The 72089-nt window shown below is 36.2% G+C and overlaps 2 protein-coding genes and 3 long non-coding RNA genes across 5 annotated transcripts; all 5 read left to right on the top strand.

Annotated features, from left to right (window-relative positions):
- The first annotated feature begins 11341 nt into the window (after nucleotides 1-11341).
- Nucleotides 11342-21034, top strand: LOC143205907 (uncharacterized). Its single transcript, XR_013007984.1, has 3 exons — nucleotides 11342-11388; nucleotides 11484-11532; nucleotides 20918-21034. It is a non-coding gene; the product is annotated as an uncharacterized LOC143205907 (long non-coding RNA).
- Nucleotides 21035-40991: 19957 nt separating this feature from the next.
- On the top strand, nucleotides 40992-43774 carry LOC143205898 (chromatin assembly factor 1 p55 subunit-like). The gene is made up of 8 exons (XM_076418928.1): nucleotides 40992-41154; nucleotides 41233-41464; nucleotides 41516-41712; nucleotides 42054-42275; nucleotides 42340-42540; nucleotides 42599-42775; nucleotides 43401-43484; nucleotides 43541-43774. The coding sequence occupies exons 1-8, from the start codon at nucleotides 41124-41126 to the stop codon at nucleotides 43639-43641; spliced, it is 1245 nt and encodes a 414-aa protein (XP_076275043.1). The 5' UTR covers nucleotides 40992-41123; the 3' UTR covers nucleotides 43642-43774.
- An 868-nt stretch (nucleotides 43775-44642) lies between these two features.
- LOC143205910 (uncharacterized) lies at nucleotides 44643-47391 on the top strand. Its single transcript, XM_076418932.1, has 5 exons — nucleotides 44643-44714; nucleotides 44781-44883; nucleotides 46588-46685; nucleotides 47097-47231; nucleotides 47290-47391. The coding sequence occupies exons 1-5, from the start codon at nucleotides 44643-44645 to the stop codon at nucleotides 47389-47391; spliced, it is 510 nt and encodes a 169-aa protein (XP_076275047.1).
- A 15201-nt stretch (nucleotides 47392-62592) lies between these two features.
- On the top strand, nucleotides 62593-66891 carry LOC143205904 (uncharacterized). Its single transcript, XR_013007981.1, has 3 exons — nucleotides 62593-62848; nucleotides 63089-63238; nucleotides 63466-66891. It is a non-coding gene; the product is annotated as an uncharacterized LOC143205904 (long non-coding RNA).
- Nucleotides 66892-69807: 2916 nt separating this feature from the next.
- On the top strand, nucleotides 69808-71085 carry LOC143205905 (uncharacterized). Its single transcript, XR_013007982.1, has 3 exons — nucleotides 69808-70054; nucleotides 70295-70444; nucleotides 70678-71085. It is a non-coding gene; the product is annotated as an uncharacterized LOC143205905 (long non-coding RNA).
- The last annotated feature ends 1004 nt before the right edge of the window (nucleotides 71086-72089 follow it).

The following is a 72089-nucleotide window of genomic DNA, read 5'->3' as shown; positions in this document are numbered from 1 at the left end:
GTCCACTGAGATTACCACTCCGTGGGACGGTGAAGTGACGCCGTAAATATGTTTTGATGTTGTTTAACTACCTTTGTTTTATTTTATTTTCTTGCTAGTTATTTTCCCACCAGGATATCAGCAGTGTATTTATGTTTTTTCTATTTTTTAGATTATCTGCGTCCAGATTCTTTGCCAGAACTGACCGTGATTTATTTGGAGATGATATATCCGAAGCTATCCGTGGCACCATGCAGCCCTTCTGTACTCGATGATTAAACGCTATCAGATTAGGATTTTACTTTTGCTTGGGTACTTTCGGGTATGTTGAATATTATATTTGTTTTTATTAGACTTATCTGTTCGAAAATTTATTAATTAGATGACTTTGATTTGCATGTTTTGATTTGCAAGGTATGAGGTCTATTGAGATTACAACCCCGTGGGTCGGTGCAGTAACTTCGTGAATGTGTTTCATATTGTTCAACTACTTTTATTGCCAATCATCCTCCCATAGGGATATCAACAGTTTATTTATGATTTTTTATGTTTTAGGTTAGGGATTCTTTGGTAGAGTTGATGGAATTGATTGTGTCCTAGTGGTGGAAAGCATTTTGGGACTATTGATACTATGAATTTGCTAGTTTTCTACACCATAAGATGAGTATTATTTGTCTTGTTTTATGAGGTGTGTCTCTGTCCTTTGAATGATTGTTTTAAATGATTGTGTTTTATGCAAAGGTTGTTAGGAGGTTATTTTGCGAAGATAGATACGACCTTGACGATATGAGATGATATGAATTTATGCCATCTCATTTGGTAAATTAGAAAATTTGTATTTCTTCATGGATTTTGATATTATTTGTCTATTTGAGCAGTCCTTAACCCCATTTACTTATTCTCTTTATTTTTAGGTAGGTTGGGCGACAAAACGAGACTCCTATGATTGTGTATGTGATGAAGGTGCGGATCTGTAGTGCTATTGCTCAAACTAAAGCAAACCATCAGCACCTCTCGATCTTCTCCATGCCATTTTACATGATTGAAGCATATTCTCCCATGCTCGTCGTTCCGGATGGTCAGCTTATTTTAATTGTTCAATGGTTCCTATAATTTGGCTTTTTTTTCTTGCTTATTATTATTATATTAATTACTTAATGATGCTTTTATTATAGTAACCATTATTTTGACTTAAAAAACTATGTAATAGTTGCATGCAGTAGCGCTAACATCTAATAATAGTATGCCTAATATTAATCATTTTGAATGTCTATTTGTGGGATTGTGGAATTGTCTGTGCCTATCTCTATGTTTCTCAATGGGCATCTCTTATATGTATAGAGAGTTATCTTGACATAGCTATTATTCGTATTGTGCTTTATTGGTTTAATTAATAATGAGGGTTTATATTACTGATTTCTTCTTGTTGTTTTTGTTATTATCAGTTGTCAGTTCTGGGATTGCTGGACTTCAGCGATATTTTCTTCTTCATTAATAACTTTGTTTGCCCAATCATTCAATATTTCAATTTTCTTCTTGTTTGTTTTGTTGAGTGCATTTCTCATTTCCATCTGATCATTCGGAATTTTATAAAGATCTCTGGCGCTCAACCTTTCGGCGTTTGTGCATTCATTTATGATGACTATCTTTTTGATCTTGGCTGCATCCGCATACTTCTTCCGTGATTTCCAGTCTGAATCTCTTGATGTATGCTTCCATGTTTCCATGGTTTGTTATCAATTGCAATACTTTTCGGTTTAGCTCTAAACTTTCAAACCCTACTGTTTTGCAGTGCTTGTAAGTGTTGACGGCATGCATATCGCCATGTTTTTCTTCTAGTATTCTTATGGCTTCTTGTACGGCTAGAAATTCAGCTACTCTCTGTTAATTCCATTTTCTTCTAGCCCGATGCATGCCTCTTCCTCCGTCCCGTCGCTCCTGCTTTTTCCTGCTTCACATTAGCATCCATCCATACCTTCGCTATGTGTCTTCCTATCTCGTACTGCTCGGTCCCCAACGAATCCACAGTTTTTCTCATGGCCAGCACATGTATTTTTACTCCGGCCTTGGCGGGCCTGGTGTATAACCGCATTTTTCTGCCGCTCATGCTCTTGCTTCGGCTTCTATTGGTAGAGGAACTACTCCTGCGATTACTTGTAGCGCGCTCGTCGGTGCTGTTTTAAACGCGCCGGTGATTAGTATTGGGGCGTATCTTTGAATCGCGTTTAGCTTCCTCTGAGTGTGTACTTTATTTACGTACCGTCCCCATTTCTCGGACCCTTATAATATGGCTGGCTTTACGACTCTCTCGTATACATTTTTAATTATGTCCCTTACCTTAATTCCGTACTTCCTGCTTATGGGTCCCGCCGTTTTGGCGACGACGGTTTCGACCTTTTCTTTAATCGCATTCAGATGGTTAATGTATATTTTTGTTTTATCCAATATTACTCCCCATTACCTTCGGAAATCTGGTCCTTCTGGGTACTATTGGGATTTATCTCTTGCGGTCATTTCTTCTTTTCTTCAATTCTTCCATCGTAAAGGGGATCTCCTTTGGATATATCATAGCTTCCGATTTTTCTATATTGCAATGTGCTCTTGAATATTCTTTCCATTCTAAGCATTTGCGCCAGCATTTGTTCCATTCTTCTTTAATTTCAGTAGGTGTTCGATGGCTGATTGCGATGATTTAGTCGTCGGCGAACGTTTGTGCTCTCACATGTGTCTGTTGTGTGTCAATATCAGCTATCTTATCGAACCAGGAGTTGATATTAATCAACCATAGAGTCGGGTCTATGCTCGACCCTTGTGGGCACCCCTTCTCTATTCCGAACTCGATTTTGTTGCTGATTACCTGTTGTTTTTTAAGTTCATTATGACCCAGTCTAGTTCAGCTTCTTGTATTTCTTCTTCGTCTTCTTCTTGTTTGCTCCATTCTCCATTGGTGACCCTTGTCGTGATCCTTACAAGTTGTTCTTTTTCTTCCTCCTCTTGTTTTGGATGATATTTTTCTACCTTTCCTTTCTCCAGGTTATACATATTGCCCGGTTGGGCATCTTCCATTATTTCAACTATTTTCCCCATGCTGACTCCTAGAGTCTTTATTATTTTCCAGACTCTATGCCATGGTTCAATGTCGAATGTGTTTTCTATTTATAATTATTTCTTCTACATGCTTCTTCTTCTTTTCTTTGACAAGCTTCTTGAATGCTCGCTTCATTACTCCATAGGGAGTGAGGGAATCACGAGGTCGGTCTTATCCCCGTCTTCTCGTCTGATCGAATCGGCTTTTCTTCTAAGTTCCAATTTCTTCTGTTGGCGTTCTCCATCCCATCATTCGTTGTCTTGTTTTATTATGATGGTGGTTGTCTTTAACAGTTTAGTAGATTTCTTGAAAGCTGCTTGCATTTGCTCCGCTTGTTTTTCAATTTCGTCTATTTGCATCGTCGCCCTTATTTCTATGCTCGCGACTAGCAACCCGTCAGTGACTCTTTGCCAGCTGGTCCCGTGATAATCAAACTTTTTCTTCGATGTCTTATTTCTCTGGGGTTTTCCCTCTATTTCGAAGAGGATGTATTTGTGGTCGCTTAGTGTCTCTTCAGGTTTTTGTACCGTCCAGTTGATCACGTTCACTTCTCGTCACTCATCAATGTTGCTGTTTCCCCTACTACTGATAAAGGTGGGAGCTGTTTGTTCATTCTGCACTAATTCCAGTCGGTATGATATGGTCTAGATTATCAGATTTGAACCTTTGTTGTTATACAATAAACATAAAGCGTGCTTGGCATTAAAATCACCAGCTACTATCCATTTCTTCTGGTATTTCTGCCATTGTTCTTCTTTTTCTTCTAAGCAATTTATGTTGTCTCCTGTCTGATGCGCGTATGCGTTGGTGATTACTAAATCGCAGTCTAATAGTTTGTCTATGACTTTGTCCGGTCCCGACATTTCTTAGTTCTTGTTGCTGGTTCTCGCACCAAGATTATGTCGTATTTTTCTTTGTCGGCTTTCGCTCTCATGAGCGTGCTGGCCTGGATGCATTTTTCGATGTTTATCTGTAGGATTTTTAGAGCCATTTCTGTTTCATTTCTTCGATGGCTTCTTCTTTTCTTTTCTTGTATATTGGACAGGTTCTATCATTTACTCTATTGTTGGAGTTTACCTCCGGTGCTCCTGCTCTTTTGCAGTTCGCACAATTCGTGGTGCTACTCTTGCAGTCCCTTCCCCCGTGCGGTTCTGCACATATATAACAACACTGTGCGCTTCTACAATGTATCTGCTTGTGCCCGAATCTGCTGCATTTATAGCATAGTAGAATTGCGTTGAAATCATCAACGAATTGTCTCAAGTACCCTACAAAGACTTTGCCCTTTTTAACACTGCTCTGTATATGCTGGGAATTGTTTCGATTATAACGTTGTTTCTTTCTGGGTTTTTGCATATATATTTCTTTACTACCTTGATGATTTCTTCTGGTTCTTCGTTGTTGTCAGTCTTTTTTCTTTCTTCTTGGATGATGTTCATATTCTCTTCATTTTGATCAGCCAGATCTTCTATTATTTGTTCGTCTGTGATCTCCCTGGATACCCCTGTGATTCTGAATTTGGGACGTTTTTCACTATTATCGATTTTGATACCATGTACAGAGCTTATTTTTTCTATCAGGTCTTTCTTTTGTTTCTGGTCTTTACAGATCAGTGATACCAGTCCATGTCTGTGTACTCTTACGTGTTTCAGGCCATCTCCTGCTAACTCTTTACGGGTTAGCTTGCCTCTGATGGCGGCTAATGTCTCCGCGCCACTTGCTTTTCCCTTTCTGATTTTAATTTCGTATATATTATTAATCTGTTTCCGATTTTGGCATTCTAGATTAGGTGTGGTGGATTTCGATGCCTTTGACTGGGCTTTTTGTGGCTTCGACAGTGTTTTATTTTCATTATTCTTTTTTGTCGCCGCGACCTCATTGTACGTACATATCGTATTGGATGTACTTTCGGTCTGTAACTCCACGGTAGTCATCTCGATTCTTCTGCTGATGTCGGTCTGCGTGCTTACATCCATCATCACTGGCCTGGCGAGGACTGCTGGAGAATACTCTCTTGCAATAGGGATTCTATTTTTTGTATTCTCTTATCTGTTTCGTGCTGTATTTGTCCCAATTTTCTGTTTATCATCTCCTCCACCATTGCTTCCGCATTCGTGATGCTCTGGACTTATATAGTATTTGGTATCACGACTGCGGATTTGGCTTTCAGCACCTTTTCTGTTACTATGTCCATTTTCATTAAAATATTCGCGACGCGGTTTCTGTCTGTGGAGATGAATCGATATGTCTTATATTTTAGACAATATCTGTTGGTTACGAGCCTAACTTGCTCAGTCAGATGTCTTGTTCAAAGTCTATCATTTAATTTATATTAAAATTCAGTTCGGTCCCGACCTTCATAGAGTCAAGACGTGTTTTTTCTTTCCCGAAAACGAGTCTCCGTAAATATCAAATAAAAATATATCTATATATTTTTTACAGTCAATTTCTGTTAACGTTTTCAAAGAACTCCTAGGTACGGGATACGGTGAAACGGCCAACCCAAAGTGAAGGAAATAAAAGACTCAAACAAAAGACCTTCTACGTTTTCCAGAAAAGGGAAAAAGTGAAAGTTAGTGAAAAAAACATTTAATTATAACATCATGGACAACAACATGGATTTGAATATATTATTGAAAGAAAACAAGGAATTAAGAATGAATAATGAGCGTCTGAACCAACAACTGTTGCAATTATCTAAGGATATGGCTGCTATCCGTTTGCAACTGCAAGGTCACACGCAAGATACACCAAAAAGGCATACTAATTATGCAGAAGACTACTACACGGATGAAGACGAACTAGCATTAGAGGTAGGGTAACAGTCTGACTGGACCGAAGTAACAAACAAGAAGGATAAAAAGAGGAAGAAGTCTCAGATGACGCCATCGCCAATCGCAAAAAGTGGTATAAATATTAAAAAAAAGAAGCAAGAAAACAAAATCCCTCTGCCCCCTCCGATCAAGGTAAGCAATGTTGGCAATTTTAATTTATTTAGATCAGAAATACAGGGAGTAGCCTCTGACCGAGTGCAGTTTAAAGCTTTGTCTAACAATGATATTAACGTAACCCTTAACAATGAAACAGACTATAGGAATGTAAAAAAGCATCTCATTGAGATGAAGAAAAACAATTCATTCAATAAACTCGAATATCACACTTATCAGTTAAAAAGTGATAAGTGGTATAGAGTAGTCATTAGAGGATTACCGTCCACAACAGATCAGGACGATATTAAATCGGAATTACGGGCTTGCGGGCACGAAGTAGTGACCGTCACGCCTATAGCGAAAAAGACAACAAATGTAAATGGCGAAAAACAAATTAAAACTTTTCCGTTGTTCTATGTAGACATGACACAAAAGGAAAATAATAAAAATATATACGACATAAATTATTTACTAGACTGTAGGATAAAAGTGGAACCTCCGAAGAAAAATAATAATATACCACAATGCACAAACTGTCAAAATCTTGGACACACTAAAAATGTTTGCAGTAGGGAACCAAGATATGTGAAATGTGCCGGTAAACATCACACAACTCAGTGCAGAAAACAACGCAATAGTGTAGCGACATGCGTGTTGTGCAATGAAAAAGGTCACCCTGCCAATTATAAAGGATGTGCAGTATATCAAAAAAAAAAAGAACTCCAGCCAAAGAAAATTACAGCAGAACAACGCTTAAGACAAATTGACAAACTCAAAAACTCAAACAACATCTACCGTTGAAAATAAAAAAACTCATGAAACCGTAAGACCATCGGTCAAAAATATAAACGTCAAAATATCAAATGATAAACAAATTGATACGAAACCGCAGAAAGCTGCGGCCAACGAGCCAACTATCGTCGACATGATGAAATTGCTCAAAGAATTCCAGACCGAAATGAGACAGAAATTCAGTCAGTTAGCAGACAGGGTGGAAAAATTGGAGAAATCCGGATTGGGGAAATCTACCCAAAACAAGCTAAAGAGAAATCAAAATGAGTAATTCTTTTTTAAGAATTATAACTTGGAACGCAAACGGACTAAATCAAAGAGTCCGGGAACTAGAATTATTCTTAAAAACAAATAACATAGATTTAGCTCTCATATCGGAAACACATTTTTCTAAAAAAAACTACATTAAAATACGGGGTTATGATGCTTACTGGACACTACACCCCAGTGAACGAGCTCGAGGCGGAACAGCTTTAGTAATTAAACAAAATATACAACATTTCGAACAAGAAGAGATAAAAAATGAAGAAATACAAGCTACGATAATTAGTATCGAAAAAAACGGGGCTGAAATAAATATTGGCGCTATATATTGTCCACCGAGACATAAAATGACACAACAACAATATAAAGATATCTTTTCAAAATTAGGCCCACGGTTTATTATTGGTGGAGACTTTAATGTTAAACATACTGCTTGGGGTTCACGAATAATAACACCTGGAAAAGGAAACGAATTACTCGAAGCCATTAACCTTACAAATTGTAATTATCATTCAGGGCGCGAACCCACTTACTGGCCCACAGACAGTAATAAAGTCCCAGACCTGCTGGATTTCTACATTACAAAAGGCATCTCATTAAATCATATTAGTACAGAAAGCTTGTGCGATCTAACGTCTGATCACACTCCAGTATTGTTAACACTGGGCGCGACAATCCTAAGAAAAGCAAAAAAGCCTAATCTTACCAACAAATATACTGACTGGGACAAATTCAGATTAATACTGCAGGAACAAATCAGTTCAAAAGTAAGACTTAAAACTATAGATGATCTTGAGCAACAAACCAAACATATAACCGAAACAAATTCGGTCAGCTGCAAAAGATGCTACCCCAATTGCAAGAGAGAAATCAGAATATGAAGTACTTTACCCCCTCGAAATTAGAGAAATGATAAAAGAAAGACGAAAAGCTAGAAGAGTATGGCACAGGACCAGAAATGCTGCTGACAAAACCACGTTTAATAGAATTAGTAATCAGACAAATCAAAAGATCAAAGAATATAAACAGAATTGCTTTCAAAAGTATTTAAGTGAATTAAGCCCACAAGCAGACAAAGATTATTCGCTATGGAAAGCAACTCGAAGATTTAAAAGACCAATTATTCGAGTACCGCCTATTAAAAATGATCGAAATGAATGGGTTCGACGCGACAATGAAAAAGCTGAATTGTTCGCAGAATATTTAGGTAACATTTTTCGGCCTAATGATATATAATCTACCATGGATACATCTCCTATTTATCAACCCGATGTAGATCTAAATCTAATTTCTCCACTGGAAGTTGCCACTGAAATTGATAACCTCAATCCTAAAAAGCACCTGGTATAGATGACATTTCACCTGGATTATTGAAAGAACTGCCACGAAAAGCAATCATCATGTTGACATATATATTTAATGCCTGTTTAAAGCTGAAGCATGTCCCGGAATGCTTTAAAGTTGCACAAATAATTATGCTCAAAAAACCTGACAAACCTGCAGAACAAGTCGAATCTTACAGGCCTATTTCGCTACTACCTGCTATATCAAAGCTATTTGAGAAGCTGATATATAAACGTGTTAAACACTTGGTAACAATACCAGATTTCCAATTTGGTTTTCGAAATCACCATTCAACTATCGATCAAGTGCACAGAGTAACTGCGGCTATTGAAAGAGCGTTTGAAGAAAAGAAATACTGCCCGGCAATATTCCTGGATGTCTCACAAGCTTTTGATCGGGTTTGGCATTTTGGATTAATCTGTAAGATGAGCAAATTGTTACCGCGTAACTATTGTCAATTGCTGGAGTCATATTTATTCGAAAGAAAATTTAGAGTATCGCACGAAATGGCGTTCTCGACATTTAAAAATATCTCGGCTGGAGTTCCACAAGGTAGCGTCTTAGGACCTCTCCTGTATCTGCTCTACACTGCTGACATTCCAACAACAAAAGAAACACTTCTTGGAACCTTTGCTGATGACACAGTTATTATGGCAAAAGATATATCTCTGCCTAGGGCAATAGAAAAAGTGCAAGTGGCAGTCAACAAAATCTACAAATGGACAAAAGATTCCAATCTTTTCAACTTAATAGCTCCAAATCTGTCCACGTTAATTTTGCATGAAGGCGAAATAATAAAAACTTAATTATATCACTCAATGGATGCCCGATTCCTCAAGCAGAATCAGCAAAATACCTTGGAATCCATCTTGACGGTAGATTAAATTGGAAGCATCACGTTAGACAAAAAGCAAAACACATTAGAACCAAAATAAAACAACCATACTGGTTAGTCGGAAGATACTCTCAACTTGATCTAAAATCAAAGAGGTTGATCTATAATACAATTCTAAAGCCAATTTGGACCTATGGGGTGCAAATATGGGGTTGCACTAAAAATTCAAATCAGTTAGTCATACAGCGCTGTCAAAACAAGATTCTTCGATTGATTACCAATGCCTATCGCTATGTAACCAATGAAGAACTGCACGATGACCTGGAAATCAAATGGATTTGCGAAGTTGTGCAGGATTTCGCCTTGAAACACGAAAGAAGATTACTAAATCATTCTAACGTGGAAGCAATACAAGTGCTGGACAGCGCACAGGATGTCAAGAGATTGAAACGAACAAAACCATACGAACTTGTATGAATATTTAGTGTGTATTATTAGTGTAAACTATAGCTATAAGTTAATAATTAATAAATAATTGTAATTTTATAATTGAGTAATACATACTGATATATTTTCTCGCACTCGTCTTGCTTGCTAATTAATCCAAGCACATAGGAAAAGTAGTAATAAATTAATTGTAATAATAATAACAACAATTAAGATTGTACTAAGCGTATCTAATAAAGATGTTATAAAAAAAATTAAATTTATTTCATTAATTTAGAGTAGAATATAATATAATTTTTAAAATATTTTTTTAAAGATATTGTTAACAATTTTACGGTTTTACACTTTTGAAATTCCTATTCTTTGATTGCTTAAGTTCATGCTAGATGTCGCGCGCCGCTTGTTCTCTTTCTCTAGTTAATATTTTCGCAATTAATTTGTAGATTTTGTAGATTATTTCTTATATTCCCGTTTTGATTACTATCTTTTCCTTTTATTAATTAAATTAGAATTACCCGTAATTTATGTTGTTGGATATTGTTTTCGTCTCCCATTCAGGAGAATTGACGTACCCGCATGGGAGGTTATGTCTTCGTTCTGTTTATAGGTTTTGTTTATTTTATTTTATTATTGTTGTGTTTTTAGGTTTTCTTATGGATTAGGTCGATCTTGTGTGATTTGGCGACCTACGACTTGTTTGTTTTACCCCCTCACACCACTTGGAGATTTTATCGGACACCATTTGTGTCACTAGGAAATTTGCTTGTGCTTGACGATTGAATAGCACCAGACTAGGATTGTACTTTTTTATGAATATTTGGTATTATTTCAGGGTGAGTTTAGATATCATCTTTATCCGCCTTTTCTTATTCGGAATTGATTAACTAGATGACCCTTGTGTTTTGATTTTGTAAGGCATGAAGTCCACTGAGATTACCACTCCGTGGGACGGTGAAGTGACGCCGTAAATATGTTTTGATGTTGTTTAACTACCTTTGTTTTATTTTATTTTCTTGCTAGTTATTTTCCCACCAGGATATCAGCAGTGTATTTATGTTTTTTCTATTTTTTAGATTATCTGCGTCCAGATTCTTTGGCAGACCGTGATTTATTTGGAGATGATATATCCGAAGCTATCCGTGGCACCATGCAGCCCTTCTGTACTCGATGATTAAACGCTATCAGATTAGGATTTTACTTTTGCTTGGGTACTTTCGGGTATGTTGAATATTATATTTGTTTTTATTAGACTTATCTGTTCGAAAATGTATTAATTAGATGACTTATGTGTTTTGATTTGCAAGGTATGAGGTCTATTGAGATTACAACCCCGTGGGTCGGTGCAGTAACTTCGTGAATGTGTTTCATATTGTTCAACTACTTTTATTGCCAATCATCCTCCCATAGGGATATCAACAGTTTATTTATGATTTTTTTTGTTTTAGGTTAGGGATTCTTTGGCAGAGTTGATGGAATTGATTGTGTCCTAGTGGTGGAAAGCATTTTGGGACTATTGATACTATGAATTTGATAGTTTTCTACACCATAAGATGAGTATTATTTGTCTTGTTTTATGAGGTGTGTCTCTGTCCTTTGAATGATTGTTTTAAATGATTGTGTTTTATGCAAAGGTTGTTAGGAGGTTATTTTGCGAAGATAGATACGACCTTGACGATATGAGATGATATGAATTTATGCCATCTCATTTGGTAAATTAGAAAATTTGTATTTCTTCATGGATTTTGATATTATTTGTCTATTTGAGCAGTCCTTAACCCCATTTACTTATTCTCTTTATTTTTAGGTAGGTTGGGCGACAAAACGAGACTCCTATGATTGTGTATGTGATGAAGGTGCGGATCTGTAGTGCTATTGCTCACACTAAAGCAAACCATCAGCACCTCTCGATCTTCTCCATGCCATTTTACATGATTGAAGCATATTCTCCCATGCTCGTCGTTCCGGATGGTCAGCTTATTTTAATTGTTTAATGGTTCCTATAATTTGGCTTTTTTTTCTTGCTTATTATTATTATATTAATTACTTAATGATGCTTTTATTATAGCAACCATTATTTTGACTTAAAAAACTATGTAATAGTTGCATGCAGTAGCGCTAACATCTAATAATAGTATGCCTAATATTAATCATTTTGAATGTCTATTTGTGGGATTGTGGAATTGTCTGTGCCTATCTCTATGTTTCTCAAGGGGCATCTCTTATATGTATAGAGAGTTATCTTGACATAGCTATTATTCGTATTGTGCTTTATTGGTTTAATTAATAATGAGGGTTTATATTACTGATTTCTTCTTGTTGTTTTTGTTATTATCACTTGTCAGTTCTGGGATTGCTGGACTTCAGCGATATTTTCTTCATTAATAACTTTGTTTGCCCAATCATTCAATATTTCAATTTTCTTCTTGTTTGTTTTGTTGAGTTCATTTCTCATTTCCATCTGATCATTCGGAATTTTATAAAGATCTCTGGCGCTCAACCTTTCGGCGTTTGTGCATTAATTTATGATGACTATCTTCTTGATCTTGGCTGCATCCGCATACTCCTTACGTGATTTCCAGTATGAATCTCTTGATGTATGCTTCCATGTTTCCATGGTTTGTTATCAGTTGCACTGCTTTTCGGTTTACCTCTAAACTTTCAAACCCTACTGTTTTGCAGTGCTTGTAAGTGTTGACGGCATGCATATCGCCATGTTTTTCTTCTAGTATTCTTATGGCTTCTTGTACGGCTAGAAATTCAGCTACTCTCTGTTAATTCCATTTTCTTCTAGCCTGATGCATGCCTCTTCCTCCGTCCCGTCGCTCCTGCTTTTTCTTGCTTCACATTAGCATCCATCCATACCTTCGCTATGTGTCTTCCTATCTCGTACTGCTCGGTCCCCAACGAATCCACGGTTTTTCTCATGGCCAGCACATGTATTTTTACTCCGCCCTTGGCGGGCCTTGTCTATAACCGCATTTTTCTGCCGCTCATGCTCTTGGTTCGGCTTCTATTGGTAGAGGAACTACTCCTGCGATTACTTGTAGCGCGCTCGTCGGTGCTGTTTTAAACGCGCCGGTGATTAGTATTGGGGCGTATCTTTGAATCGCGTTTAGCTTCCTCTGAGTGTGTACTTTATTTACGTACCGTCCCCATTTCTCGGACCCTTATAATATGGCTGGCTTTACGACTCTCTCGTATACATTTTTCATTATGTCCCTTACCTTATTTCCGTACTTCCTGCTTATAGGTCCCACCGTTTTGGCGACGACAGTTTCGACCTTTTCTTTAATCGCATTCAGGTGGTTAATGTATATTTTTGTCTTATCCAATATTACTCCCAATTACCCCATATGGTCTTTAGGAGTTATGATTTCTTCGTTTAATTTAATTCCTATCTTCGGAAATCTGGTCCTCCTGGGTACTACTGGGATTTATCTCTTGCGGTCATTTCTTCTTTTCTTCAATTCTTCCATCGTAAAGGGGATCTCCTTTGGATATATCATAGCTTCCGATTTTTCTATATTGTAATGTGCTCTTGAATATTCTTTCCATTCTAAGCATTTGCGCCAGCATTTGTTCCATTCTTCTTTAATTTTCAGTAGGTGTTCGATGGCTGATTGCGATGATTTGGTCGTCGGCGAACGTTTGTGCTCTCACATGTGTCTGTTGTGTGTCAATATCAGCTATCTTATCGAACCAGGAGTTGATATTAATCAACCATAGAGTCGGGCCTATGCTCGACCCTTGTGGGCACCCCTTCTCTATTCCGAACTCGATTTTGTTGCTGATTACCTGTTGTTTTTTAAGTTCATTATGGCCCAGTCTAGTTCAGCTTCTTGTATTTCTTCTTCGTCTTCTTCTTGTTTGTTCCATTCTCCATTGGTGACCCTTGTCATGATCCTTACAAGTTGTTCTTTTTCTTCCTCCTCTTTTCTACCTTTTCTTTCTCCAGGTTATACATATTGCCCGGTTCGGCATCTTCCATTATTTCAACTATTTTCCCCCTGCTGACTCCTAGAGTCTTTATTATTTTCCAGACTCTATGCCATGGTTCAATGTCGAATGTGTTTTCTATTTATAATTATTTCTTCTACATGCTTCTTCTTCTTTTCTTTGACAAGCTTCTTGAATGCTCGCTTCATTACTCCATAGGGAGTGAGGGAATCACGAGGTCGGTCTTATCACCGTCTTCTCGTCTGATCGAATCGGCTTTTCTTCTAAGTTCCAATTTCTTCTGTTGGCGTTCTCCATCCCATCATTCGTTGTCTTGGTTGTTTTTAACAGTTTAGTAGATTTCTTGAAAGTTGCTTGCATTTGCTCCGCTTGTTTTTCAATTTCGTCTATTTGCATCGTCGCCCATATTTCTGTGCTCGCGACTAGCAACCCGTCAGTGACTCTTTGCCAGCTGGTCCCGTGATAATCAAACTCTTTCTTCGATGTCTTATTTCTCTGGGGTTTACCCTCTATTTCTAAGGTTTGTGGTCGCTTAGTGTCTCTTCAGTTTCTTGTACCGTCCAGTTGATCACGTTCACTTCTCGTCACTCATCAATGTTGCTGTTTCCACTACTACTGATAAAGGTGGGAGCTGTTTGTTCATTCTGCACTAATTCCAGTCGGTATGATATGGTCTAGATTATCAGATTTGAACCTTTGTTGTTATACAATAAACATAAAGTGTGCTTGGCATTAAAATCACCAGCTAATATCCATTTCTTCTGGTATTTCTGCCATTGTTCTTCTTTTTCTTCTAAGCAATTTATGTTGTCTCCTGTCTGATGCGCGTATACGTTGGTGATTAGTAAATCGCAGTCTAATAGTTTGACTATGACTTTGTCCGGTCCCGACATTTCTTAGTTCTTGTTGCTGGTTCTCGCACCAAGATTATGTCGTATTTTTCTTTGTCGGCTTTCGCTCTCATGAGCGTGCTGGCCTGGATGCCTTTTTCGATGTTTATCTGTAGGATTTTTAGAGCCATTTCTGTTTCATTTCTTCGATGGCTTCTTCTTTTCTTTTCTTGTATATTGGACAGGTTCTATCATTTACTCTATTGTCGGAGTTTACCTCCGGTGCTCCTGCTCATTTGCAGTTCGCACAATTCGTGGTGCTACTCTTGCAGTCCCTTCCCCCGTGCGGTCCTGCACATATAAAACAACACTGTGCGCTTCTACAATGTATCTGCTTGTGCCCGAATCTGCTGCATTTATAGCATAGTAGAATTGCGTTGAAATCATCAACGAATTGTCTCAAGTACCCTACAAAGACTTTGCCCTTTTTTAACACTGCTCTGTATATGCTGGGAATTGTTTCGATTATAACGTTGTTTCTTTCTGGGTTTTTGCATATATATTTCTTTACTACCTTGATGATTTCTTCTGGTTCTTCGTTGTTGTCAGTCTTTTTTCTTTCTTCTTGGATGATGTTCATATTCTCTTCGTTTTGATCAGCCAGATCTTCTATTATTTGTTCGTCTGTGATATCCCTGGATACCCCTGGGATTCTGAATTTGGGACGTTTTTCACTATTATCGATTTTGATACCATGTACAGAGCTTATTTTTTCTATCAGGTCTTTCTTTTGTTTCTGGTCTTTACAGATCAGTGATACCAGTCCATGTCTGTGTACTCTTACGTGTTTGAGGCCATCTCCTGCTAACTCTTTACGGGTTAGCTTGCCTCTGATGGCGGCTAATGTCTCCGCGCCACTTGCTTTTTCCTTTCTGATTTTAATTTCGTATATATTATTAATCTGTTTCGGATTTTGCCATTCTAGATTAGGTCTGGTGGATTTCGATGCCTTTGACAGGGCTTTTTGTGGCTTCGACAGTGTTTTATTTTCATTATTCTTTTTTGTCGCCGCGACCTCATTGTACGTACAGATCGTATTGGATGTACTTTCGGTCTGTAACTCCACGGTAGTCATCTCGATTCTTCTGCTGATGTCGGTCTGCGTGCTTACATCCATCATCACTGGCCTGGCGAGGACTGCTGGAGAATACTCTCTTGCAATAGGGATTCTATTTTTTGTATTCTCTTATCTGTTTCATGCTGTATTTGTCCCAATTTTCTGTTTATCATCTCCTCCACCATTGCTTCCGCATTCGTGATGCTCTGGACTTATATAGTATTTGGCATCACGACTGCGGATTTGGCTTTCAGCACCTTTTCTGTTACTATGTCCATTTTCATTAAAATATTCGCGACGCGGTTTCTGTCTGTGGAGATGAATCGATATGTCTTATATTTTAGACAATATCTGTTGGTTACGAGCCTAACTTGCTCAGTCAGATGTCTTGTTCAAAGTCTATCATTTAATTTATATTAAAATTCAGTTCGGTCCCGACCTTCATAGAGTCAAGACGTGTTTTTTCTTTCCCGAAAACGAGTCTCCGTAAATATCAAATAAAAATATATCTATATATTTTCTACGGTCAATTTCTGTTAAGGGTTTCAAAGAACTCCCAGGTTCGGGATACGGTGAAACGGCCAACCCAACGTGAAGGAAATAAAAGACTCAAACTCTCAAACAAAAGACGTTCTACGTTTTCCAGAAAAGGGAAAAAGTGAAAGTTAGTGAAAAAAACATTTAATTATAACATCATGGACAACAACATGGATTTGAATATATTATTGAAAGAAAACAAGGAATTAAGAATGAATAATGAGCGTCTGAACCAACAACTGTTGCAATTATCTAAGGATATGGCTGCTATCCGTTTGCAACTGCAAGGTCACACGCAAGATACACCAAAAAGGCATACTAATTATGCAGAAGACTACTACACGGATGAAGACGAACTAGCATTAGAGGTAGGGGAACAGTCTGACTGGACCGAAGTAACAAACAAGAAGGATAAAAAGAGGAAGAAGTCTCAGATGATGCCATCGCCAATCGCAAAAACTGGTATAAATATTAAAAAAAAGAAGCAAGAAAACAAAATCCCTCTGACCCCTCCGATCAAGGTAAGCAATGTTGGCAATTTTAATTTATTTAGATCAGAAATAAAGGGAGTAGCCTCTGACCGAGTGCAGTTTAAAGCTTTGTCTAACAATGATATTAACGTAACCCTTAACAATGAAACAGACTATAGGAATATAAAAAAGCATCTCATTGAGATGAAGAAAAACAATTCATTCAATAAACTCGAATATCACACTTATCAGTTAAAAAGTGATAAGTGGTATAAAGTAGTCATTAGAGGATTACCGTCCACAACAGATCAGGACGATATTAAATCGGAATTACGGGTTTGCGGGCACGTCACGCCTATAGCGAAAAAGACTATAAAGAAAAAGACAACAAATGTAAATGGCGAAAAACAAATTAAAACTTTTCCGTTGTTCTATGTAGACATGACACAAAAGGAAAATAATAAAAATATATACGACATAAATTATTTACTAGACTGTAGGATAAAAGTGGAACCTCCGAAGAAAAATAATAATATACCACAATGCACAAACTGTCAAAATCTTGGACACACTAAAAATGTTTGCAGTAGGGAACCAAGATGTGTGAAATGTGCCGGTAAACATCACACAACTCAGTGCAGAAAACAACGCAATAGTGTAGCGACATGCGTGTTGTGCAATGAAAAAGGTCACCCTGCCAATTATAAAGGATGTGCAGTATATCAAAAAAAAAAAGAACTCCAGCCAAAGAAAATTACAGCAGAACAACGCTTAAGACAAATTGACAAACTCAAAAACTCAAACAACATCTACCGTTGAAAATAAAAAAACTCATGAAACCGTAAGACCATCGGTCAAAAATATAAACGTCAAAATATCAAATGATAAACAAATTGATACGAAACCGCAGAAAGCTGCGGCCAACGAGCCAACTATCGTCGACATGATGAAATTGCTCAAAGAATTCCAGACCGAAATGAGACAGAAATTCAGTCAGTTAGCAGACAGGGTGGAAAAATTGGAGAAATCCGGATTGGGGAAATCTACCCAAAACAAGCTAAAGAGAAATCAAAATGAGTAATTCTTTTTTAAGAATTATAACTTGGAACGCAAACGGACTAAATCAAAGAGTCCGAGAACTAGAATTATTCTTAAAAACATATAACATAGATATAGCTCTCATATCGGAAACACATTTTTCTAAAAAAAACTACATTAAAATACGGGGTTATGATGCTTACTGGACACTACACCCCAGTGAACGAGCTCGGGGCGGAACAGCTTTAATAATTAAACAAAATATACAACATTTCGAACAAGAAGAGATAAAAAATGAAGAAATACAAGCTACGATAATTAGTATCGAAAAAAACGGGGCTGAAATAAATATTGGCGCTATATATTGTCCACCGAGACATAAAATGACACAACAACAATATAAAGATATCTTTTCAAAATTAGGCCCACGGTTTATTATTGGTGGAGACTTTAATGTTAAACGTACAGCTTGGGGTTCACGAATAATAACACCTGGAAAAGGAAACGAATTACTCGAAGCCATTAACCTTACAAATTGTAATTATCATTCAGGGCGCGAACCCACTTACTGGCCCACAGACAGTAATAAAGTCCCAGACCTGCTGGATTTCTACATTACAAAAGGCATCTCATTAAATCATATTAGTACAGAAAGCTTGTGCGATCTAACATCTGATCACACTCCAGTATTGTTAACACTGGGCGCGACAATCCTAAGAAAAGCAAAAAAGCCTAATCTTACCAACAAATATACTGACTGGGACAAATTCAGATTAATACTGCAGGAACAAATCAGTTCAAAAGTAAGACTTAAAACTATAGATGATCTTGAGCAACAAACCAAACATATAACCGAAACAAATTCGGTCAGCTGCAAAAGATGCTACCCCAATTGCAAGAGAGAAATCAGAATATGAAGTACTTTACCCCCTCGAAATTAGAGAAATGATAAAAGAAAGACGAAAAGCTAGAAGAGTATAGCACAGTACCAGAAATGCTGCTGACAAAACCACGTTTAATAGAATTAGTAATCAGACAAATCAAAAGATCAAAGAATATAAACAGAATTGCTTTCAAAAGTATTTAAGTGAATTAAGCCCACAAGCAGACAAAGATTATTCGCTATGGAAAGCAACTCGAAGATTTAAAAGACCAATTATTCGAGTACCGCCTATTAAAAATAATCGAAATGAATGGGTTCGACGCGACAATGAAAAAGCTGAATTGTTCGCAGAATATTTAGCTAACATTTTTCGGCCAAATGATATATAATATACCATGGATACATCTCCTATTTATCAACCCGATATAGATCTAAATCTAATTTCTCCACTGGAAGTTGCCACTGAAATTGATAACCTCAATCCTAAAAAGGCACCTGGTATTGATGACATTTCACCTGGATTATTGAAAGAACTGCCACGAAAAGCAATCATCATGTTGACATATATATTTAATGCCTGTTTAAGGCTGAAGCATGTCCCGGAATGCTTTAAAGTTGCACAAATAATTATGCTCAAAAAACCTGACAAACCTGCAAGTCGACAAGTCGAATCTTACAGGCCTGTTTCGCTACTACCTGCAATATCAAAGCTATTTGAGAAGCTGATATATAAACGTGTTAAACACTTGGTAACAATACCAGATTTCCAGTTTGGTTTTCGACATCACCATTCAACTATCGATCAAGTGCACAGAGTAACTGCGGCTATTGAAAGAGCGTTTGAAGAAAAGAAATACTGCCCTGCAATATTCCTGGATGTCTCACAAGCTTTTGATCGGGTTTGGCATTTTGGTTAATCTGTAAGATGAGCAAATTGTTACCGCGTAACTATTGTCAATTGCTGGAGTCATATTTATTCGGAAGAAAATTTAGAGTATCGCACGAAATGGCGTTCTCGACATTTAAAAATATCTCGGCTGGAGTTCCACAAGGTAGCGTCTTAGGACCTCTCCTGTATCTGCTTTACACTGCTGACATTCCAACAACAAAAGAAACACTTCTTGGAACCTTGATGACACAGTTATTATGGCAAAAGATATATCTCTGCCTAGGGCAATAGAAAAAGTGCAAGTGGCAGTCAACAAAATCTACAAATGGACAAAAGATTGGAAAATTCAACTTAATAGCTCCAAATCTGTCCACGTTAAAATTGCATGAAGGCGAAATAATAAAAACTTAATTATATCACTCAATGGATGCCCGATTCCTCAAGCAGAATCAGCAAAATACCTTGGAATCCATCTTGACGGTAGATAAATTGGAAGCATTACGTTAGACAAAAAGCAAAACACATTAGAACCAAAATAAAACAACTGTACTGGTTAGTCGAAAGATACTCTCAACTTGATCTAAAATCAAAGAGGTTGATCTATAATACAATTATAAAGCCAATTTGGACCTATGGGGTTGCACTAAAAATTCAAATCAGTTAGTCATACAGCGCTGTCAAAACAAGATTCTTCGATTGATTACCAATGCCTATCGCTATGTAACCAATGAAGAACTGCACGATGACCTGGAAATCAAATGGATTTGCGAAGTTGTGCAGGATTTCGCCTTGAAACACGAAAGAAGATTACTAAATCATTCTAACGTGGAAGCAATACAAGTGCTGGACAGCGCACAGGATGTCAAGAGATTGAAACGAACAAAACCATACGAACTTGTGTGAATATTTAGTGTGTATTATTAGTGTAAACTATAGCTATAAGTTAATAATTAATAAATAATTGTAATTTTATAATTGAGGAATACATACTGATATATTTTCTCGCACTCGTCTTGCTTGCTAATTAATCCAAGCACATAGGAAAAGTAGTAATAAATTAATTGTAATAATAATAACAATTAAGATTGTACTAAGCGTATCTAATAAAGATGTTATAAAAAAAATTAAATTTATTTCATTAATTTAGAGTAGAATATAATATAATTTTTAAAATATTTTTTCAAAGATATTGTTAACAATTTTACGGTTTTCCACTTTTGAAATTCCTATCCTTTGATTGCTTAAGTTCATGCTAGATGTCGCGCGCCACTTGTTGTTCTCTTTCTCTAGTTAATATTTTCGCAATTAATTTGTAGATTTTGTAGATTATTTCTTATATTCCCGTTTTGATTACTATCTTTTCCTTTTATTAATTAAATTAGATTACCCGTAATTTATGTTGTTGGATATTGTTTTCGTCTCCCATTCAGGAGAATTGACATACCCGCATGGGAGGTTATGTCTTCGTTCTGTTTATACGTTTTGTTTATTTTATTTTATTATTGTTGTGTTTTTAGGTTTTCTTATGGATTAGGCCGATCTTGTGTGATTTGGCGACCTACGACTTGTTTGTTTTACCTCCTCACACCACTTGGAGATTTTGTCGGACACCATCTGTGTCACTAGGAAATTTGCTTGTGCTTGACGATTGAATACCACCAGACTAGGATTGTACTTTTTTTATGAATATTTGGTATTATTTCAGGGTGAGTTTAGATATCATCTTTATCCGCCTTTTCTTATTCGGAATTGATTAATTAGATGACCCTTGTGTTTTGATTTTGTAAGGCATGAAGTCCACTGAGATTACCACTCCGTGGGACGGTGAAGTGACGCCGTAAATATGTTTTGATGTTGTTTAACTACCTTTGTTTTATTTTATTTTCTTGCTTGTTATTTTCCCACCAGGATATCAGCAGTGTATTTATGTTTTTTCTATTTTTTAGATTATCTGCGTCCAGATTCTTTGCCAGAATTGACCGTGATTTATTTGGAGATGATATATCCGAAGCTATCCGTGGCACCATGCAGCCCTTCTGTACTCGATGATTAAACGCTATCAGATTAGGATTTTACTTTTGCTTGGGTACTTTCGGGTATGTTGAATATTATATTTGTTTTTATTAGACTTATCTGTTCGAAAATGTATTAATTAGATGACTTATGTGTTTTGATTTGCAAGGTATGAGGTCTATTGAGATTACAACCCCGTGGGTCGGTGCAGTAACTTCGTGAATGTGTTTCATATTGTTCAACTACTTTTATTGCCAATCATCCTCCCATAGGGATATCAACAGTTTATTTATGATTTTTTATGTTTTAGGTTAGGAATTCTTTGGCAGAGTTGATGGAATTGATTGTGTCCTAGTGGTGGAAAGCATTTTGGGACTATTGATACTATGAATTTGCTAGTTTTCTACACCATAAGATGAGTATTATTTGTCTTGTTTTATGAGGTGTGTCTCTGTCCTTTGAATGATTGTTTTAAATGATTGTGTTTTATGCAAAGGTTGTTAGGAGGTTATTTTGCGAAGATAGATACGACCTTGACGATATGAGATGATATGAATTTATGCCATCTCATTTGGTAAATTAGAAAATTTGTATTTCTTCATGGATTTTGATATTATTTGTCTATTTGAGCAATCCTTAACCCCATTTACTTATTCTCTTTATTTTTAGGTAGGTTGGGCGACAAAACGAGACTCCTATGATTGTGTATGTGATGAAGGTGCGGATCTGTAGTGCTATTGCTCACACTAAAGCAAACCATCAGCACCTCTCGATCTTCTCCATGCCATTTTACATGATTGAAGCATATTCTCCCATGCTCGTCGTTCCGGATGGTCAGCTTATTTTAATTGTTTAATGGTTCCTATAATTTGGCTTTTTTTTCTTGCTTATTATTATTATATTAATTACTTAATGATGCTTTTATTATAGCAACCATTATTTTGACTTAAAAAACTATGTAATAGTTGCATGCAGTAGCGCTAACATCTAATAATAGTATGCCTAATATTAATCATTTTGAATGTCTATTTGTTGGATTGTGGAATTGTCTGTGCCTATCTCTATGTTTCTCAAGGGGCATCTCTTATATGTATAGAGAGTTATCTTGACATAGCTATTATTCGTATTGTGCTTTATTGGTTTAATTAATAATGAGGGTTTATATTACTGATTTCTTCTTGTTGTTTTTGTTATTATCAGTTGTCAGTTCTGGGATTGCTGGACTTCAGCGATATTTTCTTCTTCATTAATAACTTTGTTTGCCCAATCATTCAATATTTCAATTTTCTTCTTGTTTGTTTTGTTGAGTGCATTTCTCATTTCCATCTGATCATTCGGAATTTTATAAAGATCTCTGGCGCTCAACCTTTCGGCGTTTGTGTATTCATTTATGATGACTATCTTTTTGATCTTGGCTGCATCCGCATACTTCTTCCGTGATTTCCAGTCTGAATCTCTTGATGTATGCTTCCATGTTTCCATGGTTTGTTATCAATTGCACTACTTTTCGGTTTAGCTCTAAACTTTCAAACCCTACTGTTTTGCAGTGCTTGTAAGTGTTGACGGCATGCATATCGCCATGTTTTTCTTCTAGTATTCTTATGGCTTCTTGTACGGCTAGAAATTCAGCTACTCTCTGTTAATTCCATTTTCTTCTAGCCCGATGCATGCCTCTTCCTCCGTCCCGTCGCTCCTGCTTTTTCCTGCTTCACATTAGCATCCATCTATACCTTCGCTATGTGTCTTCCTATCTCGTACTGCTCGGTCCCCAACGAATCCACAGTTTTTCTCATGGCCAGCACATGTATTTTTACTCCGGCCTTGGCGGGCCTGGTGTATAACCGCATTTTTCTGCCGCTCATGCTCTTGCTTCGGCTTCTATTGGTAGAGGAACTACTCCTGCGATTACTTGTAGCGCGCTCGTCATTTCTGTTTTAAACGCGCCGGTGATTAGTATTGGGGCGTATCTTTGAATCGCGTTTAGCTTCCTCTGAGTGTGTACTTTATTTACGTACCGTCCCCATTTCTCGGACTCTTATAATATGGCTGGCTTTACGACTCTCTCGTATACATTTTTAATTATGTCCCTTACCTTAATTCCGTACTTCCTGCTTATGGGTCCCGCCGTTTTGGCGACGACGGTTTCGACCTTTTCTTTAATCGCATTCAGATGGTTAATGTATATTTTTGTTTTATCCAATATTACTCCCAATTACCTCATCTGGTCTTTAGGAGTTATGATTTCTTCGTTTAATTTAATTCCTATCTTCGGAAATCTGGTCCTTCTGAGTACTATTGGGATTTATCTCTTGCGGTCATTTCTTCTTTTCTTCAATTCTTCCATCGTAAAGGGGATCTCCTTTGGATATATCATAGCTTCCGATTTTTCTATATTGCAATGTGCTCTTGAATATTCTTTCCATTCTAAGCATTTGCGCCAGCATTTGTTCCATTCTTCTTTAATTTCAGTAGGTGTTCGATGGCTGATTGCGATGATTTGGTCGTCGGCGAACGTTTGTGCTCTCACATGTGTCTGTTGTGTGTCAATATCAGCTATCTTATCGGACCAGGAGTTGATATTAATCAACCATAGGGTCGGGCCTATGCTCGACCCTTGTGGGCACCCCTTCTCTATTCCGAACTCGATTTTGTTGCTGATTACCTGTTGTTTTTTAAGTTCATTATGACCCAGTCTAGTTCAGCTTCTTGTATTTCTTCTTCGTCTTCTTCTTGTTTGCTCCATTCTCCATTGGTGACCCTTGTCGTGATCCTTACAAGTTGTTCTTTTTCTTCCTCCTCTTGTTTTGGATGATATTTTTCTACCTTTTCTTTCTCCAGGTTATACATATTGCCCGGTTCGGCATCTTCCATTATTTCAACTATTTTCCCCCTGCTGACTCCTAGAGTCTTTATTTATTTTCCAGACTCTATGCCATGGTTCAATGTCGAATGTGTTTTCTATTTATAATTATTTCTTCTACATGCTTCTTCTTCTTTTCTTTGACAAGCTTCTTGAATGCTCGCTTGATTACTCCATAGGGAGTGAGGGAATCACGAGGTCGGTCTTATCCCCGTCTTCTCGTCTGATCGAATCAGCTTTTCTTCTAAGTTCCAATTTCTTCTGTTGGCGTTCTCCATCCCATCATTCGTTGTCTTGTTTTATTATGATGGTGGTTGTCTTTAACAGTTTAGTAGATTTCTTGAAAGCTGCTTGCATTTGCTCCGCTTGTTTTTCAATTTCGTCTATTTGCATCGTCGCCCTTATTTCTATGCTCGCGACTAGCAACCCGTCAGTGACTCTTTGCCAGCTGCTCCCGTGATAATCAAACTTTTTCTTCGATGTCTTATTTCTCTGGGGTTTACCCTCTGTTTCGAAGAGGATGTGTTTGTGGTCGCTTAGTGTCTCTTCAGTTTTTTGTACCGTCCAGTTGATCACGTTCACTTCTCGTCACTCATCAATGTTGCTGTTTCCCCTACTACTGATAAAGGTGGGAGCTGTTTGTTCATTCTGCACTAATTCCAGTCGGTATGATATGGTCTAGATTATCAGATTTGAACCTTTGTTGTTATACAATAAACATAGTGTCGTTGGCATTAAAATCACCAGCTACTATCCATTTCTTCTAGTATTTCTGCCATCGTTCTTCTTTTTCTTCTAAGCAATTTATGTTGTCTCCTGTCTGCTGCGCGTATACGTTGGTGATTAGTAAATCGCAGTCTAATAGTTTGACTATGACTTTGTCCGGTCCCGACATTTCTTAGTTCTTGTTGCTGGTTCTCGCACCAAGATTATGTTGTATTTTTCTTTGTCGGCTTTCGCTCTCATGAGCGTGCTGGCCTGGATGCCTTTTTCGATGTTTATCTGTAGGATTTTTAGAGCCATTTCTGTTTCATTTCTTCGATGGCTTCTTCTTTTCTTTCTTGTATATTGGACAGGTTCTATCATTTACTCTATTGTTGGAGTTTACCTCCGGTGCTCCTGCTCATTTGCAGTTCGCACAATTCGTGGTGCTACTCTTGCAGTCCCTTCCCCCGTGCGGTCCTGCACATATATAACAACACTGTGCGCTTCTACAATGTATCTGCTTGTGCCCGAATCTGCTGCATTTATAGCATAGTAGAATTGCGTTGAAATCATCAACGAATTGTCTCAAGTACCCTACAAAGACTTTGCCCTTTTTTAACACTGCTCTGTATATGCTGGGAATTGTTTCGATTATAACGTTGTTTCTTTCTGAATTTTTGCATATATATTTCTTTACTACCTTGATGATTTCTTCTGGTTCTTCGTTGTTGTCAGTCTTTTTTCTTTCTTCTTGGATGATGTTCATATTCTCTTCGTTTTGATCAGCCAGATCTTCTATTATTTGTTCGTCTGTGATCTCCCTGGATACCTCTGTGATTCTGAATTTGGGACGTTTTTCACTATTATCGATTTTGATAGCATGTACAGAGCTTATTTTTTCTATCAGGTCTTTCTTTTGTTTCTGGTCTTTACAGATCAGTGATACCAGTCCATGTCTGTGTACTCTTACGTGTTTGAGGCCATCTCCTGCTAACTCTTTACGGGTTAGCTTGCCTCTGATGGCGGCTAATGTCTCCGCGCCACTTGCTTTTTCCTTTCTGATTTTAATTTCGTATATATTATTAATCTGTTTCGGATTTTGCCATTCTAGATTAGGTGTGGTGGATTTCGATGCCTTTGACTGGGCTTTTTGTGGCTTCGACAGTGTTTTATTTTCATTATTCTATTTTGTCGCCGCGACCTCATTGTACGTACAGATCGTATTGGATGTACTTTCGGTCTGTAACTCCACGGTAGTCATCTCGATTCTTCTGCTGATGTCGGTCTGCGTGCTTACATCCATCATCACTGGCCTGGCAAGGACTGCTGGAGAATACTCTCTTGCAATAGGGATTCAATTTTTTGTATTCTCTTATCTGTTTCGTGCTGTATTTGTCCCAATTTTCTGTTTATCATCTCCTCCACCATTGCTTCCGCATTCGTGATGCTCTGGACTTATATAGTATTTGGTATCACGACTGCGGATTTGGCTTTCAGCACCTTTTCTGTTACTATGTCCATTTTCATTAAAATATTCGCGATGCGGTTTCTGTCTGTGGAGATGAATCGATATGTCTTATATTTTAGACAATATCTGTTGGTTACGAGCCTAACTTGCTCAGTCAGATGTCTTGTTCAAAGTCTATCATTTAATTTATATTAAAATTCAGTTCGGTCCCGACCTTCATAGAGTCAAGACGTGTTTTTTCTTTCCCGAAAACGAGTCTCCGTAAATATCAAATAAAAATATATCTATATATTCTTTACGGTCAATTTCTGTTAACGGTTTCAAAGAACTCCCAGGTACAGTATAGGGTGAAACGGCCAACCCAACGTGAAGGAAATAAAAGACTCAAACTCTCAAACAAAAGACGTTCTACGTTTTCCAGAAAAGGGAAAAAGTGGAAGTTAGTGAAAAAAACATTTAATTATAACATCATGGACAACAACATGGATTTGAATATATTATTGAAAGAAAACAAGGAATTAAGAATGAATAATGAGCGTCTGAACCAACAACTGTTGCAATTATCTAAGGATATGGCTGATATCCGTTTGCAACTGCAAGGTCACACGCAAGATACACCAAAAAGGTATACTAATTATGCAGAAGACTACTACACGGATGAAGACGAACTAGTATTAGAGGTAGGGGAACAGTCTGACTGGACCGAAGTAACAAACAAGAAGGATAAAAAGAGGAAGAAGTCTCAGATGACGCCATCGCCAATCGCAAAAAGTGGTATAAATATTAAAAAAAAGAAGCAAGAAAACAAAATCCCTCTGCCCCCTCCGATCAAGGTAAGCAATGTTGGCAATTTTAATTTATTTAGATCAGAAATAAAAGGAGTAGCCTCTGACCGAGTGCAGTTTAAAGCTTTGTCTAACAATGATATTAACGTAACCCTTAACAATGAAACAGACTATAGGAATGTAAAAAAGCATCTCATTGAGATGAAGAAAAACAATTCATTCAATAAACTCGAATATCACACTTATCAGTTAAAAAGTGATAAGTGGTATAGAGTAGTCATTAGAGGATTACCGTCCACAACAGATCAGGACGATATTAAATCGGAATTACGGGCTTGCGGGCACGAAGTAGTGACCGTCACGCCTATAGCGAAAAAGACAACAAATGTAAATGGCGAAAAACAAATTAAAACTTTTCCGTTGTTCTATGTAGACATGACACAAAAGGAAAATAATAAAAATATATACGACATAAATTATTTACTAGACTGTAGGATAAAAGTGGAACCTCCGAAGAAAAGTAATAATATACCACAATGCACAAACTGTCAAAATCTTGGACACACTAAAAATGTTTGCAGTAGGGAACCAAGATGTGTGAAATGTGCCGGTAAACATCACACAACTCAGTGCAGAAAACAACGCAATAGTGTAGCGACATGCGTGTTGTGCAATGAAAAAGGTCACCCTGCCAATTATAAAGGATGTGCAGTATATCAAAAAAAAAAAGAACTCCAGCCAAAGAAAATTACAGCAGAACAACGCTTAAGATAAATTGACAAAGTCAAAAACTCTGCTGCGGCCAACGAGCCAACTATCGTCGACATGATGAAATTGCTCAAAGAATTCCAGACCGAAATGAGACAGAAATTCAGTCAGTTAGCAGACAGGGTGGAAAATAGATATAGCTCTCATATCGGAAACACATTTTTCTAAAAAAAACTACATTAAAATACGGGGTTATGATGCTTACTGGACACTACACCCCAGTGAACGAGCTCGAGGCGGAACAGCTTTAATAATTAAACAAAATATACAACATTTCTAACAAGAAGAGATAAAAAATGAAGAAATACAAGCTACGATAATTAGTATCGAAAAAAACGGGGCTGAAATAAATATTGGCGCTATATATTGTCCACCGAGACATAAAATGACACAACAACAATATAAAGATATCTTTTCAAAATTAGGCCCACGGTTTATTATTGGTGGAGACTTTAATGTTAAACATACAGCTTGGGGTTCACGAATAATAATACCTGGAAAAGGAAACGAATTACTCGAAGTCATTAACCTTACAAATTGTAATTATCATTCAGGGCGCGAACCCACTTACTGGCCCACAGACAGTAATAAAGTCCCAGACCTGCTGGATTTCTACATTACAAAAGGCATCTCATTAAATCAAATTAGTACAGAAAGCTTGTGCGATCTAACATCTGATCACACTCCAGTATTGTTAACACTGGGCGCGACAATCCTAAGAAAAGCAAAAAAGCCTAATCTTACCAACAAATATACTGACTGGGACAAATTCAGATTAATACTGCAGGAACAAATCAGTTTAAAAGTAAGACTTAAAACTATAGATGATCTTGAGCAACAAACCAAACATATAACTGAACAAATTCGGTTAGCTGCAAAAGATGCTACCCCAATTGCAAGAGAGAAATCAGAATATGAAGTACTTTACCCCCTCGAAATTAGAGAAATGATAAAAGAAATACGAAAAGCTAGAAGAGTATGGCACAGGACCAGAAATGCTGCTGACAAAACCACGTTTAATAGAATTAGTAATCAGACAAATCAAAAGATCAAAGAATATAAACAGAATTGCTTTCAAAACTATTTAAGTGAATTAAGCCCACAAGCAGACAAAGATTATTCGCTATGGAAAGCAACTCGAAGATTTAAAAGACCAATTATTCGAGTACCGCCTATTAAAAATGATCGAAATGAATGGGTTCGACGCGACAATGAAAAAGCAGAATTGTTCGCAGAATATTTAGCTAACATTTTTCGGCCTAATGATATATAATCTACCATGGATACATCTCCTATTTATCAACCCGATGTAGATCTAAATCTAATTTCTCCACTGGAAGTTGCCACTGAAATTGATAACCTCAATCCTAAAAAGCACCTGGTATAGATGACATTTCACCTGGATTATTGAAAGAACTGCCACGAAAAGCAATCATCATGTTGATATATATATTTAATGCCTGTTTAAAGCTGAAGCATGTCCCGGAATGCTTTAAAGTTGCACAAATAATTATGCTCAAAAAACCTGACAAACCTGCAGAACAAGTCGAATCTTACAGGCCTATTTCGCTACTACATGCTATATCAAAGCTATTTGAGAAGCTGATATATAAACGTGTTAAACACTTGGTAACAATACCAGATTTCCAGTTTGGTTTTCGAAATCACCATTCAACTATCGATCAAGTGCACAGAGTAACTGCGTCTATTGAAAGAGCGTTTGAAGAAAAGAAATACTGCCCTGCAATATTCCTGGATGTCTCACAAGCTTTTGATCGGGTTTGGCATTTGGGATTAATCTGTAAGATGAGCAAATTGTTACCGCGTAACTATTGTCAATTGCTGGAGTCATATTTATTCGGAAGAAAATTTAGAGTATCGCACGAAATGGCGTTCTCGACATTTAAAAATATCTCGGCTGGAGTTCCACAAGGTAGCGTCTTAGGCCCTCTCCTGTATCTGCTCTACACTGCTGACATTCCAACAACAAAAGAAACACTTCTTGGAACCTTTGCTGATGACACAGTTATTATGGCAAAAGATATATCTCTGCCTAGGGCAATAGAAAAAGTGCAAGTGGCAGTCAACAAAATCTACAAATGGACAAAAGATTGGAAAATTCAACTTAATAGCTCCAAATCTATCCACGTTAATTTTGCATTAAGGCGAAATCATCTTGACGGTAGATTAAATTGGAAGCATCACGTTAGACAAAAAGCAAAACACATTAGAACCAAAATAAAACAACTATACTGGTTAGTCGGAAGATACTCTCAACTTGATCTAAAATCAAAGAGGTTGATCTATAATACAATTATAAAGCCAATTTGGACCTATGAGGTGCAAATATGGGGTTGCACTAAAAATTCAAATCAGTTAGTCATACAGCGCTGTCAAAACAAGATTCTTCGATTGATTACCAATGCCTATCGCTATGTAACCAATGAAGAACTGCACGATGACCTGGAAATCAAATGGATTTGCGAAGTTGTGCAGGATTTCGCCTTGAAACACGAAGGAAGATTACTAAATCATTCTAACGTGGAAGCAATACAACTGCTGGACAGCGCACAGGATGTCAAGAGATTGAAACGAACAAAACCATACGAACTTGTGTGAACATTTAGTGTGTATTATTAGTGTAAACTATAGCTATAAGTTAATAATTAATAAATAATTGTAATTTTATAATTGATGAATACATACTGATGTATTTTCTCGCACTCGTCTTGCTTGCTAATTAATCCAAGCACATAGGAAAAGTAGTAATAAATTAATTGTAATAATAATAATAATTAAGATTGTACTAAGCGTATCTAATAAAGATGTTATAAAAAAGAACATTAATTTATTTCATTAATTTAGAGTAGAATATAGTAGAATATAATATAATTTTTAAAATATTTTTTTAAAGATATTGATGACAATTTTACGGTTTTCCACTTTTGAAATTCCTATCCTTTGATTGCTTAAGTTCATGCTAGATGTCGCGCGCCGCTTGTTCTTGTAGGAATGTTCGTCGGGTCGGTCGGTCGGTCGAAATGTGTGGCTGCCGCTGCGATCATTTATCAGAACACTCACTACTATCTTTGGAAGGAATTTGCACGGGAACTAAAAACACTGATTGAATCAAAGTTGTTTATTCTAACTTACGATTGATACATGTGGTCGATGGGAGAATGGACAGGATATTAGGTTAAGGTGAAGGAAGTACGGTAGCGCTGTGGAAGTAGTACTGTTACAGGGGGACGGTGATAAGAAAAGAGAGCGAGACGTCGTCGTGATGGCCTTTTATACTCCAGAACTGCATGGTACCAATCCACCGGCGTTGCCAACCTTTGTAGTTGTTGATGGTGAATTGGTGGTGGCCTAAAGGGTCGTGGCGGTCGCCACATAACTCCCCTCCTAGTGGAACAGCCGTGGAACGTACCTATATGTGGTGCAAGTTCCGGAATGCACCCGCAATCACGCAAACAAACGCCCGGGGACTGCTGATGAGATGGGGATCCCAACCTGAGCGAGGAGTTTTACGGGATCAGCTGCCATCGGAGCTGTAGCAGGACGTCGTTCGTCTTGAGGCGTTTAGCTTTGTTTGAGGGTACCTGTAAATGTCTTACATGTCCCGTTTCGTGATGCGAGGGTGCTCATGTGTTGCTGGTATACATGATGGGCTTCTGTGGTTTTCGTCCATCAGGCTAGTCTCGTGGGATGTCGTCGACCACGTGATGTTGATGAGTTCCGTTCCTCGTGCTATCCCTCCATGCACGTGTCAAGCACCTGTCGAGTGGCTTATGTTGAGTTGATTTACCTGTTAGGCACTTTGATCACGTCGGGGTCACCAATTGTAGGGATGTTCGTCGGGTCGGTCGGTCGGTCGAAATGTGTGGCTGCCGCTGCGATCATTTATCAGAACACTCACTACTATCTTTGGAAGGAATTTGCACGGGAACTAAAAACACTGATTGAATCAAAGTTGTTTATTCTAACTTACGATTGATACATGTGGTCGATGGGAGAATGGACAGGATATTAGGTTAAGGTGAAGGAAGTACGGTAGCGCTGTGGAAGTAGTACTGTTACAGGGGGACGGTGATAAGAAAAGAGAGCGAGACGTCGTCGTGATGGCCTTTTATACTCCAGAACTGCATGGTACCAATCCACCGGCGTTGCCAACCTTTGTAGTTGTTGATGGTGAATTGGTGGTGGCCTAAAGGGTCGTGGCGGTCGCCACATTCTCTTTCTCTAGTTAATATTTTCGCAATTAATTTGTAGATTTTGTAGATTATTTCTTATATTCCCGTTTTGATTACTATCTTTTCCTTTTATTAATTAAATAAGAATTACCCCTAATTTATGTTGTTGGATATTGTTTTCGTCTCTCATTCAGGAGAATTGACGTACCCGCATGGGAGGTTATGTCTTCGTTCTGTTTATACGTTTTGTTTATTTTATTTTATTATTGTTGTGTTTTTAGGTTTTCTTATGGATTAGACCGATCTTGTGTGATTTGGCGACCTACGACTTGTTTGTTTTACCCCCTCACACCACTTGGAGATTTTGTCGGACACCATCTGTGTCACTAGGAAATTTGCTTGTGCTTGACGATTGAATACCACCAGACTAGGATTGTACTTTTTTTATGAATATTTGGTATTATTTCAGGGTGAGTTTAGATATCATCTTTATCCGCCTTTTCTTATTCGGAATTGATTAATTAGATGACCCTTGTGTTTTGATTTTGTAAGGCATGAAGTCCACTGAGATTACCACTCCGTGGGACGGTGAAGTGACGCCGTCAATATGTTTTGATGTTGTTTAACTACCTTTGTTTTATTTTATTTTCTTGCTAGTTATTTTCCCACCAGGATATCAGCAGTGTATTTATGTTTTTTCTATTTTTTAGGTTATCTGCGTCCAGATTCTTTGGCAGAATTGACCGTGATTTATTTGGAGATGATATATCCGAAGCTATCCGTGGCACCATGCAGCCCTTCTGTACTCGATGATTAAACGCTATCAGATTAGGATTTTACTTTTGCTTGGGTACTTTCGGGTATGTTGAATATTATATTTGTTTTTATTAGACTTATCTGTTCGAAAATGTATTAATTAGATGACTTATGTGTTTTGATTTGCAAGGTATGAGGTCTATTGAGATTACAACCCCGTGGGTCGGTGCAGTAACTTCGTGAATGTGTTTCATATTGTTCAACTACTTTTATTGCCAATCATCCTCCCATAGGGATATCAACAGTTTATTTATGATTTTTTATGTTTTAGGTTAGGAATTCTTTGGCAGAGTTGATGGAATTGATTGTGTCCTAGTGGTGGAAAGCATTTTGGGACTATTGATACTATGAATTTGCTAGTTTTCTACACCATAAGATGAGTATTATTTGTCTTGTTTTATGAGGTGTGTCTCTGTCCTTTGAATGATTGTTTTAGATGATTGTGTTTTATGCAAAGGTTGTTAGGAGGTTATTTTGCGAAGATAGATACGACCTTGACGATATGAGATGATATGAATTTATGCCATCTCATTTGGTAAATTAGAAAATTTGTATATCTTCATGGATTTTGATATTATTTGTCTATTTGAGCAGTCCTTAACCCCATTTACTTATTCTCTTTATTTTTAGGTAGGTTGGGCGACAAAACGAGACTACTATGATTGTGTATGTGATGAAGGTGCGGATCTGTAGTGCTATTGCTCACACTAAAGCAAACCATCAGCACCTCTCGATCTTCTCCATGCCATTTTACATGATTGAAGCATATTCTCCCATGCTCGTCATTCCGGATGGTCAGCTTATTTTAATTGTTTAATGGTTCCTATAATTTGGCTTTTTTTTCTTGCTTATTATTATTATATTAATTACTTAATGATGCTTTTATTATAGCAACCATTATTTTGACTTAAAAAACTATGTAATAGTTGCATGCAGTAGCACTAACATCTAATAATAGTATGCCTAATATTAATCATTTTGAATGTCTATTTGTGGGATTGTGGAATTGTCTGTGCCTATCTCTATGTTTCTCAAGGGGCATCTCTTATATGTATAGAGAGTTATCTTGACATAGCTATTATTCGTATTGTGCTTTATTGGTTTAATTAATAATGAGGGTTTATATTACTGATTTCTTCTTGTTGTTTTTGTTATTATCAGTTGTCAGTTCTGGGATTGCTGGACTTCAGCGATATTTTCTTCATTAATAACTTTGTTTGCCCAATCATTCAATATTTCAATTTTCTTCTTGTTTGTTTTGTTGAGTGCATTTCTCATTTCCATCTGATCATTCGGAATTTTATAAAGATCTCTGGCGCTCAACCTTTCGGCGTTTGTGCATTAATTTATGATGACTATCTTCTTGATCTTGGCTGCATCCGCATACTCCTTCCGTGATTTCCAGTCTGAATCTCTTGATGTATGCTTCCATGTTTCCATGGTTTGTTATCAGTTGCACTGCTTTTCGGTTTAGCTCTAAACTTTCAAACCCTACTGTTTTGCAGTGCTTGTAAGTGTTGACGGCATGCATATCGCCATGTTTTTCTTCTAGTATTCTTATGGCTTCTTGTACGGCTAGAAATTCAGCTACTCTCTGTTAATTCCATTTTCTTCTAGCCTGATGCATGCCTCTTCCTCCGTCCCGTCGCTCCTGCTTTTTCCTGCTTCACATTAGCATCCATCCATACCTTCGCTATGTGTCTTCCTATCTCGTACTGCTCGGTCCCCAACGAATCCACGGTTTTTCTCATGGCCAGCACATGTATTTTTACTCCGCCCTTGGCGGGCCTTGTCTATAACCGCATTTTTCTGCCGCTCATGCTCTTGGTTCGGCTTCTATTGGTAGAGGAACTACTCCTGCGATTACTTGTAGCGCGCTCGTCGGTGCTGTTTTAAACGCGCCGGTGATTAGTATTGGGGCGTATCTTTGAATCGCGTTTAGCTTCCTCTGAGTGTGTACTTTATTTACGTACCGTCCCCATTTCTCGGAACCTTATAATATGGCTGGCTTTACGACTCTCTCGTATACATTTTTAATTATGTCCCTTACCTTATTTCCGTACTTCCTGCTTATGGATCCCGCCGTTTTGGCGACGACGGTTTCGACCTTTTCTTTAATCGCATTCAGATGGTTAATGTATATTTTTGTCTTATCCAATATTACTCCCAATTACCTCATCTGGTCTTTAGGAGTTATGATTTCTTCGTTTAATTTAATTCCTATCTTCAGAAATCTGGTCCTCCTGGGTACTACTGGGATTTATCTCTTGCGGTCATTTCTTCTTTTCTTCAATTCTTCCATCGTAAAGGGGATCTCCTTTGGATATATCATAGCTTCCGATTTTTCTATATTGTAATGTGCTCTTGAATATTCTTTCCATTCTAAGCATTTGCGCCAGCATTTGTTCCATTCTTCTTTAATTTCAGTAGGTGTTCGATGGCTGATTGCGATGATTTGGTCGTCGGCGAACGTTTGTGCTCTCACATGTGTCTGTTGTGTGTCAATATCAGCTATCTTATCGAACCAGGAGTTGATATTAATCAACCATAGAGTCGGGCCTATGCTCGACCCTTGTGGGCACCCCTTCTCTATTCCGAACTCGATTTTGTTGCTGATTACTTGTTGTTTTTTAAGTTCATTATGACTCAGTCTAGTTCAGCTTCTTGTATTTCTTCTTCGTCTTCTTCTTGTTTGCTCCATTCTCCATTGGTGACCCTTGTCATGATCCTTACAAGTTGTTCTTTTTCTTCCTCCTCTTGTTTTGGATGATATTTTTCTACCTTTTCTTTCTCCAGGTTATACATATTGCCCGGTTCTACATCTTCCATTATTTCAACTATTTTCCCCCTGCTGACTCCTAGAGTCTTTATTATTTTGCAGACTCTATGCCATGGTTCAATGTCGAATGTGTTTTCTATTTATAATTATTTCTTCTACATGCTTCTTCTTCTTTTCTTTGACAAGCTTCTTGAATGCTCGCTTCATTACTCCATATTCCCTCACGAGGTCGGTCTTATCCCCGTCTTCTCGTCTGATCGAATCGGCTTTTCTTCTAAGTTCCAATTTCTTCTGTTGGCGTTCTCCATCCCATCATTCGTTGTCTTGTTTTATTATGATGGTGGTTGTTTTTAACAGTTTAGTAGATTTCTTGAAAGCTGCTTGCATTTGCTCCGCTTGTTTTTCAATTTCGTCTATTTGCATCGTCGCCCTTATTTCTGTGCTCGCGACTAGCAACCCGTCAGTGACTCTTTGCCAGCTGGTGCCGTGATAATCAAATTTTTTCTTCGATGTCTTATTTCTCTGGGGTTTACCTTCTATTTCTAAGGTTTGTGGTCGCTTAGTGTCTCTTCAGTTTCTTCGTACCGTCCAGTTAATCACGTTCACTTCTGGTCACTCATCAATGTTGCTGTTTCCCCTACTACTGATAAAGGTGGGAGCTGTTTGTTCATTCTGCACTAATTCCAGTCGGTATGATATGGTCCAGATTATCAGATTTGAACCTTTGTTGTTATACAATAAACATAAAGTGTGCTTGGCATTAAAATCACCAGCGACTATCCATTTCTTCTTGTATTTCTGCCATTGTTCTTCTTTTTCTTCTAAGCAATTTATGTTGTCTCCTGTCGGATGCGCGTATACGTTGGTTATTAGTAAATCGTAGTCTAATAGTTTGACTATGACTTTGACCGGTCCCGACATTTCTTAGTTCTTGTTGCTGGTTCTCGCACCAAGATTATGTCATATTTTTCTTTGTCGGCTTTCGCTCTCATGAGCTTGCTGGCCTGGATGCCTTTTTCGATGTTTATCTGTAGGATTTTTAGAGCCATTTCTGTTTCATTTCTTCGATGGCTTCTTCTTTTCTTTTCTTGTATATTGGACAGGTCCTATCATTTACTCTATTGTTTGAGTTTACCTCCGGTGCTCCTGCTCTTTTGCAGTTCGCACAATTCGTGGTGCTACTCTTGCAGTCCCTTCCCCCGTGCGGTCCTGCATATATTTAACAACACTGTGCGCTTCTACAATTTATCTGCTTGTGCCCGAAACTGCTGCATTTATAGCATAGTAGAATTGCGTTGAAATCATCAACGAATTGTCTCAAGTACCCTACAGAGACTTTGCCCTTTTTTAACACTGCTCTGTATATGCTGGGAATTGTTTCGATTATAACGTTGTTTCTTTCTGGGTTTTTGCATATATATTTCTTTACTACCTTGATGATTTCTTCTGGTTCTTCGTTGTTGTCAGTCTTTTTTCTTTCTTCTTGGATGATGTTCATATTTTCTTCGTTTTGATCAGCCAGATCTTTTATTATTTGTTCGTCTGTGATCTCCCTGGATACCCCTGTGATTCTGAATTTGGGACGTTTTTCACTATTATCGATTTTGATACCATGTACATAGCTTATTTCCAGTCCACAGTCCATGTCTGTGTACTCTTACGTGTTTGAGGCCATCTCCTGCTAACTCTTTACGGGTTAGCTTGCCTCTGGTGGCGGCTAATGTCTCCGCGCCACTTGCTTTTTCCTTTCTGATTTTAATTTCGTATATATTATTAATCTGTTTCGGATTTTGCCATTCTAGATTAGGTCTGGTGGATTTCGATGCCTTTGACTGGGCTTTTTGTGGGTTTGGCAGTGTTTTATTTTCATTATTCTTTTTGTCGCCGCGACCTCATTGTACGTACAGATCGTATTGGATGTATTTTCGGTCTGTAACTCCACGGTAGTCATCTCGATTCTTCTGCTGATGTCGGTCTGCGTGCACATCCATCATCACTGGCCTGGCGAGGACTGCTGGAGAATACTCTCTTGCAATAAGGATCCTATTTTTTGTATTCTCTTGTCTGTTTCGTGCTGTATTTGTCCCAATTTTCTGTTTATCATCTCCTCCACCATTGCTTCCGCATTCGTAATGCTCTGGACTTGTATAGTGTTTGGCATCACGACTGCGGATTTGGCTTTCAGCACCTTTTCTGTTACTATGTACATTTTCATTAGAATATTCGCGACGCGGGTTCTGGCTGTGGAGATGAATCGATATGTCTTATATTTTAGACAATATCTGCTGGTTACGAGCCTAACTTGCTCAGTCACATCTTTCATGACGTCAGCCAGTTCAGTTGCACTCAATCCGCGCAGTCCTCGTCTGTAGAATTCGAAGTCAATGGTACTGTCTGTTTCTACTATCTTAGTATTCTCCATTATAGTGTCTAGAACGCTGTCTCTAGATTCCACTGAGCTTCTTGCGCTCCCTCTCCTGCTCCTGCCCCCGTTCACTTTAGCAGGAGCGGCCACAATGTTCCCCAACCCGCTCTCGCTACTAACGGATATGCTCCTTGATCTGAGCTGTCGAGTAGTTGTGACCCTATTGTCGATATTTCTTTCGATGACGATTTTGATAGTTTTATCCATTATATATAAATTTATTAAATATTAATAATAAAGGTTAATAATAGTTATAAGTATTAGAAGATGCCTATTAGTCGATATACCGATTTGGACAATTTATAAGCTGTTTCGATGAAATACGTTTCGAGATAATAATTAATTCAATATATTCCTGGAAATTACTCTAACAATTACTAATAAAGAGATTATAAATACCTAAAATTCACTAAGAAATAATATAACAAGATCTGTTCTAAAGCTCTAAATATTCAATATTTCTTGGTATATTCAATGTGAATCTATGATCACTCGTAATGCACCACACCTACAGTTCTAAGGATATGTTACTGCTAGTATTGGGAATAATCGACTATCGACTGTTCAGTAAATGACTACTTTTTACTATCGACATTTTAGTCCGCTATTTTTGGTTCGACTGTTTTCAGTCGTTATTTTCGGTCCGACTGATTTTATTACTATTTACTATCGGCTGTTTCAGTCATTTATGTCTAGTTACTATTTTCAAATGCATGAAAGTAATGCGCCGAATTTATGCTTATATAGATTTATATGTAATATATGTGGTTTTATGTTTTTTTTTAATTTGCTTGTGAATAACTATATATTGTAAATTAATGTAGCAGCATTTTGGAACGCTAGGTTTCGAGGGCAATAAATTTAAATTGTAAATGATAAATAGTAAGATACTTTTGACTAGTATAATAGGTAATACTTTGTTTGGACTGGTATAATAGGTAATACTTTTTTCACGATTTTTGTCCAAGTGTCTTGTTTGTCGAAACTTTTTTCCTAAAATCTTCAAAACTAAAATTAGGTTCCAAAGGTTTCAGAAATTGTATAGATCCAAAAGATTTGAAGAATTTTTTACAGTAGCAGATGTTAAATTTCCTTTAAAAATATTAACTGTAAAGAGGTGAATAAAGTATATTAAATATTTGTAATAAATACATTTTCTGATAGGAAAACTCTACTTTAATATTCAACAGATTTTATTTTGTTGGCTATTAAGAAGAACACCACGGTTTTTATTTGTTAACGAATGGACTATCTTAACAGAATGTGTTCAACTTTTAGAGCCCATTGAAATAATTGCCACCGGGTTATCTGGTGAAAGATATCCCAACGATGTCTTTAATTATACGGTTAATAAAAGGACTGCAACATTCCATCAAATCCAGGATTTTAACAAGTGAATGGGGAAAAAATGGTAAAATTGTCTATTAGATGTCATCAATAAAAGACTGGCTATTTGAGAAATAAATACGATATGCGCGAAGTCCACATTTTTAGGTCCTAGATATAAAAAAGCAGGATTTGGTATTGCAAATAATGCTGAGGCGATACAAAAAGTTATCACAAAATAGATTTCTTCTGTTCTAACTTCAAAAAATACAAATATAGTTTCATAACTCGAAATTCAAGACAAAGCTACTGACCAAGAATGTATTGACATCTGGAGATATTTTTGATAAAAAAATGGCTAGAATGAAAGAAATAATTACTCCAAGTACTGCAGCAACTTTACAGATTTAGCAATATTTGGAAATTCCATTTATTGGCCGTTTAGAAAATCCATTGAATTTTGGCAAACCCATAAAATGGAACTACCTGAATTATGTCAGTTACACGTAAAATATTCCTCTATACCCGCAATGTCTGTCCCCTGGGAACGAGTTGTTTCAAAATCCGGGCAAATAATTAACGTTGAAGTTAATAATTAACGAAAAGTTGCACGTGATAATATTCATAGTAATTTAAAAATATTTCCGTTCAAAAATAAAAAAAATTTTATTTCAAAAGGGTTTGGTAGTTATTGTACGATCATTTTTAGGTTCATCATGGTTTAGATTTTTCCATGATTAGGTATATGTTTACATTTTATATAGTAGTTATGGTTATTGAAAATCTTTAGTTATTAGGTTTTATTTAAGTTGTATTGTACTATTTATATTTATTATGCTATGTTATTTAAAAATAGCAATTAATATATTAAAAAACGATAAAACATTTGTAGTGTTCTTATTCCATTCCTTTTTACACATCCACAGATCCATTCATATAAAAGTAATCCTACTTCTTCTTTTTTAAAGTTATCTAGGGAATGAATATTTATACACGTCTGTTTCGCTTATACCACCATTAGAGAATATAAAGACATTTAAAATTAACTGCTCCAAGCATTTATCTCCGTCCGTTCCTATCTCACATTTTATACAGACTAGAATTCGTACATCTTCGTCTGACATCACCAATGGAAAAAAAGTCGAACCGTGCATTTAATTGAAAATAGTAATTACTATTTCGTATAGTATATATAGTATTACAATTTTTTTGACCATCTGTTTTGCGACTATCGACTGTTTTCAGTCGATAGTTCCCAACGCTAGTAAAAATTATGTTAAGTTCAATTCAAGTACTATTTTGTTACTGTTTAGTTACTACTTTGATTTTGAGGCATTCTTGTTTGCATTATTGAATATATTGTATCCATAATCTACGAAATGAATATATATATAATCTACGAATATATAGCAAATATATTTTCTTATGTCATTTTGTAATTGGTAGTACTGAGCTTCATAATTTGAAAGGTTGCTTTCTTGGCGGGACACCTGAGGCCTCAAAATTTTTATATCGGTATTGTGTACCTTCTTATATCATTTTTGCGGAACTACTTTATACATGCTTTATACCCTGTCTGTTTAACATGGCAACTGCAGGAAATAAATGTGAGGCCGGTTAGTATAATTCTTTATCGTAATTTGTACTTAACGATATCGATTTATACCGGTCCATACACTAACTACGTGTTATAGAAACTTTTGATGATGCCCTTGAAGAGGGAATTATCAAGGAAGAATACAAAATATGGAATAGCAATGCCATATTACTTTACGACTTGGTACTGGCTCATGTGTTAGAGTGGCCTTCTCTAACAGCACAATGGTTACCAGATGTCACACGTCCTGAGGGAAAGGATCATTCGTTACATAGATTGATTTTAGGCACTCACACTAGCGAGGGACAAAACCACCTTTTAATTGCTAGGTAATTCATTGATTTAATATTGTTCTTAGTTTATTAGTTTTGTGTTTTCAGAGTTTTAGTACCGAATAAGGATGCCCAATTTGATCCATCTCATTATGAAATTGAAAAGGGGGAATTTTGTGATTTCGGTTCTGTTTCTTTGAAAATCGAAATTAAGATAAATCATGAAGGTGAAGTCAATCGAGCCAGATACATGCCTCAAAATCCTTCTGTTATTGCAACCAAGACTCCGTCAAGTGATGTGTTAGGTATGTACACTTTAATGAGCATTTGATAGTTGTCAAATCGTCGAGTACTTAAATGAAAATAAAAATTACTATTATATTTGTTGGCAGTTGTATAGACCATGATTTCAAAATGGAGGTGTTTCAACAAATTTTGACTTTTTTTTGAGAATTTTTGAAAATGAAAAAACAGAAATTGGTTTTTTCCAACCCAAAATTCTCCATACAAGACCACTGGTGAATACCAAAAATTAGTAATTACAAAACTGATAAAAAATGAAGACTAGAATGAGTTTATTCCATATTTCCCAATGCTAGCTAATATAATTGGCCTATTTATAATTGGTGCTGTTATCTATTTCCAGTATTTGACTATACCAAACATACTTCCAAACCCGATCCCAGTGGGGAATGCAACCCCGATTTACGCCTTCGAGGACACCAGAAGGAAGGCTATGGTTTATCCTGGAATCCAAACCGTAATGGGTACTTGCTATCTGCCAGTCATGATCACACGATTTGCTTATGGGATATTAATGCCACACCAAAAGAAAATAGGGTTATTGACGCCAAAACAATCTTCACAGGTACTGGTATTGCAGGTATTTTATTTCTCTCTGATAGGATGTACTAACTGAAATTATTTTGAAGGTCATACTGCCGTGGTAGAGGATGTTGCATGGCATCTATTATATGAGAGTTTATTCGGATCTGTTGCGGATGACCAAAAATTTATGTTTTGGGATACCAGATGTAATAATACCAGCAAACCTTCTCTTACTGTAGATGCTCATACAGCAGAAGTTAACTGTTTAAGTTTTAGTCCATATTCGGAGTACATTTTGGCTACAGGTCAGTGCAGTTTTTCGGTTTTTGTGCTTACTAATAGCAAATAACGGTTAACTATTAGGATCTTCTGATAAAACGGTGGCATTGTGGGATCTGCGCAAGCTCAAGTTGAAATTGCATAGTTTGGAGTCGCACAAGGACGAAATTTTCCAAGTTCAATGGTCACCCCATAACAAAACAATCTTGGCTTCTTCAGGAACTGATAGAAGGCTTCATGTATGGGATTTGCGTAAAATTGGTAAGTTAATATTATAATCTAGCTAAATCTAGGCAGCTCGATAATTTTTAAGGAGTAGATAAAACTATTCCAGCGAATATTTAATACATCAAAACGCAAAAAATCTAATAACAGATCAACATTTAACCTTTATGTCTATAGTTATTGTTTTTTTTTATTTTTCTGTCTGTCCTATTGTCTAACTGTCTTATTGTCTGGCTGTCTTCTATGTGCCCAATGAAAAAATTCTTCAGCTCTTACGTTTATTACTAAGAGATTGTTATTCTATTTTTAAAATATATTGATTATAAGGGTTTGCTGAAATTTGATACTTAATTTCAAAGGTCCACAAAAATATCACTATTTTTTAAAATATTTAGAAAAAATATACATCTTTTTAACCTAATATTTTACTATTTTTATTTTCTCTTAAAAATATCGATATATATTTTGTAAAATGTCGTTTTTTGTTTATACCGCTTTCGCGATAAATAATGATGTTATACAACTTAACATAAGGGAAATACTGGAAAAAAATCGTATTGTCGTTCTTTATTAACGAAGTTTATTGAATAACCCGGTATTGATATAAATCACTTGATTTTGTGTAGAATATAAAATCTTGTCATGTCTTGTGTTAAATTAGGGAAAGAACAAAGTGCCGAGGATGCTGAAGATGGGCCACCAGAATTGTTGTTCAGTCATAGAGGTCACACAGCCAATATTTCTGGTAAAACCAAAGCGACTAACATTCAAACAATTATTTCAATATTCGTTTTTATCTAGACTTCAGTTGGAATCCAAATGAACCTCGGGTGATCTGCTCTGTATCAGAGGATAATATAATGCAAGTGTGGCAAATGACTGAGTGTATCTATAATGATTAAGGACCCGAACAGCACACTTCGGATCCAGAAACACCCGCTTCTTAGATTAGCCGTCATTTTTTTATTGATTTGTTCGTGTAAAATACCTTCCAAGTTTTTGTCGGTATTAAATTTGTTTTTTTTTGTCGTTTCTATATGAAAAACTAGGTTTAATAAATTTTTTCATATTACTAGCCAAGTTATTGAATGTTGTTATGTATAGTTAACTAACGTTAACTTCTGGGTAACTGATTTAATTAGGGTTATTTTAAACTAAAAGAAAACTATTGACTTTATTTACTCAAAAAATGAAACCATTTGCTGAATAATACCAGTTAGAAATTTATAATGTCTCCATATAAGGAATATATATGAAAAACCTGCTAGTGGTTTTGTTTTCATCAGAAACATACCAAAAGTAATGACTATTTGTACAATGTAATTCACAGCATATTTGACTGCGACTTCTCCCAGAAATTTAACAACGGCGGGTATTTCATATTTGTAGGTGGCCATGATTGTTTTGTCGGTCGAAGATTGCGATGAGTTCTCTATAAGAGAAAAAAATCTATTAGAAAATCATTATAAAATATTTGATACTACTGTGATCAAAAAAGGTGTAAAGTAGTTTCAATAATGCTCTTCTGCTCTATGGGCTGTTTGATATGGACTAGACAGTGGTGACAGAACCTCTAAATTATTTTAACTGTTGTAGATCTTTTAATTCAAAATTTACTGTCAAATATATTGTTATAATAGTCACTAGAGAATTAAACGAAAACGTATGGCGATGTTATAAATTATGCAAAAAAAATGTTTATATTTCTTCACTGTTTTCTGAATACTTAAGGTATATTGTGACAAAATTACTGAGTGTGAACTCGCTTCCATATGTTCCATTTAACTTCCAGATAATTATTAACAAAACTGTTAGTTATTTATTTAAGTTATTATTATGGGACATTGTAGGAGATACTTTGAATTATATAGGAGAATCATTAGCAATTTTAGTAACAAATGCCATGACAGCATCAGAGGCTGAACAATATTTTTCAACACTGAAGCGGTTCTTAAAAATTCAAAAACTGAAGATGGTTTAACAGTTAATAGGTAATTTCAATGAAAATTAAAAGAAAGCTGTTTTTTTGCAAAAATTGCAGAAATTATTGCAAGTGTCGTCACTGAAGCTGGATAATGGACTCGCATTAAATACCGATCAACAGATGTTATTTCTAATAAACCAAATATGTACTGCAGTAGCAGGTGTTGTTTGAGAGCTAGAATACCAAATAACATATCTCCCTATATCGTCGAATTTGTCGTGTTTAAGTAATTTGAACAAATATAAACTTTCAGTGAAATTTGCAAAAAGCACTGGTACAAACTAAAATAAAAGTTCATAATTGGTTGAATTCTTGGTTTTCAACATAATGCCTACTTAATTTTATGAGTAATGATCGTGTGTTTCATTTACAACAAATATGTTTTAAGCATATTTATTGATTAAATAAAATGATGTAATATTTATGTACAGTTAAATATCCATACAATGGAATGTGGCCCGAACGAATTCGAAATCATTTTAATTTATTCTTGCTATAAAAAATCTAATGAGAAAACAAAATTAGGAATATTATATATAAAATAATCAAATATATAAATATACAAACTTAATTCAATATATTATATTTGAAGCTTGTAACTTAAACCTTTAGGATTGGTGAAAATTGAATATATCTAGAAAATGGTGTATCAACATTGGTTCATTTTCTGATGTATGAGATTCTGCGCCCAACTTTTGTTTATTAAAGGCTTACTCTAACTATAGAACCAATGTGGACTGTAGCGAAAATAAATTACTGTTATTTTTTAAACTGAATCTTTGGAAACTACCTATTATTTATCTTTTAATAAATTAAAATAGATATATTATTTTTTGTGTTGGGTGACAAAACATAGGTAATGTTCTGAGAGTGACTGCAGAAGACAAGACTTAACTTTAGTTGTGTTCTGTGGTTTGGTGGGAGCATGAGAAACATAAAATGTGGCATGGCAATGAAGAAAAGGAAAAGTGCTCAATATCAGTATGTTCGGTCTCTTATTCTGTTTAATCTACATAATAGAAGAGCCCTGCAAGTCTACCAGGTTGGTCTGTTTTGGTTTTGGGACAGAATATTGCAAACCACATTGACTGAGTCGAGCGGGATTTAGATTGTGTTCCAGATTTAAGATTGTCGAAGTAGAAATCAAGATTACTCGGATGCGGCTTAACGACGACGTAATGAACTTACCCGTAATACATAAGGTTTTCATAAAGTTGACACATAATTTCTCTTAGGTTCGACAACCTGATATACGTTTATTATAATAATAAAATATTTAGAATGTGATGAGATATTTAGAATGAATGTGTTTATGTACGAATAACTTAAAATAGATTATATAATGCCTGATATGTATCATATAATTTACATAATAATTTTGGTTCATTTTAAAATAGAATATTTTGTTTTATCATATGAAGAAAACGTTCAAAAATAGTTATTTCATGTCTAACTAACTTAAATCTAAATTCATAGTACAATAATAATTTTTAAATTGTGCAAAACAAGATATTGACTCATTAATATTTTTATTGTACGTTTTATTTTTATATTAACATTTAATTAATATACAAGTAAACAGAAAAGAACTAATATGAATATCGTAAGAGTTAATTTGTTTACGATTTATTCTTGTTGGACTTTTTATATAAGAACCTTCTACATAATATAAACAACATATGTGTATAAAAACCAACGAGTTTATATTGTTTTTCAACAGTCGAGATTCTATCTAAAAAAATATGTTTATAATATATTGTCTTATTTATTATACATTATTTTAATAATCTATTCAAAATGATATTATTCTAATAGTAAATTCATTTATATTATTTCTATACATTATTATATTGTAGTATTTAAGTGGATTTGGATCAGAACAATCCACAAAAATGCCCTTACGGGCTTTACGCTCAGCAGTTATCTTGGAACAGCGCTCACTATGGCGAGGAATCAGAATTTGTGAGTAGTTTTTCGATTATTTTTACGGGAGCTCTCAATATGTGGCAACTAATTTCTAAGCGTAACTGGTTATATAAAATTAAACCATCTTTTGGACTTTACCTTTTACAACATTTGATGGCGCCAATATAACTCATAACTGGAATGATGAGAAACCTGATCCCAATCAGGTAACGTTATTAATATGCTGGTATACTAGGTGTATCGGTAATTGCTTCCCGTCTTTTTTTTCACCAAAGAAAACACGTTATTTAAAATGGACAGTTCATATCTGTAGAAAGATTCAGTTTTTGCCTCAAAATAGGTCTGTCACTAATGTTGGATCCATATTTCAACTATTGTCACATATCGACACAAAAATTCTGGTTTGTTGCGTTTAAACATGGTCATATAAATTAATACAATTTTCAGGCTAAAAAGGGTGGATTTGTACTAGGCGGTGCTACGTTACACTGTATTATGACACCCCATGGTCCGGATAAGAAATGTTTTGAAGAGGCGTCCAGTGAGGCACTCAAAGCTTACAAAGTGGCTGTAGGCACTCAGGTTTGTAGTTGCAATAAAATATGTTTGCAAATATTTATGTATTAAATTGATATTTTAGGCGTTTATGTTTGAAAGTTGTCTAGGATTAACAGTAACTAAATGGGGTTTGGAAATATCAGAAAAACTCTATTCTGAGTATTATAAATGCTGGGAAGGCTGAACAGCCATTTTACTGGCCCAAAATAAAAAAAACATAACTGTGGTACTTTACACTACTGAATACAACATCCTGTATGAAGTTATCTCAGATTAATTTTATTTTCAAGAACATGTATAGTTATTTGTCAAATATAACAAGATTTCATGGGTATTAAGCATAAAAAACAATTTTTAATCAATTTGTTTCTCCAAATTATGTATCCAAGCTAGCAAAACGTATAGATCACAAATTTCAACAACTATTTTTCGACATAAATATACAGAAGCTAAATTTGAGTATAAAAATATTAAGATTATAACTAAATTGGAGTTCTAATAATAACTTATTCCATAATGGTGGTTATATTCTGTTAGCATAGCAACTCAAATATGGTATATTATACAAATAACTAAAACGCTTAAAACTTTTCGTTTCTGTCGGAACTTCTAAATAGAAACTACATAAAAACTCTCTTCTGCCAAAATACATGTTTTTCTATGAATACAGTGTGCAAAAATGTTAGTTCAATGCATCTACTATTTTTTGAATTTTGCACACATAAATATATAAAGCGAAATTTCCAAATGCAAAGATTTAGATCTACTATTCTGTATATGAAATATAATTTACTGATATTAAGTATAAATCTATAATGAGATTTATTAAATATATAACACGAAAGATCACAACTGTCTAATAACTGAATGATTTGTTGCTCTCGTACTATTAAAATAATTCATCAAAATTTCACAAAACAAATCAAAATGAAAATTAAGACTGACGTAACTTAATAAACAAGCGTTTGTTTTATATGGTTAATAACATTTTTCCACTTAAAATTATACCTTGAAGATTATGTCGGATAAATTTTTAATTAAGCTAATGCGTTTTTTTTTTACTTCGAATTTTTATATATAACATTATGGCGAGTACAGACCTGAGCAATGGTTGCTAACATTTTATTATATTGCAAACTCTACTCTATGCTTGCTAAATATATTAAAATTTAAAGACCTTAAACTTAACCTATAAAATTAACGCTTCAAAATTTGTATGTTGAGTAGTGTTGGAAACAATCGACCGAAATTGACTATCTTTTGACTACTTTTTATTATCGACTATTTCAGTCGCTATTTTTGGTTCGACTGTTTTTACTAGTACCTGTTTTCAGTGGCTTAGTTTTAATTACTATTTTCGGTTCTACTAGTTCATTCGACTGATTTTTTAACGTTCTGGCCTTCCGTCCTAGCCGCGACCTTGAAAGTAATGCGCCGAATTTATGCTTATATAGCTCACTGTTTTATATATTTCATATTTTTGATCTTTGATACACAGAAAAACTTGAAAGATGGTCTGTTTTCGGTGAATTCAAGTTTTTATTTTTAATTTTTTGAGATTTTTGAAATGCTACAGGCCTATCGCGCTAACCAGTCACCTATGTAAATTACTTGAGCGCATGGTCTGTCATAGGTTGATATATGTGATTGAAAAGACTACTAAATAATCGTCAGAAAGGCTTCATTAGAAGATACCCTACACTTGATCACTTGATCGGGTTTCAGGAGGACCTTTGTGAGGCCTTTAATACGGGACAACATGTGACTGCAGTTTTTCTTGACTTAGAAAAGGCCTTTGACTCCATCAATATTGATAACATCCTGAACAACTATCTAACTGGGAAATAGGGGGCAAAGTGTTCGATTTCATTGCATCCTTCTTGACTAACAGAAGCTTTCGGGTCAGGGTTAATGGAGTAATATCAACAACATATCATCAAACCAACGGTGTACCTCAGGGCTCATGTATTAGTCCATTACTATTCATAATAGCCATGAACTCCATTAACGAAGTCATTCCCACTTATATCAACGCCAGAATCTATACGGATGACGTGGTTATGCACCACAAACTTACAAACCATAAGTATAGCCAATCCCTATTACAGAATTGCCTCGATGAACAACCTGTGTGGGCCGGACGAAATGTGTTGAAGTTCTCAACAGAGAAGACCGTCAGTGTTCATTTTTGTAGACGGATTAACTGCTCGCGAATAGCAACACTAATGATGGAGTGTAAGAAACTGATAAATGAACCAGAACACAAATTCCTTGGCTTGCTGTTTGATCACAAGCTCAACTGGCTTCCACACATAAATTATATCAAGGATAAATGCTTGGCAGACATAGGTCTACTGAAGACCCTTTCCAACATTAATTGGAGAGCACATAGAATCGTTGAGCAATATATATAAGGCGCTGATAAGAAGCAAATTAGACTATGGAAGCCAGTGCTATATTACCGCACTCCCATCATATGTGAACAAACTTAATCCCATCCAAAACGCCGCTATGAGAATCATACGGGAGCATTCTGCACTAGTCCAGTTGAAAGCTCGAGTAAGAAAGAAATCATTCGAGTCACGGCGAGAGCTCCTGCTTCTAAACTATGCAAGTTCCTTTAAATTTCATCCAGAATGGGACCAGTTCACTACCTTTTTCCCACCGAAGAGAGACTGGACCAATATAAGGAAGAGGCACTTAAGCCCTTCATTAGTTTTCCAGAGGATATGCAAACGAATAATGATTGTGATCCCAGATGCGAATTGTAGAATCACTACTATACCACCATGACAGTTCTCAAGAATATATATGTATGCTATGAAGGCTCTGCACAAGGAAACAAATAGTCCTTCTACAATAAAAACTTATTTTAAACAGATAATTGAAGAGAACTATCCGAATTATCTTGTTATCAATACAGATGGTTCAAAACGAGAACTTTGTGGGTGCCGCTTATACGTCTATTCTACTTGAGAGACACTTTTGTCTTCCATCATTGACTAGCGTTTTCACCGTGGAGCTGCTGGCTATCTATATGGCCCTATCTGCCTTGGAAGAATCACAGATTAGCGAATCGATACTAATCGTATCGGATTCTATGAGTTCTCTAGAGAGCCTAAGGTCGGTAAGAACAGTCCACCCTCTGGTCACATCCATCAGAGAGATACAGACAAAGCTACAATTTAGGGATGTACGAATAACATACCCTTGGGTCCCCTCCCATAAGGGAATATCTGTTAATGAAAGAGCCGGCAACCTGGTAAGTAGGGAAGAGGAATCAATCGGGTTAAATGAACTGTTCAGCAAAAAATATGCCAAAGTTTATAGAAAGGCCTAAATAGGCAGTTGACCCAATTAGAATGGGACCTTCTATTTTATAGTATATATATTCTATTATTTATAATTTGCTGTGCAATATTGTATGCTGTTGATGTTCTTATAGCGCCTAATGTGTCATTGTAACTTGCCTTAAATAGCCCAAGAGGCTGATGGGTTTATATATGAGTGGTTTTTTTAATGTATAATTTTGTAAATGTTTTTTTAATAGTATTTTCGCTTAGTGTTGACACAAGGGCCTAATGATCAGAAAATTCCTAAGAGTCATGATATTACTGATGACAAGTGCAAGATGTGGTCGTATTTAATGGTTAAAGGTAGCGCACTCTTATTGCATCATTATATGTACAGATTCTTTCTGGGTGTCCTTTATATTTTATGACCACTTGTTAATAATTTGCCTTTTATTTTATTTTTCTGCAAAGAATATTTTTATAATTATAAATATCAATACTGATTATGTCTTTTTAGTCGGTATATATATTAACTAACGATTCTTCCTAAGAACAATTATATTCAGTGTACATTAAACATTCTCCATTATGTGTATATAAAGTATCTGTTAGTTTTTATGCTCAGCTACTCCGCCTATGAGAGTTCTGGATGCTATTATTTTTAAGAGTTTATACCTTAATAGTCCATTTGCAAGGACGGAATTTGCAGATACGATGAGGTCTTGGGTGCTTTCTTCGTACTTGATCAATTTCATGAGGGCCAAATCGTTTGCATACTTAGAAATCTTTTATTCGTTTGCGCGATCCGGACCATATTTGTCACTGATTACTTGAACGTCGAGTTTGAAGGTCTTACTCTGCTTGGAAGCCTTGATTTCCAGCTTCCTTACGCCTCTACTAGTTTTATACTTTGGTTCTTCCGTGACAGGGTGGTTCTGATGTGGTAGAACCTTCGACACATAGTGTGTCACACTATCGTGCTTTCTAATTCTCGCGTCATATGTTCGACGACATCGCTGCATAATATGGTTTTATGACTCAACAGTGCCACATCCGGTTCGGCACAACCGGTATTCTGTGCTACCTCTGGCAGTTTTCGCCTTGGAAGGAAAAGCATTAATGCGTAATCTTAGAGAACTCACGTAAACCCTCCCCACCAAGAACCGCGTGCCATCACCCAATCAGTTATGTTGATATTTGGTCTGACTCGATGAAGAGAGAGTTTTGCCGTCTCAAGAATCAGTTAGCTTCTTAGTCCACATTTTCCTTACACCCTCCTTGTCAAGCAATTTGCCGTCCTCCTTTAGTCGTTCTTCACGCTCTTAAATCTCTTTTATTAGAATTCCCCAATGCTGCCTCACCGTAGATGAAAGGGGAGGATTTTAAGCGTTTTAATTTTACAACTCTCAGCAGTGGAGTTTGGTACCTGAGTGGAAATTCCCAGGCCACCATCGGAGATTTCAGTGTGGAAATATGCATTAGGGCAGTCCTTTGGCAGACGTAGCCAAGTTCTAACAGCGCTACGTATATAGTTTCTGGTTTTGATGTAATTAAATGATAGAATGGTGATATAAGGACATTTGCAGGATCCAGTGCCATTGTTGTGGCTTCAAAGGTAGGGCTGTTAATTTCCCCAGCTTCTCTCGGACTATTGATCGGCCGTTGTTGTTCAGGCCTCCTGCAGCCTTAAATGGTATACCTAGATACCTAAATTCGTCCGACCTTTTGAGAGCTGGTATTGCATAGCCTAGGAGTTTGAAACTACCGCTTGGATCAACTACGATTTTCTTTTGATGACCGAGAGCTTTTATCGTGATGGTTTGTGACTTCAGCGCATTCACAGAAAGTCCCACGCTCTGAAGGTAGTCTCTAATCCTGTCTAACTGAGTTTGCAGCCCAACACGAGAGTATGCCATCATGATCAAATCATCAGCGAAAGCCAAGACAGTCAAGGGCCAAATATCAACTTTAATCCCTATCTCTTCAGGAATTCCTCTGAATATGCCATTTATAACAAAACTAAATAGCATTGGGGATATAGGGACCCCTGCCTTACCCCACATGTTGAATGAATGGCGCCCGAAGTCCATCCATTATAATGAAATTGGTTGGTATTTTTTGCATATCCAGAAATGATATATTTGACCATAAAAGGCCCTAAAGCAGCTAAAGGACACCGAATCGTAGGCCTTCGCAATATCCGTCGATGCAACGTATACTGAACCAAGGGTCCTCCTTGCGTGCCACAGTGCCATGTCTAAAAGACTGATATCCTCACTGCAGTCGTCGGCGTTCGTGAAAGCTCTTTGTCTCTCGTCGATCCCAACTAATCGTAAACTAAACGTAAACGATTAGCGATGACCTTATGAAAGCATCTTGTTAAGACCGGCGTGATAGAAATTGGTCTTAGATCAGCGGGACTTGTGGGACCTTTCTTTTTGTCTATGAAAATTGTTCTCGATCTTAAGAGAAAACCTGGCAGACTAGCGCACACCATAAAAATGTTAAAGAAACGGTTGAGCACTGACACCGGAATTTGTTTAAGTTCTCTGACGGTGATACCGTCAGGTCCCGCGGCGGACTTATTAGGTGTAAAAGTCCTCCTCAATTCTATATCCAAAATCGGATCCCACAAATCATACCTCGTATTATTTTCACATTCATGGTCCTGGGCGATGGCGTTGCATCGGTTTCTCTCGTAAGAAGGGCTCGCCAACAGGGCTCCAGGATGTTAATAGGTATTAGTTTTTCGGATTTCTCGAGTTAGCCAACATCAATGGCTTTCCATGACCGAGTCAGATCTTTGGCCCATAGATGTTGTATGTGAACGTACTTGCTACGTCTCACATTCTTTCTCGAGAGTTTCGTACTTTTACATTCATTTTGGATAGTGTGTGATATCTTGGTGGTAGGATATCTCGAACGTAAATAACTATCATCTCACTCAAAGCTTGTTTATCTAGTGCGTGACGTTGTTGCACGTTTCATGCAAATATTTTTACTTTTATTCCGACGATGTCAATGTCGGGTAGTGAGTGGATATAAGTACGAATCTTGAGTTCTTGGTTTTCAGAACTCTTTTCCTCCCGTTCCGTTACTACATCGGATTGGGAGATCTCAAGAGAAAGAAGAGGTTCAGCTTTGTTATGTGCATTTTTAATGTCAGTAATGATATCGGAAAGCAATTCTTGATGTTCGGCCTTCTTCCTCAAGCTTTTGATAGCTTCAAGGGATCTTTCTGGAAAATAGGGCGCCAGAGCCTGATTCATTGCTAATATTTTACTAGTACTCGCTAGTGTAAGCGTGGCTTCACGGCGTGCTAGCAGACCTTTTTCTCTTCAGTCCATCTGAACTTTCTAGTTTTGGGACATGAATCTTCAAGGACTCTGTCCTTCCAGTCTTTATAAGCGCGATTTTGATGCACTCCCCTCCCTGATTTTGTTTTGAACACTCTGTTGCATTATGAGTGTTCGTATCTGTAATCCTGACTAGGGCCGGTCTCAACGTGTCCATCACGCCCCCAGTCCGACTTGCAGAGTCAGCGGAATTTGGAAAGCAGATCGCGGAGGGTAGAGGCGATAATTTTCATATCGGTTCCATATTCATCCATAATGCATAGCCCTGAGAGAGTTTTATGGATTATTTGCAGTCTGAGTTAAAAATATGGGGATGAGTTTTTTATGTAAGAAAGGGTAGGGATAGTATTTAATTTGTTAGTTTTGATAAAGCGGTCGAGATTGCCTTCAGCGTCATCCTCAATGAACCGGGTGAAACAACCGGAGGAAGATGCATAATGAGACTAGTCCGCCCTTGAAAATGTAAAAAGTCTCCGCGGCTTGTGGATCTGGAGGAATACGGATGATTACGGGTACCAGAGTTCAGGGTGCACATTAGGAAGGTCTCAAATATATTCTTAATTAGGACATCTGCCAGTACGTGCTTGGCGCTTGCCTGCTTCACTTCTGCCCAATTTGTGAGACTTGTGCTTTTCACCTCCTGATGCCATACTGCTTTAGATGATGGATAATCTCCATATACTTTTTTCATATCGCCTGTAAACGTCATTTTTCATACCGAGTGATGTGAAATCAAGTTTCTCAACAATTTTATTTCTACATATAATAATTTAATTGTTTGTGTACACGTGCGATACCATGACGATGTAATGATATTTGACCTGTCAACAAAAAGGTTTTCCTTCAACCCAGTTTATATTCCACATAAAGGAGATGAAGAGGTCTGATCGACCGTATTGAATGCATAATATATATGGAGCCCTGGTTCGCTTGATTAAACTTAACGTAACGTAATCGCTAGCTTTCTTAACAATTTTCGTGCACATGTTTATACAGTGTATTGGTGAACTAGCTGGAGTATAAGACATAATAAAAATAAAATAATATAATAAAAATAATATAATATATAGAGTCTGAAGCTGTAGTGTTTGACAACGTGAATTTTTCTTTGATAACATTGAGCTGCGATTTTAGAGGCCGATTTCAATCAGTCCGAGTTGTGTTTGAAGACTAACACGAGAGGAAACCCTTATGATTGGCATGGCTATTAATATTCGTTAGGGTTGCTGCCTAATTACAGATATTCGTCTTATAGACCTTGATATTAATACTCATTTTAATGGTGGCCTGATAGATTATATTTAGTCGCTATGGCCATATCTATTCCGTGTTAGTGGACCGGTTGAGGGTGCTCCTGCGATGATGGACTACCTGCAGACCTCTATCTGATTGCTTTCACTCATTCTTCTTATTAGTCTGATTACATGTATCCCCTGTGATGGAGTACTGACTATCGACATTTATATAGTTCTCGTGGCTGCTATTGTCGCCCGTAGTCGAAACCTGCTTGTAAGCATCTATCTAAAACTCTCTCGTGGTGGTAGCCGGTTGGTTGGCACTCTCTTGCTGGCAGCCTGATTGTAGATTGTAGTTGGGCTATTTGGGTGATTTTCTTTATATATATCGTGATTATTGGAAAAGTTATTCTCATTTGTTTATAAGTAGTTTTTTAGACCGGGCTTGTATATGTACTCTAGAATCTTACAGAAGAAACTGGTAAGGATAAAAAGAAGGGCTTGAAAAATTGATAAAGGACGAAAGGTGAGTAAATAAATATATGCGTAGGTTAATTATTCAATTTTTGTTAAACTACCAAAGATATTTTCTATAAATTAGAATTATTTTCAAGTGGTGCAAGTGGGTGGAGCTTGTACGCCTGATATAAATAACGGCTATTTGAGTGATTTCCTTCATATATATAGTGATCGTTTCCATTGAAAAGAACCGTTGTTTAATTGTTTTTTTCAATTAATTTTGATAAAATAATTGACGATCCAAATGTCGTTTAAATTATGTATCTGCAGCAAAGTTAAAGTAACAATAGTTGGTAAGTTATATTTCCATTTTCATAATTAAATTTACACTCGGCTAGTATATCATCTATTCAGTGATGCAATCTAATAATAAATACATACAAATCATAAATATTTTAACAAGATAGTTACTTTTAGTTATATTTATTTAGAACCAGATTTTTACAATTTTTTTTATTGTATTCTACCAACCCTAGGCCTTTTATGCGATATCTCAGTTGTGGGAAAATATAAACTGTATTTCTATTTTGGCTTATTCAATATATGTGTGGAGGGTGCTTTAAAAAATACGTGATTTTTGAAGGCATATTTTGGTTTTATCTTGAATATTCTTTAAAAAAACAGGGTCTTTTAGATTTTTTGTTTATTTTGATTATTACTCACTTTATAATGTTTTAGGAATCTATCCAAATCGTTTACTAGATATAAAAGTATAGATCTTGGGTTCTAACTAAACATTAATGTTAACAGAATTGTTTTTACTGGTTTTAGATACATTTCTGACTAATTGATATGTCTAGTGTTGTTTTTATTCCAATAAAAGTATATTGTGAAGATCTAAACTGGTTATTAGATAATATATTTGTCTTTGGTTTTTCAAAATGGCATACACCGTGCCAATCAAGTTTGTAGATATTACAGGTTAAATGAGGTAACATTGGTTTTGTTACGTTATATTGAATTCATGTATTTGGTCATCTTGAATAGAGCTTTCCATAAATAATCCATTCATAAATCAGCTTATCAGGTAGTACAATTTTCTTAATTATTAATTTCACCTTCATTCTCCATTTTCAGATCTTCTCCTACACAGTGAGCTAAAGAGTATATAAACAAGTTTTTATTTCTCTAATTTACAATTCAATTCATATGAAGATATTGGAAATGTGTTTTTATTCTCTTTTCTCATTCTGTGCTGTATGCTTCAATCCTTAAAGTTTTGAAATATTTTATTTTCAAGTGATAGTGTGAACTTTATTTTGAAATACGGGGGTGTGAAACATTTTGTTATCCATACTATTGCTTGAAGGTTTTCTGTTGCAGTACAATTGCATTTTATTTAAGTTAAGCTATGATAGGCCATTGCATGATGCGTCTATAGCATAATTAAATGCATAACAATCTCATGGTCAAAGAAGATTAAGCGATGAAGCTGTTGTACTCCTCTCAAAGCGTTATCTCTTCTTCGTTGAAATAATCCTGGGGCTTGTTAGGGCCAACTGGCATCCGTAATATAGGCAAATATCCATTTCGATCTGGTGGAAATCACTGAAAATGTGCAAAGTGGTGAAGTATTAACTTATCAATTTGTCAAATATATATCAGATATATTTAGGAGTGGATTTCTGCAATATAATTTTCCCGTTACGCTTTCGCACGAGTCGCCATTTCTGTTCAGGGTATCAGAGATAAATTAGTAAAATTGTTAATAATGCTAGCTTATTTAGAACAGGGCAAAACCCTTATCATTGGTTATTGGTTAGAAGGAAAGATAATTGGCAATTATAGTATGCTTTCTGAGTAGGCGTAACAAACATGCATTATTCACGTAACTGTAATTACAATTATAATATACGTAGCTAAGTCACAGTTTACTTTTATTTCAAGAAATATAGTGAATATCCTTGGAACTAATTTATAGTATGTTCAATAACACAATGAACTCACGTCATCTGATTTTATGACGTCAAAATGTTACAATATTGTCGCATCAACTCTGAGTAATTTTGATATCACTGTATTTCTTCTTATTTTGTTCTGTTACTACCTGTATACATCTTTCTTGATAAATCTAGATTTAATCATTGCGCTCTTCCTAATGCATTTGCCATATCTGTAAACTATTTAGTAGTCATTCTATCAGCGTACATTTTAACGAAATACTCATGTATATTATGAACAATTACACACATATCTGTGCACATATATCTTTCACATTTTTCAATAAGACTTCCTATAGTTCTAGTATATTAATTATACGTTTACCTTTAGTTGATTCCACTCTCATCACCCTGTCTTGGAAATTGTTAGTATTGAATCATAGTCCGATTTTCAGAAAGTTTCAAGTGAATAACTAAGCTGTTAATTTTCTGATGATTCCGTCATGTGTGAATTTCATTTTCAATGCGTCTGATCGAGTTTATACAGACCGAAGGGTTACTAACCTATTCCTGTTTCCAGCAGGAACAACTATAATATATCGAATAACTATAGAATATCTGCAAAGAATTATAAATAAATGCTATGTCTAATAAAATATAATCAATTCCTATGCCAACATTTAACCTTTTCCGTCAACGTTTGTTCTCTTAACGCTATTTTTATTGTCTAACCATGAGTGACCATTGGGTATATTGGTACCATTCCGAAATATTGAAATATAGTTCTGAATAAGTCTCATCTAGATACACATATTGTAATAATAAGTCTTCTGATTTTATTATATGCTTTTAAAAATTGTATCTTTTCAAAACGACGTTAGAAGTTCCATTAGACCTCTTCAGGGGTTGTCTTTACACCATTTAAATCCTAGATTAGCTCTAAGAGCTGCATATCTCTAAGCTTTCTAGGGATACTTTTCAGATTTACAGTTTCCTCTGAAATAATTGTATTAAATTGTGTTTTTACTGAAAGCACTACTCACTGTTTTTATATATTTCATATTTTTGATCTCTGATGTACAGAAAAACTTGAAAGATGGTCTCTTTTCGGTGAATTCAAGATTATATTTTTTATTTTTTGAGATTTTTCGGTGACCGTGCCTATACTAATATTCAGTGCATCTGCAACACGCTAAAAATTTTTTTAATAAAAACCGCAGCAACTTAATATTTAACACTAAAAATGCTTAACTCTCTAACGAATGCTTCCAATATCTCGTTCCTGTCCAAGTAGTTACTTGTCAGTTGATTGCCATTGTCAGTTGAATCAGTTGATTAGAGGCTTAATCTCTATTGTCTGGCCCTTCGGCATTTTCAATTAGAATCATAGTAATTAGCTAATTAAAAAGCATCAAAACAAGCAAAGCCTTGAAACATGCCAAAAAAGCCAAACAACATTTGATGGTTTATAATCTATAGTTACTATAATTAATATTTTGAAGAATTTTGCAGACGTTTGACAACCGAATGACATTTGCAGGCTGATTCGTTTATTTGTTGGAACCTATCAGACAACATTCTATCTCTTTTTAAATAGAACAAAATGATAAGGGAAATATCGTTTGACTCTAAGACGAATTTACAATTTGCGACAGCCAATACATTATACATATTGATGACGTGAGTTCACTGTTCAGTTTCAGTTTCGTGAATCACTGATGTCTTTCGATGTATTAATTAACCCTACTAAACGAGTGTCCGATTATTATTTTATAAATTACATAAAGTAATTCAACTTGGCCCTTTAAGATGTATAGAATTGACAAACAAAAGAGCCATTCATTAATGGAGCTAGATACGCGGGTTATGACTTATTTATTAACCTTATTAAACCAGCATTCTGAATATTATTTTATACATTACATCAGGTAGTTCAGCAATTTCTACTGGTTCGTTCTTATTAGATTGTCATTATTTCAATTAACTTTTATTCAATTTCAAAATAACGCAATTCATTTTCATTGATTAGACTAAGTTTCGGGGTGTTCGTTTTTTTTATTATATTTTAAAAACTCCTTTTTACGATCTAGGGTATATCTAGACTGGGCCCACTGCTTAAAGTGCGCTTCCATTGTCTTAATCTCTGTCACCGTGCTACCGACTGGCGAGTGACCTATTTTAAAAATCATCCCAGAAGACGGTTTTGCCACTTTTGCCTTTCGCATAATCGTATTTATAAACGATCAATAACATAAATCTACAACCATGGGTCACGGATTATCGCATCAGTAGGACAAGACCGTCCTGTCACCTTGATTAATAAAGGGGGTACTTCATTTGTGACGGTTTCTACATCGTTACGAAAATGGAATAAAATGGTCATGTATGCATTAGACAGTATTTGAATAATGTTCCTGTGGTTTTGAATTCCTAGGTATGATACTTGATACACTTGCATAGTATTTGCTTGTTAGTTTGGTTTTCTAGGTTTACTATTTTGTCTCCTTCGTCGAGATTTGGACAATAATTTTCGTCGTCGTATTCAAAATAATATTGATCTAATATTTGAAATTTTGAACATCGTAACGGAAGTTATGTAGTTTTTTCAGAGAACCGGGTATTCGAATCATTAAGGAGACCTTTTTCGATAAGTGTTAATTGTTTTACTAATTATGGTACCAAAAACAAATAAACAGTAAAGGCGCTCTAGAGACGAAGTGAACCAATCGGATCCTATCGCGGCTCATAGCATAGCGATTAAAACAAAAGTCCAAATTTCCTATAAGGTTAAATGTCTCTTTCTCTATGGATCTATCTTATATTTCCAGCTTTGTATAGATTATTACTGGTGTCCCAACACTTCCAATTAGATGATACTTAAAGGTACGCCCACACTTAATGTATGTGATACATTTGAAAGTGTGAATAAACCTTAAGACCTTAGACCTTTATAAGGATACGTTACTCCTCTGCGGATTTGGCGCGTATCCCGAGCTCTATTTAATTTTAAAACAGAATGATCCGAGTTTGTCGCATGCGTACATACAGCTTTATTTACCTACATAATTTATTTACCTACATATTATTAACATTGAATATTTTTTGAAATAACACATTTTATTTAAAAAATTATTGAATAAAGTGAAATAATAAAAACAATTTCGATATGCCTTTCTATTTTTACAAAAATACCATATTTAAATTAATATACATATTTGAACAATTAACAAGATCTCCGAAAATCATATAAATGAACATTACCATAATGCGTATGATCTGAACTCAAAATTTTCTTAGAATTTTATATAGTTGGATGTTATGTTTCTCACTATGAAGAAATCTTACTGGGGTCTGGGGATTTCTGTTAATCAGTCGGCCAATAAGTTGGTTTTCCAGTTGACATGTAACTACATCTTAGTTTAGCAGCTGCTTTATGCAGTTCACTGCTTTAGTTGTTGTCATTCTGGATCCCCATCTTGTATTTTTTGCATTGAAATCACCTCCAATTATAAATTTTTCACCCAGGTTGCTTAGGACATTCAAATAATTTTCCTTTTTATATTGTATCTTGGTGGACAATAAATTGCGGATATTTTAACCCTGTATCTGCTTGATTTAACAGTTACTGCTGTTACCTGATTTTCTACGGTACTGAGCCCAGGTTCTTGATGGTGGGAAACGTTCTTTTTTATTATTATTGCACTTCCTCCTCTTGCGGTGTTAGCTGGATGTATGGTATGATAAAATGTATATCTTCTAAATTCTATAAAGGATTCTTTTGTTAAATGTTTTTCTGATATTAGACAAATATCTATTTTTTGCCTATCTAGGAACATTTGTAGAGTAGCGTGATGTTGCTGAATTCCAAATTGCTATTCGGATATATTTATTTGCCATTTCGGGTTTTCGGGGGCAACAGGCCTAATACTTTTCAATTCAAGTTTTTCAATCCTTTCAGAAAAATATTCGATTATTTTTTCCTGTCTGTCCAGCTCCTGTCGGTGGTTGCTTCATCTTTCTTTGTATCTCTTTGGTTAGTTTGACTGATACTTTGGGCATAAGTCATTTCACCATTAACTTTGTTATATTTTGTCCGTTGTTTCTTTTCACTCATTGTTACTTGAGGTTTAATTTGAGCAACTCTATTTCTCCTCTCTTGTAGGGTTTTAGCAACTACACATCTTCTATAACTGCGCATTTCGGCTTAGCTTCTTTGGGTTTTCTACACTCTGTGGTGATATGTTTGCCTGAACATTTTACACATCTAGGTTCTCTTCTGCAGAATTTCTGAGTGTGTCCATGCGATTGGCATCTTTTGCATTGCGGTATTAAGTTGGATTTCGTTTCGGATTCGAGGTTCGATTTTGATTTCGGTGCCTTTGACTGGGCTTTTTGTGGCTTCGACAGTGTTTTATTTTCATTATTATTTTTTGTCGCTGCGACCTCATTGTACGTACAGATCGTATTGGATGTATTTTCGGTCTGTAACTCGACGGTAGTCATCTCGATTCTTCTGCTGATGTCGGTCCGCGTGCTTACATCCATCATCACTGGCCTGGCGAGGACTGCTGCAGAATACTCTCTTGCAATAGGGATTCTATTTTTTGTATTCTCTTGCCTGTTTCGTGCTGTATTTGTCCTAATTTTCTGTTTATCATCTCCTCCACCATTGCTTGTATAGTATTTGGCATCACGACTGCGGATTTGGCTTTCAGCACCTTTTCTGTTACTATGTCCATTTTCATTAGAATATTCGCGACGCGGGTTCTGTCTGTGGAGATGAATCGATATGTCTTATATTTTAGACAATATCTGTTATTTACGAGCTTAACTTGCTCAGTCAGATGTCTTGTTCAAAGTCTATCATTTAATTTATTTCATTAATTTAGAGTAGAATATAGTAGAATATAATATAATTTTCAAAATATCTTTTTATGATTTTGATAACAATTTTACGGTTTTCCACTTTTGAAATTCCTATACTTTGATTGCCTTAGTTCTTGCTAGATGTCGCGCGCCGCTTGTTCTCTTTCTCTAGTTAATATTTTCGCAATTAATTTGTAGATTTTGTACATTATTTCTTATATTTCCGTTTCCGCGCAAGGGAGGTTATGTCTTCGTTCTGTTTATACGTTTTGTTTATTTTATTTTATTATTGTTGTGTTTTTAGGTTTTCTTATGGATTAGACCGATCTTGTGTGATTTGGCGACCTACGACTTGTTTGTTTTACCCCCTCGTAACACTTGGAGGTTTTGTCGGACACCATCTGTGTCACTAGGAAATTTGCTTGTGCTTGACGATTGAATACCACCAGACTAGGATTGTACTTTTTTATGAATATTTGGTATTATTTCAGGGTGAGTTTAGATATCATCTTTATCCGCCTTTTCTTATTCGGAATTGATTAATTAGATGACTCTTGTGTTTTGATTTTGTAAGGCATGAAGTCCACTGAGATTACCACTCCGTGGGACGGTGAAGTGACGCCGTAAATATGTTTTGATGTTGTTTAACTACCTTTGTTTTATTTTATTTTCTTGCTAGTTATTTTCCCACCAGGATATCAGCAGTGTATTTATGTTTTTTCTATTTTTTAGATTATCTGCGTCCAGATTCTTTGGCAGAATTGACCGTGATTTATTTGGAGATGATATATCCGAAGCTATCTGTGGCACCATGCAGCCCTTCTGTACTCGATGATTAAACGCTATCAGATTAGGATTTTACTTTTGCTTGGGTACTTTCGGGTATGTTGAATATTATATTTGTTTTTATTAGACTTATCTGTTTGAAAATTCATTAATTAGATGACTTATGTGTTTTGATTTGCAAGGTATGAGGTCTATTGAGATTACAACCCCGTGGGTCGGTGCAGTAACTTCGTGAATGTGTTTCATATTGTTCAACTACTTTTATTGCCAATCATCCTCCCATAGGGATATCAACAGTTTATTTATGATTTTTTATGTTTTAGGTTAGGGATTCTTTGGCAGAGTTGATGGAATTGATTGTGTCCTAGTGGTGGAAAGCATTTTGCGACTATTGATACTATGAATTTGCTAGTTTTCTACACCATAAGATGAGTATTATTTGTCTTGTTTTATGAGGTGTGTCTCTGTCCTTTGAATGATTGTTTTAGATGATTGTGTTTTATGCAAAGATTGTTAGGAGGCTATTTTGCGAAGATAGATACGACCTTGACGATATGAGATGATATGAATTTATGCCATCTCATTTGGTAAATTAGAAAATTTGTATTTCTTCATGGATTTTGATATTATTTGTCTATTTGAGCAGTCCTTAACCCCATTTACTAATTCTCTTTATTTTTAGGTAGGTTGGGCGAAAAAACGAGACTCCTATGATTGTGTATGTGATGAAGGTGCGGATCTGTAGTGCTATTGCTCAAACTAAAGCAAACCATCAGCACCTCTCGATCTTCTTCATGCCATTTTACATGATTGAAGCATATTCTCCCATGCTCGTCGTTCCGGATCGTCAGCTTATTTTAATTGTTTAATGGTTCCTATAATTTGGCTTTTTTTTCTTGCTTATTATTATTATATTAATTACTTAATGATGCTCTTATTATAGCAACCATTATATTGACTTAAAAAACTATGTAATAGTTGCATGCAGTAGCGCTAACATCTAATAGTATGCCTAATATTAATCATTTTGAATGTCTATTTGTGGGATTGTGGAATTGTCTGTGCCTATCTCTATGCTTCTCAATGGGCATCTATTATATGTATAGAGAGTTATCTTGACATAGCTATTATTCGTATTGTGCTTTATTGGTTTAATTAATAATGAGGGTTTATATTACTGATTTCTTCTTGTTGTTTTTGTTATTATCAGTTGTCAGTTCTGGGATTGCTGGACTTCAGCGATATTTTCTTCTTCATTAATAACTTTGTTTGCCCAATCATTCAATATTTCAATTTTCTTCTTGTTTGTTTTGTTGAGTACATTTTTCATTTCCATTTGATCATTCGGAATTTTATAAAGATCTCTGGCGCTCAACCTTTCGGCGTTTGTGCATTCATTTATGATGACTATCTCCTTGATCTTGGCTGCATCCGCATACTCCTTCCGTGATTTCCAGTCTGAATCTCTTGATGTATGCTTCCATGTTTCCATGGTTTGTTATCAGTTGCACTGCTTTTCGGTTTAGCTCTAAACTTTCAAACTCTACTGTTTTGCAGTGCTTGTAAGTGTTGCGGCCGTTGGTGCATTGGTCCCAATATCTTTGCCATTTTCGTAGAGTCCATTTCTTCTTTTCGTTTCTTGTCTGTTTGATTCTTCTCAGTGGCAGCCTTGGCTAGTTGGTCGACTTTTGTTGATTCCATTGTGGTAAGCCTTTTTTCCCATGATAATTCCTTTTGATACCCCTGGCTGCTCGCTCTCGCAGTACCTTCTGTACTTCGGCTACCAGTCTGATCTTTGTCTCGTCGTTCTCCAGCTGCCAGATAGTCGCTCTGCTATCTGTTTTGATGACGGCATGCATATCGCCATGTTTTTCTTCTAGTATTCTTATGGCTTATTGTATGGCTAGAAATTCAGCTAATCTCTGTTAATTCCATTTTCTTCTAGCTTGATGCATGCCTCTTCCTCCGTCCCGTCGCTCCTGCTTTTTCTGCTTCACATTAGCATCCATCCATACCTTCGCTATGTGTCTTCCTATCTCGTACTGCTCGGTCCCCAACGAATCCACGGTTTTTCTCATGGCCAGCACATGTATTTTTACTCCGGCCTTGGCGGGCCTGGTGGATAACCGCATTTTTCTGCCGCTCATGCTCTTGCTTCGGCTTCTATTGGTAGAGGAACTACTCCTGCGATTACTTGTAGCGCGCTCGTCAGTGCTGTTTTAAACGCGCCGGTGATTAGTATTGGGGCGTATCTTTGAATCGCGTTTAGCTTCCTCTGAGTGTGTACTTTATTTACGTACCGTCCCCATTTCTCGGACCCTTATAATATGGTTGGCTTTACGACTCTCTCGTATACATTTTTCATTATGTCCCTTGCCATATTTCCGTACTTCCTGCTTATGGGTCCCGCCGTTTTGGCGACGACGGTTTCGACCTTTTCTTTAATCGCATTCAGATGGTTAATGTATATTTTTGTCTTATCCAATATTACTCCCAATTACCTCATCTGGTCTTTAGGAGTTATGATTTCTCCGTTTAATTTAATTCCTATCTTCGGAAATCTGGTCCTCCTGGGTACTACTGGGATTTATCTCTTGCGGTCATTTCTTCTTTTCTTCAATTCTTCCATCGTAAAGGGGATCTCCTTTGGATATATCATAGCTTCCGATTTTTCTATATTGTAATGTGCTCTTGAATATTCTTTCCATTCTAAGCATTTGCGCCAGCATTTGTTCCATTCTTCTTTAATTTCAGTAGGTGTTCGATGGCTGATTGCGATGATTTGGTCGTCGGCGAACGTTTGTGCTCTCACATGTGTCTGTTGTGTGCCAATATCAGCTATCTTATCGAACCAGGAGTTGATATTAATCAACCATAGAGTCGGGCCTATGCTCGACACTTGTGGGCACCCCTTCTCTATTTCGAACTCGATTTTGTTGCTGATTACCGATCTTTCAGTTAGGAAACTTGCAACTGAACGTATCATTTTCTCGTTAATTGCTGCTTTCATTTCATTTAATACAGTAACTTGTGTTGCTGCATTGAAAGCATTTTTTAGATCTAAAACCACAACCAGCACATGTCTTGCGTTCTTCTGTTCCGACTCAACCCAGTTCTTTAGGTCTCGTATGGCTTCTATGGTGCTTTTACCACTTCTGAATCCGTACTGCATTGGGTGGTGTATATTGTTCTTCTCACAAATCGCCTGCAATCTCCTATTCAATATTTTGTCATATACATTCCCCAGGGTCGACAGTAGTTTGATTGGCCTTTGTTCTCCGGACTTCTTCCTTAATCAGCAAAGGTTTGCTGTTTTCCATACCTTGGGGAAGTATCCCGCGTTGTAGCAATTTCTGTCGCTAACTATCGTCGACATGATGAAATTGCTCAAAGAATTCCAGACCGAAATGAGACAGAAATTCAGTCAGTTAGCAGACAGGGTGGAAAAATTGGAGAAATCCGGATTGGGGAAATCTACCCAAAACAAGCTAAAGAGAAATCAAAATGAGTAATTCTTTTTTAAGAATTATAACTTGGAACGCAAACGGACTAAATCAAAGAGTCCGGGGACTAGAATTATTCTTAAAAACAAATAACATAGATATAGCTCTCATATCGGAAACACGTTTTTCTAAAAAAACTACATTAAAATACGGGGTTATGATGTTTACTGGACACTACACCCCAGTGTACGAGCTCGAGGCGGAACAGCTTTAATAATTAAACAAAATATACAACATTTCGAACAAGAAGAGATAAAAAATGAAGAAATACAAGCTACGATAATTAGTATCGAAAAAAACGGGGCTGAAATAAATATTGGCGCTATATATTGTCCACCGAGACATAAAATGACACAACCACAATATAAAGATATCTTTTCAAAATTAGGCCCACGGTTTATTATTGGTGGAGACTTTAATGTTAAACATACAGCTTGGGGTTCACGAATAATAACACCTGCAAAAGGAAACGAATTACTCGAAGCCATTAACCTTACAAATTGTAATTATCATTCAGGGCTCGAACCCACTTACTGGCCCACAGATAGTAATAAAGTCCCAGACCTGCTGGATTTCTACATTACAAAAGGCATCTCATTAAATCAAATTAGTACAGAAATCTTGTGCGATCTAACATCTGATCACACTCCAGTATTGTTAACACTGAGCGCGACAATCCTAAGAAAAGCAAAAAAGCCTAATCTTACCAACAAATATACTGACTGGGACAAATTCAGATTAATACTGCAGGAACAAATCAGTTTAAAAGTAAGACTTATAACTATAGATGATCTTGAGCAATAAACCAAACATATAACTGAACAAATTCGGTCAGCTGCAAAAGATGCTACCCCAATTGCAAGAGAGAAATCAGAATATGAAGTACTTTACCCCCTCGAAATTAGAGAAATGATAAAAGAAAGACGAAAAGCTAGAAGAGTATGGCACAGGACCAGAAATGCTGCTGACAAAACCACGTTTAATAGAATTAGTAATATAAACAGAATTGCTTTCAAAAGTATTTAAGTGAATTAAGCCCACAAGCAGACAAAGATTATTCGCTATGGAAAGCAACTCGAAGATTTAAAAGACCAATTATTCAAGTACCGCCTATTAAAAATGATTGAAATGAATGGGTTCGACGCGACAATGAAAAAGCTGAATTGTTCGCAGAATATTTAGCTAACATTTTTCGGCCTAATGATATATAATCTACCATGGATACATCTCCTATTTATCAACCCGATGTAGATCTAAATCTAATTTCTCCACTGGAAGTTGCCACTGAAATTGATAACCTCAATCCTAAAAAGCACCTGGTATAGATGATATTTCACCTGGATTATTGAAATAACTGCCACGAAAAGCAATCATCATGTTGACATATATATTTAATGCCTGTGTAAAGCTGAAGCATGTCCCGGAATGCTTTAAAGTTGCACAAATAATTATGCTCAAAAAACCTGACAAACCTGCAGAACAAGTCGAATCTTACAGGCCTATTTCGCTACTACCTGCAATATCAAAGCTATTTGAGAAGCTGATATATAAACGTGTTAAACACTTGGTAACAATACCAGATTTCCAGTTTGGTTTTCGAAATCACCATTCAACTATCGATCAAGTGCACAGAGTAACTGCGGCTATTGAAAGAGCGTTTGAAGAAAAGAAATACTGCCCTGCAATATTCCTGGATGTCTCACAAGCTTTTGATCGGGTTTGGCATTTGGGATTAATCTGTAAGATGAGCAAATTGTTACCGCGTAACTATTGTCAATTGCTGGAGTCATATTTATTCGAAAGAAAATTTAGAGTATCGCACGAAATGGCGTTCTCGACATTTAAAAATATCTCGGCTGGAGTTCCACAAGGTAGCGTCTTAGGACCTCTCCTGTATCTGCTTTACACTGCTGACATTCCAACAACAAAAGAAACACTTCTTGGAACCTTTGCTGATGACACAGTTATTATGGCAAAAGATATATCTCTGCCTAGGGCAATAGAAAAAGTGCAAGTGGCAGTCAACAAAATCTACAAATGGACAAAAGATTGGAAAATTCAACTTAATAGCTCCAAATCTGTCCACGTTAATTTTGCATTAAGGCGAAATAATAAAAACTTAATTATATCACTCAATGGATGCCCGATTCCTCAAGCAGAATCAGCAAAATACCTTGGAATCCATCTTGACGGTAGATTAAATTGGAAGCATCACGTTAGACAAAAAGCAAAACACATTAGAACCAAAATAAAACAACTATACTGGTTAGTCGGAAGATACTTTCAACTTGATCTAAAATCAAAGAGGTTGATCTATAATACAATTATAAAGCCAATTTGGACCTATGGGGTTGCACTAAAAATTCAAATCAGTTAGTCATACAGCGCTGTCAAAACAAGATTCTTCGATTGATTACCAATGCCTATCGCTATGTAACCAATGAAGAACTGCACGATGACCTGGAAATCAAATGGATTTGCGAACTTGTGCAGGATTTCGCCTTGAAACACGAAAGAAGATTACTAAATCATTTTAACGTGGAAGCAATACAAGTGCTGGACAGCGCACAGGATGTCAAGAGATTGAAACGAACAAAACCATACGAACTTGTGTGAATATTTAGTGTGTATTATTAGTGTAAACTATAGCTATAAGTTAATAATTAATAAATAATTGTAATTTTATAATTGAGGAATACATACTGATGTATTTTCTCGCACTCGTCTTGCTTGCTAATTAATCCAAGCACATACGAAAAGTAGTAATAAATTAATTGTAATAATAATAACAATTAAGATTGTACTAAGCGTATCTAATAAAGATGTTATAAAAAAAATTAAATTTATTTCATTAATTTAGAGTAGAATATAATATAATTTTTAAAATATTTTTTTAAAGATATTGTTGACAATTTTACGGTTTTCCACTTTTGAAATTCCTATCCTTTGATTGCTTAAGTTCATGCTAGATGTCGCGCGCCGCTTGTTGTTCTCTTTCTCTAGTTAATATTTTCGCAATTAATTTGTAGATTTTGTAGATTATTTCTTATATTCCCGTTTTGATTACTATCTTTTCCTTTTATTAATTAAATTAGAATTACCCGTAATTTATGTTGTTGGATATTGTTTTCGTCTCCCATTCAGGAGAATTGACGTACCCGCATGGGAGGTTATGTCTTCGTTCTGTTTATACGTTTTGTTTATTTTATTTTATTATTGTTGTTTTCTTATGGATTAGGCCGATCTTGTGTGATTTGGCGATCTACGACTTGTTTGTTTTACCCCCTCACACCACTTGGAGATTTTGTCGGACACCATCTGTGTCACTAGGAAATTTGCTTGTGCTTGACGATTGAATACCACCAGACTAGGATTGTACTTTTTTATGAATATTTGGTATTATTTCAGGGTGAGTTTAGATATCATCTTTATCCGCCTTTTCTTATTCGGAATTGATTAATTAGATGACCCTTGTGTTTTGATTTTGTAAGGCATGAAGTCCACTGAGATTACCACTCCGTGGGACGGTGAAGTGATGCCGTAAATATGTTTTGATGTTGTTTAACTACCTTTGTTTTATTTTATTTTCTTGCTAGTTATTTTCCCACCAGGATATCAGCAGTGTATTTATGTTTTTTCTATTTTTTAGATTATCTGCGTCCAGATTCTTTGGCAGAATTGACCGTGATTTATTTGGAGATGATATATCCGAAGCTATCTGTGGCACCATGCAGCCCTTCTGTACTCGATGATTAAACGCTATCAGATTAGGATTTTACTTTTGCTTGGGTACTTTCGGGTATGTTGAATATTATATTTGTTTTTATTAGACTTATCTGTTCGAAAATTTATTAATTAGATGACTTTGATTTGCATGTTTTGATTTGCAAGGTATGAGGTCTATTGAGATTACAACCCCGTGGGTCGGTGCAGTAACTTCGTGAATGTGTTTCATATTGTTCAACTACTTTTATTGCCAATCATCCTCCCATAGGGATATCAACAGTTTATTTATGATTTTTTATGTTTTAGGTTAGGGATTCTTTGGCAGAGTTGATGGAATTGATTGTGTCCTAGTGGTGGAAAGCATTTTGCGACTATTGATACTATGAATTTGCTAGTTTTCTACACCATAAGATGAGTATTATTTGTCTTGTTTTATGAGGTGTGTCTCTGTCCTTTGAATGATTGTTTTAGATGATTGTGTTTTATGCAAAGATTGTTAGGAGGCTATTTTGCGAAGATAGATACGACCTTGACGATATGAGATGATATGAATTTATGCCATCTCATTTGGTAAATTAGAAAATTTGTATTTCTTCATGGATTTTGATATTATTTGTCTATTTGAGCAGTCCTTAACCCCATTTACTTATTCTCTTTATTTTTAGGTAGGTTGGGGGACAAAACGAGACTCCTATGATTGTGTATGTGATGAAGGTGCGGATCTGTAGTGCTATTGCTCAAACTAAAGCAAACCATCAGTACCTCTCGAACTTCTCCAAGCCATTTTACATGATTGAGGCATATTCTCCCATGCTCGTCGTTCCGGATGGTCAGCTTATTTTAATTGTTTAATGGTTCCTATAATTTGGCTTTTTTTTATTGCTTATTATTATTATATTAATTACTTAATGATGCTTTTATTACAGCAACCATTATTTTGACTTAAAAAACTATGTAATAGTTGCATGCAGTAGCGCTAACATCTAATAGTATGCCTAATATTAATCATTTTGAATGTCTATTTGTGGGATTGTGGAATTGTCTGTGCCTATCTCTATGTTTCTCAATGGGCATCTCTTATATGTATAGAGAGTTATCTTGACATAGCTATTATTCGTATTGTGCTTTATTGGTTTAATTAATAATGAGGGTTTATATTACTGATTTCTTCTTGTTGTTTTTGTTATTATCAGTTGTCAGTTCTGGGATTGCTGGACTTCAGCGATATTTTCTTCTTCATTAATAACTTTGTTTGTCCAATCATTCAATATTTCAATTTTCTTCTTGTTTGTTTTGTTGAGTGCATTTCTCATTTCCATCTGATCATTCGGAATTTTATAAAGATCTCTGGCGCTCAACCTTTCGGCGTTTGTGCATTCATTTATGATGACTATCTTTTTGATCTTGGCTGCATCCGCATACTCCTTCCGTGATTTCCAGTCTGAATCTCTTGATGTATGCTTCCATGTTTCCATGGTTTGTTATCAGTTGCACTACTTTTCGGTTTAGCTCTAAACTTTCAAACCCTACTGTTTTGCAGTGCTTGTAAGTGTTGACGGCATGCATATCGCCATGTTTTTCTTCTAGTATTCTTATGGCTTCTTGTACGGCTAGAAATTCAGCTACTCTCTGTTAATTCCATTTTCTTCTAGCCCGATGCATGCCTCTTCCTCCGTCCCGTCGCTCCTGCTTTTTCCTGCTTCACATTAGCATCCATC

This window comes from Rhynchophorus ferrugineus, unplaced genomic scaffold (genome assembly GCF_030347505.1).
Source record: "Rhynchophorus ferrugineus isolate W39M unplaced genomic scaffold, kcgeb_rfMv2 rfM30, whole genome shotgun sequence".
NCBI classification, from domain to species: domain Eukaryota; kingdom Metazoa; phylum Arthropoda; class Insecta; order Coleoptera; family Curculionidae; genus Rhynchophorus; species Rhynchophorus ferrugineus.
This window is presented reverse-complemented; position numbering and strand designations above follow the sequence as displayed.

What these genes read in the sequence shown, in the direction of transcription:
- LOC143205898 (XM_076418928.1), top strand. Translation starts at nt 41,124, where the DNA reads ATGGCAACTGCAGGAAATAAATGTGAGGCCG. An exon ending in ATGGGATTTGCGTAAAATTG is followed by an intron (nt 42,776 to 43,400) that starts GTAAGTTAATAT and finishes GTGTTAAATTAG; the next exon opens with GGAAAGAACAAAGTGCCGAG. An exon ending in TCACACAGCCAATATTTCTG is followed by an intron (nt 43,485 to 43,540) that starts GTAAAACCAAAG and finishes GTTTTTATCTAG; the next exon opens with ACTTCAGTTGGAATCCAAAT.
- LOC143205910 (XM_076418932.1), top strand. Translation starts at nt 44,643, where the DNA reads ATGACAGCATCAGAGGCTGAACAATATTTTTCAACACTGAAGCGGTTC. An exon ending in ATGGCGAGGAATCAGAATTT is followed by an intron (nt 46,686 to 47,096) that starts GTGAGTAGTTTT and finishes TACAATTTTCAG; the next exon opens with GCTAAAAAGGGTGGATTTGT. An exon ending in AAGTGGCTGTAGGCACTCAG is followed by an intron (nt 47,232 to 47,289) that starts GTTTGTAGTTGC and finishes TTGATATTTTAG; the next exon opens with GCGTTTATGTTTGAAAGTTG.